General features: G+C 45.4%; 1 pseudogene; it reads right to left on the minus strand.

The window, feature by feature from the left end:
* Positions 1 to 3,444: 3,444 nt before the first annotated feature.
* Positions 3,445 to 29,334, minus strand: LOC130865586 (protein SAAL1-like; annotated as a pseudogene).
* Positions 29,335 to 72,089: the final 42,755 nt, after the last annotated feature.

Below are 72,089 nucleotides of genomic sequence, written 5' to 3' on the forward strand. Positions count from 1 at the left end.
GGCCTCTTACTGTGGGCTGACTCACGTTAAGTACCTTTGGGTGTGTTTACTTACTGTGGTGGCTTGATTGGGAAGTGTCCCTCACAGGCTTGGCATTTGAGTACTTGTCCCCAGTGGGTTGCACTGTTCAGGGAGGTTATGAGGAGCCGCAGCCTTCCTGGAGGAGGGAAGCCATGAGAGTGAATTTTGAGAGCCAGTAGCCTCTCCCCACTTCAGTTCTCTCTCTTCCTTTTGTTGACTGTTGCTTTTAAACCTGTGGAGAGCAGATGCCAACTTGTGGGAATTGTCAGGCTTGGCAGCAAGTGTCTTCACCTGCTGAGCCATCTCCCCAGCCCTGGGAAGTCGTCTTATTGAGCAGCCTGCTACTGAGGGTTCAGTTTCTAAAAACACTCAGAAAAAGAAAGCAAACAGTTGTATCAGTAACTCAAAAAGAGGTAACTTGTATTTAACACTGGAACTTATATTTGGTAGTGTATGATGTCTGGGAAAAGCATTATCTCCCAGTTCAAGGCAACTCCACTTAAATCCCTTTCATAGATGCTTATGTATATGTCTGTATTTTAGGAAGCTGCTACAGAGTAAGTTTCCTTGTGAGTTTGTCAAAGATCTCTAGTGCTACTTAGCTCTGCCTGTGTTTCTACCTCTACCCTACCCTATCTCATTTAACCCTGCTTGTTCACCCTTCTTACCACCTACATTCTGTCCTTCCCTTGGCATCCGCCCTCCACATTGCCCCTTCCGACGTTCCTTTCTTCTGTGGGTACTCAAACTTAAACACACTTATCTACAGATTGAAGGCTAAGATCCACATGAAAGAGAACATGGCTTCCTGCAGTGCCCCGTCTGCTGCACAAAATGCATATTTAATGCTTCTCATCCTGAGAGGGCTGTCTCTCATCCCGGGACTGTGGAATGTCAGGCTTCCTAACTAGGTCTTCTCTGTTTTCAGACTCCCAGAGTAGTTCTGTGTTAAGCAGAAGATTTCCTCTCAAAATGGCACCTAGCTAACAACCTCCTAAGTTATATGGAGTGACAACATGGGATTCCTGTCCACTGCTGACGCCTGTCCAGTTCTTCTGTGGGCGTGGGCCTGTCCTCTGATCAGGATGTCAGCTCACTGTGTCCAGGGCTGCCTGGCTCACCTCCCGCTCGGCCAGGAGCTCTGTGGCTGGAGTCTCTGGCCTTGTCTGCCTCCTTTGGCATCACCTGTTGTTTTGTCTGCACTTTTGGTGTCCTGTCACACTGCCTTTGTGACTTTCCAAAGCTTGGCCATGTTCTCTCTCCTTCTCCCTCCCTCGCTCCGTCTCTGTTCCTGTCCTAACTTCTCCTTGACCTAGTCATACGGGCAGTTTCTCGTCACCGCCTTACCCAGAGGTTTCCTTCCCCAGATGTTGGCTGTTCTCATATTGTCATGTTTCTGTCTGCTATTTGGACTAGATAAGTGTTTTCTTTACTAGTTATAATCTCTCTGTCAACTTCCGGTTGATTTCATTGGCTGATTTATACTTCTTCTTGTGATTTATGTATTGTGTTATATTGCATTCTGCCTGCCCTGTAATTTTTGGCTACGTACCATACACCAGTGCATTTTACCTTGCACTGTTCTGGGTATAATGTAGTTACATTATTTTACAAGAGTAGTTCTTTTCATTCTCTTTCATAAGAAATTTTCAGGAACTTTTACTACAGCTTTTATGTACTATAGTAAAACACAGCATTTTATGACTGTGTTGGTCAGTTTTATCAGTTTGACACAAGGTAGTGTTATTTGTGAAGAGGACTCTTGAGAAAATTACATCCTTCAGATCACATGTAGACAAGAGTGTAGAATATTCCCTTGATTAATGATTGACGTAAGTGGGTGCAGCTCACTGTGGGTGGTGTCAACCTGGGCAGGTGGTCCTAGAGTGTATAAGAAAGAGTCTGAAAAAGCCATGAAGAACAAGCCATCGAGCAGTGTTCCATCATGGGCTCTGCATCAGTTCCTGCTTTCATGTTCTTGCCTTGAATTCCTACCCTGACTTTCTTCAGTGATGGTCTGTGATGTGGAAGTGTAAGCAAAATGAACCCTTTCCTCCACAACTTGTTTTTCGTTGTAGCGTTTTATTCCAGAGCACTCGAGAGGGAGAGAGAGGCAGGTGAATCTCTGTGAGTTAGAGGTCAGCCTCTTGTGTATTAGTTTGTAAATCCTGCCTTGATGTGAACTTTGTGTAGTGAGTTTTAGGACAGCCAGAGGTACATGCTGAGACCCTGTCTAAAAACAAACAAACAAAAACCAAACCAACAAAATAAAAAAAGAATTCATGCATGTCTATAATGCTTAGATTAAATCCAGGACCCCATTCTGTCCCCTCCAGTTTCTCTTCTGTCCCTCATCACCCCCCTCCCTCAGTACTTACTGAGTCAATTTAGTGTTGCCTGTATGTGCTTGGTCTGCTAGAGCATGGATCCCCTCTCAGGGCAATCTTCTCTGAAGAAAACTGACTTCTTTTCCAGCAGCCATCATTTGGTAATGGTTGCCCCTCCCTATCCATGCTAGTAAGGAGGATTGTGAATCATAGGGTCTGCCAGTCTGACTGATGTCTGCAGGTACTGCTGCACAAAAAGCAAAATGCAGACTGTGGTTTGTTTTCAAGATAGCCTAAGTGGTCAAACCACATAGAGAACGAGCAATCTGTGATCTTAAAAACAGCTTTGTTTTTTGTTTCCCTTTCTTAGGTGTGTCTTCAGATGCTGATTTTTCTTCTGCCAGCAATAAGATAAATGGTGCAAATAACTGTAAGCCCAATCGCCCTTCTCTTGCCAAGATCCTCCTGTCGCTGGAAGGAAACCTGGCTAAGCAGCAGGCCTTATCACACATTCTTACCGCACTGCAGATCATGTATGCCAGGTAGGCTGTGTGTTGGTTTATAAATCCTGTCTCACTGTGAACTTTATAGTTTGTAGTATTGCGATTGAGCAGATGGTTATGAAAATGTTGTTATTAATCGTCAGCCCTACTAGTTGTACAGTTACGAGTCACACACCCATGCTGATGATTGATGGGTTCTTGGTGCCGTACAGACAAAACCCAGCTCATTATTGAAATGTGAATCAGAACATCAGGCTTGAAGATGTTTTCTTTTTTATTGATAATTCTATATCTGTATTAGGTAAGAGGAAGAATGAATTGATGCTAATTTAAGGTCTTGTTTAAAAGGATTATTCTTGCTGGGCAGTGTGGTATACGCCTTTAATCCCAGCATTCGGAAGGCCAGCCTGGTCTACAGAGTGATTTCTAGGACAGCAAGGGCTACAGAGAAACCCTGTCTCAAAAAAAAAAAAAGATTGCTCCTTTCATCCACGTGATAAGGTGGTTCTCACTGTCTTAACATACTCCTTTGCTGCTCTTGTTAGAGCCTGTTGCAGTCAGCTTCCCAACATTTAAGAAAACACCAGAGACACTCAGCTTAGAAAGAGGGAGATTTTATTTGGTCCATAGTGGCTAGCCCCAGGTTTGGGCCTCTGGTAAACATGTCATAATGGGAGCCAGAAGCAGAGCAAAACCTGCCCACCTCATGGTCTAAAGTTGAGAAAGAAGGAAGCCATGTTCCAGTCCCCTCAGTGACATGCTCTCCTGACCCCAGGACTCCCCTAGACCCTGTCCCACCAGCTCCCAGCAGTGAAGCCTGGGCAGCAGTGCTCAACCACAGGGTGTGTTTCCTGGCTGGGGTCTGAGAGTTGTGCTTACAGACCTAGGAGCAGAGCCCAAGCAGTCGTCAGGGGACAGTGAATCTGCCCTCACCATATCTAGTTTTCATCAACATCAACCGTCTATTCCTAAGCTTCAGCAGCAGCTCAGCAGGTTTACCTAGACTGAGCTAGAGGCTTACTCTGCTCTGGTTTTACCAGTGGTTCTCAGCTTCCTAATGCAGTGACCCTTTGATAAAGTTCCTCATGTTGTGGTGACCCCAACCAGAAAATTATTTCCTTGCTACTTCATAACTGTAATTTTTCTGCTGTTATGAATTACAACATAAATAACAGAGATGGAGGATATATGATATGTAATCCCTGTGAAAGGATTATTCAGACCCCAAAAGGGATCATGACCCACAGGTTGGGCATCCCTTGTTGTTACTTGTGTCTGCTAAAATACAACCATGTGTTGTTTAATATAACAATGAGGTTACATTCTGAAAAATGCATTATATTAATATTGTAAGAACTTTCTTATATACATGTAAATTAAAGTCACTGGGACCTTTCTAGTTGATATAGTCATATACAATCACAGTTGTGGACTGAAATGTTGCTATGTATCTTAGACCTATAAATAAGATTGGGATATACATTTTACCCTAGAACTGTGGGCTAAAAATGCACAGTAGTTTTTTAAAACTCATTTATACATAGTCTATAAAAATGAGGACATAGTGTTAGTGAGCATTTGACCCTTCCTGCTGCTTCTTGTGGTACCCAGATGACAGGGTGGCTTACCACAGTCCTGGCCTTCTGTCCTGACAGAGATGCAGTGGTTGGAGCCCTGATGCCAGCCGGCATGCTCGCCCCAGTGGAATGCCCCTCCTTCTCCTCCTCAGCACCTGCTTCTGATGCATCGGCAATGGCCAGCCCCATGAACATAGAGGAAGGATGCTGGCTCCTGATCTTGAGGACAGACTGAGTCCAAATCTATGGCAAGAAAAGAGAGAGGTAAAGGGGCAGCTTCAGGCTGTGTTGAATTTGAAGGGGAAGGAATTCTACTCATTCTGTCACTTAAGTTTTGTGTCTGCAATTTGGTTTGAGTTTGACTTGGTAAAATTATTCTATTTAAAGAATTTCTTAGTGTTAAAATGAAAATCAGTGTATGCTGTTAAAAAGTCACTAAATAGAATTCTGAAATGTTAGGAATCAGAAAGTTGAAAACTGTTAGTTTGTTTGGGAAAAGACTCCTTAGAGACGCATGAGCTGGGGCAGAGTGGTTTGTGCGCCTGCTCGCCTGCTGTTTCTAGGGCTACTTTGGCTCACTAGGGTGATAGCTGGGAATGTGGTATAAGTGCTGGGTCATCCCAGAAAGCGACAGGTGTTTTCCTTGTTCCTCTCCAATTAGATTGTCTCCTCTGAGGATGCTGTGACCCCTCTGCGGTGACATCATCTGCTCCCTGGGCCTCATCTCGGCCATTTATCCCAGTGACAGATGACCCAGGAGCTGCCAGCATCATTGCAGAAACCATGACCAAAACCAAAGAGGTCAGGAGATCTTCTTTGACTTGAAATATAAAATTACCTTAATCGTACTCAAAAGTTCAGGAGTCATATTTAAAGCTAGAACATGCTGTACTCCAAGGTTTATCAGTCACAGCTTTTTCCTCCCAAGCTGTTTTAAGGCCACAGACTGTTCCTCTATGAGATACTCCTTCCCATTCTCACTCTTCTCCTTTGCCAGCTGTCCTACCCTTGCTTCCCTGTGAAATACTGACAGACTTCAAAGAAAATGGCTCCAAAGCAAGTGGCACTGTTAGGAGGTGTGGCCTTGCTGGAGGAAGTATGTCACTGTGGGGGTGGGCTTTGAGGTCTCTTTTGCTCAAGCTTCCCTCAGTGCAGTTACCTTCCTGTTGCCTGCAAGATATAGCACTCAGCTCCAGCACATCTACTGACGATAATGGATGGACCCTCTGAAACTGTAAGCAAGCCACCTCGATTAAATGTATGCTTTAAGAATTACTGTGGTCGTCACCCGCCCCCACCCCCACCCCCAAACCTGCCTTGTCTGCAAGGTCCTTAGCTGTGGAACAGTTTCCTGCCATTTCACTAAGGCTACCAACCCAGAGCAGTGAGTCCCTGACCAGAGGGCAGGCCTCAAGGTCCCCGCCAGGGAAAGCGGGCCCTTGCTGCTGGGGCTGCAGTCTCTGCTGTGATCTGCTGGACCTGCTCTGCCTGCGCCCTACTTCCATTAGTCCCTGGCTCATTGGGGCATCCAGGAGTTCCTGTGTAGGTGCCAAGAAGTTTCATCGGGACGGGTGAGTGTGTACTATCCTGGGGCGGACGGTCCCGGTAGAGAGCACAAACGCCCCTACACTAAGGCTACCCAACCAGAGCAGCGGGCAGGCCTCAGCAACCCCCGAAAGGGAGCGCAGGCACCTCCAGCTTGTACTGCAGTGTCGCCTGTGTTCTACTGGACCCCGCCCGACCCCTTGCATTCGGCCTTCTTTACGCGGGTCATTGGAATACCACGCATCCATGTTTTGGTGTTGAGGAGTTCACCTGGAAGGGAACGGTTCCTGCCCCTACACTGAGGAGATACACCTAGAGAGTTAGTCACAGCAAAGACTGGTCCAAGACATCAGGCCTCTCCTGGCTCCATTTGAAGGAAAAGATGGGCAGGCGCCAATGCAAGAATTCCCCCAACAACTTGAAAGGCAACGTGACATCACCAGGATCCAGGAATCCCGAAATGAGAAGTCTAAACCCTAATACAGAAGAATTAGAAGAATTCGACTCAAAAGTGAATTTTATGAAAATAATAGAGGACCTTAAACAGGAGGTGAAAAACTGCCACAACCAATTAGAGATTACAAACAAAAAGGTAGAGGAAATGAATAAATATCTCAAAGATACCCAAGAAAACCAAGAGAAACAAGAAAAAGTAATCAAACAGGTAAGGGAAACGGTTCAAGACTTGAAGAACGAAGTGGAAGTAATAAAGAAAACACAAACCGAGGGAAGGATGGAGATGGAAAATTTGAATAAACGAACAGGAACTACAGAGACAAGTACCACCAACAGATTACAAGAGATAGAAGAAAGAATCTCAGACACTGAAGATACCATAGAGAAAATAAACACTCTCATCAAAGAAAACAGCATAACCAACAAATTCTCATCACAAAACATTCAGGAAATCTGGGACACAATAAAAAGACCAAACCTAAGAATAATAGGGATAGAAGAAGGAGAAGTACAGCTCAATGGTCCAGAAAATATATTTAATAAAATTATAGAAGAAAACTTTCCCAACCTTAAGAAAGATATTCCTTTGAAGGTCCAAGAAGCATACAGAACACCAAATCGACTGGATCAAAAAAAAACATCTCCTCGTCATATAATAATCAAAACACAAAACATACAGAATAAAGAAAGAATATTAAGAGCTGCAAAGGAAAAAGGTCAAGTTACCTATAAAGGTAAACCTATCAGACTTACACCTGATTTCTCTATGGAAACCATGAAAGCCAGAAGGTCCTGGATACTGCAGAAACTACGAGACCATGGATGCAAGCCCAGACTACTATACCCAGCCAAGCTTTCGTTCACTATAAATGGAGAAAACAAAGTTTTCCAGGATAAAAACAAATTTAAACAATACGTAGCCACAAATCCAGCCCTTCAGAAAGTAATTGAAGGAAAATCACAAACCAAGGAGTCCAACAATGCCCACAATAACTCAGACATCTAAAGACCCTTCACCAGCACAACTTGAAGAAGGGAAACACACAAACTCTACTACCAAAGGAAAGAAAGAAAGAAAGGAAAAATGACCGGAGTTAACAACCACTGGTCATTAATATCACTTAATATCAATGGACTCAACTCACCTATAAAGAGGCACAGGCTAAGAGATTGGATTCGAAAACAGGATCCAACATTCTGCTGCTTACAAGAAACACACCTCAACCACAAAGACAGACATCTACTCAGAGTAAAGGGCTGGGAAAAGGTTTATCAAGCAAACGGACCTAAGAAACAAGCAGGTGTGGCCATACTAATTTCTAAGAAAGTTGACTTCAAACTAAAATCAATCAAAAGAGATGGAGATGGACATTTTTTACTCATAACAGGAACAATTCACCAGGATGAAATCTCAATCCTGAATATATATGCCCCTAATATAAAAGCACCCACTTATGTAAAAGAAACGTTACTAAAACTCAAGGCAGTCATCAAACCACACACACTAATAGTAGGAGATTTCAACACTCCTCTCTCACCAATGGACAGGTCAATCAAACAGAAACCTAACAGAGAAATAAGAGGATTAAGGGAGGTAATGAATCAAATGGACTTAACAGACATCTATAGAACATTCCACCCAAATAGGAAAGAATATACCTTCTCTGCAGCTCATGGAACCTTCTCGAAAATAGACCACATACTCGGTAACAAAGCAAACTTACACAGTTACAAAAAAATATCGGTAACCACCTGTGTCTTATCAGATCACCATGGATTAAAGTTAGAATTCAACAACAATGCTATCCCCAGAAAGCCTATGAACTCATGGAAACTGGACAGTCAACTACTGAACCTCACCTGGATCAAGGAAGAAATAAAGAAAGAAATTAAAGTCTTTCTTGAATTCAATGAAAACAAAGACTCAACATACTCAAACCTATGGGACACTATGAAAGCAGTGCTAAGAGGAAAATTCATAGCATTAAGTGCCCACTTAAAGAAAACGGAGAAAGCACACATTGGAGACTTAATAGCCCACCTGAAAGCTTTAGAAAAAAAAGAAGCAGACTCACCTAGGAGAAGTAGAAGACTGGAAATAATCAAATTGAGGGCTGAAATCAACAAAATAGAAACACAGAAAACAATCCAAAGAATCAATGAAACAAAAAGCTGGTTCATGGAGAAAATCAATAAGATTGATAAACCCCTATCCAAACTAATCAAACGGCGGAGAGAGAATACGCAAATTAACAAAATCAGAAACGAAAAGGGAGACATAACCACAGACTCAGAGGAAATTCAGAGAATCATTAGATCTTACTACAAAAATCTGTATGCCACAAAATTGGAAAATGTTATAGAAATGGACACTTTTTTAGATAAGTACCATATACCAAAGTTAAACCAGGACCAGGTGAACAATCTAAATAGACCTGTTAGTCGCGAAGAATTAGAAGTTGTTATAAAAAACCTCCCCACCAAAAAAAGCCCAGGTCCAGATGGCTTCAATGCAGAATTCTACCAGAACTTCCAAGAAGACCTAATACCTATACTCCTTAATGTATTTCACAATATTGAAACAGAGAAGTCATTGCCAAATTCCTTTTATGAAGCTGAAGTTACTCTGATACCAAAACCACACAAAGACACAACCAAGAAAGAGAACTACAGGCCAATCTCACTCATGAACATCGACGCAAAAATACTCAATAAAATACTGGCAAACCGAATCCAAGAACACATCAGAAAAATTATCCATTATGATCAAGTAGGCTTCATCCCAGAGATGCAGGGCTGGTTCAACATACGAAAATCTATCAATGTAATCCATCATATAAATAAACTGAAAGAAAAAAACCATATGATCATTTCATTAGATGCTGAAAAAGCATTTGACAAAATTCAACATCCCTTTATGATAAAGGTCTTAGAGAGATTAGGAATACAAGGGTCGTTCCTAACTATAATAAAAGCTATTTATAGCAAGCCGTCAGCTAACATCAAATTAAATGGAGAGAAACTCAAAGCTATTCCACTAAAATCAGGAACACGACAAGGTTGTCCACTCTCTCCATACCTCTTTAATATAGTGCTTGAAATTCTAGCAATAGCAATAAGACAACATAAGGGGATCAAAGGGATTCAAATCGGAAAGGAAGAAGTTAAACTTTCATTATTTGCAGACGATATGATAGTGTACATAAGCGACCCCAAAAACTCCAGCAAAGAACTCCTTCAGCTGATAAACACCTTTAGTAGCGTTGCAGGATACAAGATCAATTCCAAAAAATCAGTTGCCCTCCTATACACAAAGGATAAGGAAGCAGAGATGGAAATCAGAGAAGCATCACCCTTCACGATAGCCACAAATAGCATAAAATATCTTGGGGTAACCCTAACCAAGGAAGTAAAGGATCTATTTGACAAGAACTTTAAGTCAATGAAGAAAGAAATTGAGGAGGATACCAGAAAATGAAAGGATCTCCCTTGCTCTTGGATAGGGAGGATCAACATAGTAAAAATGGCAATTCTACCAAGGGCAATTTATAGATTCAATGCGATCCCCATTAAAATCCCATCAAAATTCTTCACAGATCTTGAGAGGACAATAATCAACTTTATATGGAGAAACAAAAAACCCAGGATAGCCAAAACAATCTTATATAATAAAGGATCGTCTGGAGACATTACCATCCCTGACCTCAAACTCTATTACAGAGCCTCAGTATTGAAAACAGTTTGGTATTGGCATAAAAACAGAGAAGTCGACCAATGGAACCGAGTAGAAGACCCTGATTTTAACCCACAAACTTATGAACACCTAATTTTTGATAAAGGAGCTAAAAGTATTCAATGGAAAAAAGAGAGCATCTTCAACAAATGGTGCTGGCAGAACTGGTTGTCAACGTGTAGAAGAATGAAAATAGATTCATATCTATCACCATGCACAAAACTCAAGTCCAAATGGATTAAAGACCTCAATATTAGTCTGAACACACTGAACCTGATAGAAGAAAAAGTTGGAAGTACTCTACAACATATGGGTACAGGAGATCACTTCCTACGTTTATCCCCAGCAGCACAGACATTAAGGGCAACATTGAATAAATGGGACCTCCTGAAACTGAGTAGCTTCTGTAAAGCAAAGGACACTATCACTAAGACAAAAAGGCAACCCACTGACTGGGAGAAGATCTTCACCAACCCTGCAACAGACAAAGGACTGATCACCAAAATATATAAAGAACTCAAGAAACTAAACTTTAAAATGCTAATGAACCCAATAAAAAAATGGGGCACTGATCTGAACAGAGAATTCTCAACAGAAGAAATTCAAATGGCCAAAAGACACCTAAGGTCATGCTCAACCTCCTTAGCGATAAGGGAAATGCAAATTAAAACAACTTTGAGATACCATCTTACACCTGTCAGAATGGCTAAAATCAAGAACACCAATGATAGCCTTTGCTGGAGAGGTTGTGGAGAAAGAGGCACACTCATTCATTGCTGGTGGGAATGCAAACTTGTGCAACCACTTTGGAAATCAGTGTGGCGATTTCTCAGGAAATTTGGGATCAACCTACCCCAAGATCCAGTAATACCACTATTGGGAATATACCCAAGAGATGCCCTATCATATGACAAAAGCATTTGTTCAACTATGTTCATAGAAGCATTGTTTGTAATAGCCAAAACCTGGAAACAACCTAGATGCCCTTCAATGGAGGAATGGATGAAGAAAGTGTGGAATATATACATATCAGAGTACTACTCAGCAGTAAAAAACAATGACTTCTCGAATTTTGCGTGCAAATGGATGGAAATAGAAAACACTATCCTGAGTGAGGTATCCCAGACTCAAAAAGAGGAACATGGGATGTACTCACTCATAATCGGTTTCTAGCCATAAAATAAAAGACATTAAGCATATAATGTGTGATCCTATAGAAGCTAAATAAGAAAGTGAACCCAAAGAAAATCATATAGTCATCCGCATGGAGAGGGGGAAGTAGACAAGATTCCAGGGCAAAAACTGGGAACTTGCGGGTGAGGTGGCATGGGGCAAAGGGGAAATGGGATGAGAAATATGAGAAGGGGAGGATGGGAGGAGCTCGGAGGATTGGGATGGTTGGGATATAGGAAGGATGGATACGGGAGCAGCGAAGTATATATCCTATCTAAGGGAGCCATCTTAGGGTTGGCAAGAGACTTGACTCTTGAGGGGTTCGCAGGTGTCCAGGAATATGTCCCCAGCTGGTACCTTGGGCAACTAAGGAGAGGGAACCTGAAATGACCCTATCCTATACTGATGAATATCTTGCATATCACCTTAGAACCTTCATCTGGCGATGGATCGAGGTAGAGACAGAGTCTCAATTTGGAGCAACGGTCTGAGCTCTTAAGGTCCAAATGAGGAGCAGAAGGAAGGAGAACGTGAGCAAAAAATCAGGACCACGAGGGATGCACCCACCCACTGTGACAGTGGAACTGATTTATTGGGAGCCCACCAAGGCCAGCTGGTCTGGGACTGAATAAGCATGGGTTGATTCCGGACTCTCTGAGCATGGCGGTCAATGAAGACTGATGAGAAGCCAAGGACAATGGCACTAGGTTTCGATCCTAATACATGAACTGGCTTTGTGGGAGCTTAGCCTGTTTGGACGCTCACCTTTCTGGACGTAGATAGAAGGACCTTGGTCTTCCCGCAGGGCAGGGAATTTGGACTGCTCTTCAGTAACGAGAGGGAGGGGGAATGGAGTGGGGGGAGGAGAAGAGGAGTGGGGATAGGGGGAGGGAAGTGGGGGGAGGGCAATATTTGGGAGGAGGGGAGGGAAATGGGAAATGGGGAGCAGGTGGAAATTTTAATTAAAAAAGAATAAAAATAAATAAATAAGTTAAAAAAAAAAGAATTACTGTGGTCATGGTGTCTCTTCACAGCAATAAAAACCCAAACTAAGGCGTTTAACTAAAAGATACATCTATAAACTGTAGTTTCTCCAAGTAACACAAGTAACATACACTAGTGCCACTCTCTCTGAAATTTATGGGAGAGCTCTGTGACTGATACACCTTGAAGTATAGCATGTATCTCATAGAGGGACAGCTCCTAGAGGGACAGTCTTAAAACATCTTGGGAGGAAAAAGCTGTTGTCCTAGTTAGGGTTCCTGTCGCTGTGAAGAGACACCATGAACACGGCAACTTATACAGGAAACATTCAATGGGTGCTTTACAGTGTCAGAGGGTCAGTCCATCGTCATCGTGGGGGACGTGGAGTGTGGGGTGCTTTACAGTGTCAGAGGGTCAGTCCATCCTCATCGTGGGGGACGTGGAGTGTGGGGTGCTTTACAGTGTCAGAGGGTCAGTCCATCGTCATCGTGGGGGACGTGGAGTGTGGGGTGCTTTACAGTGTCAGAGGGTCAGTCCATCGTCATCGTGGGGGACGTGGAGTGTGGGGTGCTTTACAGTGTCAGAGGGTCAGTCCATCGTCATCGTGGGGGACGTGGCAGTGTGCAGACTTGGTGCTGAAGTTGAGAGTCCTACACCTTGATTGACAAGCAGCAGGAAGCGTCTGTCTCATTGAGAGTGCTTTGAGCATTGAGACCTCAAAACCTGCTTCCACAGTGACACACTTCCTCCACCAAGGCCACATCTACTCCAACAAGGCCGGCCATACCTCCTATGTGCCATTCCCTTTGAGGGCCTATTTTCTTTCAAACCACAGCCATGGTGGACATTTTCTGCACATACTACAGCATCCATGCTTGGGCCAGAAGGGAAGGCTTTGCCATTGCCATCTGAGTCTAATGTCTCTCCCCCACCCCCACCCCCATCCGTGGTATGTTCTCATTTTCCAGTGTGTGTGAGGCTAAGGGCCTTGAAATGACTGCACCCATGACAGCAGCACACATTCACCCAGGGCTTCTTCCACTTCATGTAGAAAAATAGTAAAAACATTTAAAAATGTTATCTAAAAATGTTTAAAAAATGGCTTTTCTGAGGAAGCCAAGGGGAGTTGATAGTAGGAATGATGTGTTATACACACAGGATTAATTTTAAATAAGATTCTGTGGAAGACTTAAAGAGGAGATCTAGAGGAAAGTCATAAAATCTGATAAGTAGCGGTAGGTTGCATGTGCCGTGGCCTCCTTCCAGTCTCATGCTGTGTCACCTACCTGTGCTGCCTAAGTGGGCACAACAGCAAACTGCATTTCTTTATAGTGAAGGCATTATTCTTCGATGGATGCTCTTGTAGTTCTGTAAAATAGTTCCTTGCTTTTCAGTGGAGACTTTGGGGTCATCATGTCTTGATCTGGTTTTTGATGTCCCTTCCCCACTGCTGACATGTCCTGACTCAGCTGGTCAGTTTCATCTCTCCATATTCCATTCTCTCTTTAACTGTTCATTTTCAATTGGTTTAGGATGTTGAAAGCCAAAGTAAAACATCAGGTCCAGAGCCCCAGTCTTTGGATGAGTTCACCAGTCTGCTGATCGCTGATGACACCCGGGTGGCCGTGGACCTGCTCAAGCTGTCAGTCTGCAGCAGGGCTGGAGACAGGGGCAGGGACGTGCTCTTGGCTGTGCTGTCGGGCATGGACACCGCCTACCCACAGGTGAGTCCTGGGGCCAGTGTTCTCTGCAGCACCCAGTATCTTCACGCGTGGTGTCACCCAGGGTGAGCAGCAGTCCTTTACGACAGCATGTGACACTGTTCTCCCAATGACATCTTCTATCCAGCCTAGAACTAATGTGTATATCTGTTTTTAAACATTTGTTTATTCATTTACCTGTTCGTTTGTTCGTTCATTCCTTCGTTTGTTTGTTTGTTCATTTAAATTGTGTATTAGTATTTGTGCATACCACATTCACACATGGTACCTGCAGAGGCCAGAAGAGGGGATAGGATCCCCTTGAATTGGATTTACAGATGGTTGTAATTCACTGTGTAGGTGGCAGTAACCAAACCTAGGTTGTTTGAAGAGCAGCAAGTACTCCTAACCACTGAGCCATCTCTCTAACTCTTGTTTTTTTAAAAACAAACTTGATCTCAAGGGTTATTTCACCTACTTGCAAAGGTTTCAAAGTAAAACTCAAACAGGTTGTAACACATTCACCAACTTGCCTTATGACCTTAAGTCTTCCTCTCTGAGCCTTATTTGTATAAGGGGGTAGGGAAAGGGAAGGGAAGGAACTCAGAAGTTCAAGCTCTGGCAAGCTAGGATTCCCTTAATGGTTATCTGGCTCTTTCACAAAAACAAATGCTGCTCTCTGAGAAGTACAAAAGACTAAAAGATGGCAAGGTTTCTATTTCCAAGGGGGAAACACCTGAATATAAAAGTGAGTGGTTATCCATTTGAGAAGAGAGCTACCTGTGACAGCTGCAGAATGGCCCCCACCTCCTGTGACAGTCCTGATGCACCTGGGCTCACAGAAGCTGCTCAGTTGCTGGGGAAGAAGCACATCTTCCTTGTGGCCAAGGCCAAGCTGCCCGTAGCTATTTGCACCCTGGGGATAAAACACAACACAGAAGAAGAGCAATTTGAAGGCCCACCTGTCAGCACCCATCTAGCCATCGTGTCCCTTGCCCCGACACCTCTCAGAGCCCATGACATCTCACACACCTGTTCTCAGGAGGCTGTATTGTCAATCTACATTGAGAACCAGCCCACCTGTGAGCACTGTGATTCCTATTTCAGAGGCATCTGTGGCATCCACAACTTAGCCAACCATGTGGCTCACCTTTCCCTGCATGTATACAACACTGTTCTAGTTTGTTGCTGGGGGAAGAGAGGACCGAGACTGATCAAGCAGAAGCCATGGAGAACACTGCCTGTGACTCACTCTCTGGCTCTCTTCACTGACTTTCTTAGAAAGCCCAGGCCCATCAACCAATGGATGGTACCACCCACAGTGGACTGGACCTTCCACATCAATCACCAACCAAGATAGTCTCCCAATGGATAGTACCACCCACAGTGGACTGGACCTTCCACATCAATCACCAACCAAGATAGTCTCTTCAGAGACGTGCTCACAGGTCAATCTGATTGAGGCCTTCCATTGACATTTCTCTTCCCAGGCGATTCTATGTGGCATCACAAGGGCAATAAAACCCAATCAAGACTAAACTGCCTTTGGGAATCAGACCAAGGAAGCCCTCTTATAAAAGCTAATTATCCAAGAAAGCTGGGAGAAAAAATGTTGGTGGGGAGGGAGAGATAAAGAAAAAGTTAGCAGAAAACACTCCGGAGTTAGGTTTGTGCTCCCCTCCCCACATCCTCAATGGGAAGCAGGCAATGACTTTCTGTATTTATTCAGTTAGCTAAGGATGCTGCATCCCTAACAGGAAGCATCATCATTCACCTGTCCAGTACAAGACCTAGGCAGGGATCTAAAAGGCCTTTTCAAGTATAGCATTTGGCGACTCCAAGATTCAGATCTCCCTGTAGATCCACACTATCAACTGCATACATAGCTCAGGTCTAGGGGTACAGCAGAGCAACAGAGTGCTTACCTAGCATGTTCCTAGGTTTAGTCACCAACACTGGAAGAAAAAAGTCTCTAGTCTGAAATGTTTACAGCTTGGTTACCGAAATAGAATTCAGTATATACACAAATACATATCACAAAGATGCTGTAAAGAGAGGGCAATGTTCATTAAGTGAAACAGTAACATCTCTGCAACAGAAGATATAAATACAACAGTGAATACACACTGTAAAGAGCCGAAGGCCCAGAATGTTCTAAGTTTTCCGAGCTTGCCATATTCACTTAAAGAAGAGGAACTGTGAACCCACAGTTCTTAATACTTAATACTTCAGAAATTCCTCTCTTCAAGTGTCTACTCCCAAGCTGGTTCTTTTGGAGGTGAGTGGTGGAGCCTTTAAAACCCATCTTCTGAGGACCCCTGAATGAGAGCATGTGACTGGAAACAACTCCCAAGGCATGAATGCAAACACCCGCGTAAAGCTCTCCTGTCCCTTGGGTATTTCTGGTCCCCTTGAGCAGCAGGGCTCCAAGACGAAGAATGAGCTATGGGAGGGTCAAGAGAGCCTCGGGAACAATACAGCTCCTACTAAGTGTTCTCTGCAGACAGGACAGACACCTTCAATCCTCACAACTAAGGCGCATTAGCATTCATTTTACAGATGAGGAAACGGAGGCCCAGGGAGGCTCAAGTAATGATCCATAGTTATAAGGATGTGCTTGGAGGCAGCCCGGAGGGTAAGCCACAGACTCTGGGCTGCTGCTCACCTCCAGCACTTCAGCACCTTTCTCTTCTTTGTATCCTTCCTTAGCACTACAGTGAGTCTTGACTACTTGACTAGTCTACCCCATCTCCTAGAGATAGACTATGAAGGCAGGGACTTGGTCTTGCTCATAGCTACTCCCCTAAACCTGAAACTGCATTGGCCACATAAGGTCCAAGGCTCCACCCTGGAAAGGTCAAAAGCAACACTGTTGCAGAGTGAAGCAGAGAGCATGTGCTGGGGTCTCTAGCCAATCTGGTTGCCCCATGACCAGGCTTGCAGGATGAGAAATACTGGAGGGAGAAGACAGGCAGGAACAACCCCAGGTTCACGCTATGTACCAGTCTCTAGCGCAGCAAGAGGCCTTAAAACCAAACTGAGCAAAGGAAATTTTAATACACTTTATGACAACTATGTATACCTTCCTTATTTACAAAGGATCCAGACAGAGCTTATGCACACACGCATGCACACACACACCCTTGTGAGAGATGAACTGTGTTTCTCTAAAATTTCTACATTAAAGCCGTAACCTCTTAAATGTCCCGATATGGCTGTATTTGGAGTCACAACCTTTAAAGAGGTAACTAAGGTTAACTGATGAGACCGTAAGGGTGGGGCCCTGGTGCATTCATCTAGTCTCTTCCTAAGACACCAAGGATACCCAACCACAAACAAACAGCCACCTGAGGCCTCAGAGAAACCCAAACCGTCCACACCTCAATCTTGAACTTGCAGCCTCCAGCTCTATGAGAAAATAAATTTCTGTTGTTCAAGAACCCAGCCTGTGGTGTTTTGTCACGGCAGCAGAAGCCAACTAATACACACACCCTGAATACGCAACAGGAAGACTATGCCAGCAGGCCTCCAAGCACACTAGAAAAGTGAGGTTCGACCCTGTTCTGCCTCTGTCCATTTAAGGCTGCATCTGAAAGGCTTTTTCTGTCAGATGTTTTTCCTCTGCCAGAAAGACAATAGTCTCCTGGCTGGAAAATGACAGGCAGCAACACAGTCAGTTATTAACCCCGCCCCCACCTCAAGTGCTACCTCAGGGAGCTGAGTCAGCTAGACCATGCCACGATCTCCCTCCCAGCAGCCTGACACTCAACAAGTGAAAGATGTGTCAATGAACACCAATCTTGGCAGAAACATAGGTGCTATAGCCTCCTCTAGCAGAGGAACTGGAACACCTTTACATGTATGGATTTCCCAAACCTTCCACGTGGCTGTGCGCACAGGTACTCATTTGTTTCATCCATTCGTTCATTCATTCATTCTTTAGTCAACAAATACTTCCCTGGAGTCTGCAAGATGCCAGACACCAAGAGAGCCAATGTGAACAGCACGATCTCAGTACTCACTCTCAGAACACCTCCGCTGTAGCCAAGGAGACTGCCGTTAACAAATCGTGCATCCTATCACAATTTTGGCATTTAATATTAAGAACTGCAACACCCAACATATGCTTCCTGCCACGCATGTCCCCCACATTCGCGAGCATAAAGCCTCCTCTCCAGTCACACATAAGGATTCTCTCAAAGTTCAGTGTCAAACCCAAGCAGCCAAGACTTCCACGACCCCAGAAAAGGTAAGATCCGGTGGGAGCAGAGTAACAGCAAATACGCAGGGTCTGCGCCTCGCGCGGCCACGCTCCACAGGCCTCACATCCACAGGATGCTCCCCAGGGTGATGGCGCTGGAAAGGAGCCTCCCATCCTCCAGGCAAAAGAAAGATTCGATGACACAGGTGGCCCTAGGAGCTGTCACCAAGCGATCTTCTCTCTGTCCAGCCTCCACGCTGCCTTCCGAGGCGCTCAGGCAGCCGAGAGCTTTCCCAGAATGGACGCTCTCCACTCAAGGTAGGGTCTACCCGAAGAGCCTCAGTCCCTCCGGTCCTCAAGCCCCAGTTAGCAGCAGGCCCCTCAGGCACCGCGGGGAGACCCTCCCTCCGAACCCTTTCCTTCCTGCCGCAGCCCGGAGTGCTCAACCCAGGACCCTGGCTTGGGCCTCTGCATCTCAGCTCCCCCTTCACCCACGCAGCAGACGCCGAGCGCTCCCGGGTCTCCGCGCCCCCAGTCGCTTCCCGAGCCCTGGGGCGGAGTCAACCTCCGAGACACAGGACTTCCGGGAGGGGCTGGAACGGGGCGGGGCGAGGCCGGTAGCTGGGCGTGTCCTGCGGGACGAATCGAGGGACTAGGCGGGGCCAGTGGGCCTGGAGTGGGAGGATGCTGGGGCCAGCTCTCCCCCCTGCGCGAAGGAACGCAGCCAAAACGCTGTCATACCGGACCTCGCGGCCTCCGGGCAACACACCCGTGTGGAAATGTGTTCTGCACCCATGCTCGTAATTCCGCATCACACTCAGTCATTCGGAAAGCTCTTTACGTGCCCCATGCTGCCCAGAGGGCTGACCTGACAAGGATAACACAGCGTGGTGGGGAAGGGAGCTGAGCCTGGAGGTGGGAAGGGTCCAGTGCGGAGTCCTCCTGGGAGCTGCCTTAGCCCGCTTCTCTGTGCATGTGGGAACCTGAGAGTATTGGGTGGCCTAGCGCCACGACGGGGAATGCGCACCTGGTAACACCCCTGGTACTGGCTATTGTCTGTTGTGTCCCTAAGCTGTCCCCACCCTCCACAACTGCCTGCCCTAATTCTGATCATCAGGATGAATAATTCTCATCCAAGATAGATTTTCATATAATATGGCTTTTATCGACGATGTCATGACGTTGGAGGGGATTAAATAGTACAACGTACCAATGCACACTGGGAAAGTGGAATTCAGAACCTGAAGTTGGGGGAGATAGGGTCACATTTAAGGCAATGATCTACATTCACAGCTCTGGCCTCTCTGCAGACAGGTCTCAGGGACTTCATCCTGCCTGCCTGGTCCTCACATTGGAAAGTGTCCCCGGGAAGCTACTGTCCAGCTCTCACCTGTTCACTTCCCGCACTCCTTGCTTGTTACTGCCTTCTGCACCTTGTGAAGACAGCCCCTGGTCTTTTCTCCCCACGACTGTGAAATCTTGAGAAGGTGGGTGGAACTGAATTTTTCCAGACCATTCTGTACAAGAGTTCACCTACCGTATTTGTCTGGCAGCTTCCAGTATACTGGGTACAAAAGAAAATACTGGCTGCTCTTCAGAGTCCTCCTGGGGTTGGTCCGGAAGCCGGGCAGTCCCATTTCTAATCCACTCCAACATGAGTTTTTCATCCAAGTCAAAGAGCTTGTCCATGACCTCCCCCACCTTCACCAAGTCAACTGCAGTCAAAACAGGTGTTCAACTGAGAACCCAAGCGTCTGAAGCCACAAGGGGGAGCCAAACTCCTCAAGCTCCTCCAAGAGCCAAATCTTCCAGGGTGCCACTTCCTCCCAGGTATCTCCAGGAGCCTATTTAAACTGGCTTATCTTCCTTCAGTGCAAAGTGGCCTCTGGGGCTGAAGAGATGGCCCAGTCATTAAGGGCACCCAGGTTTGATTCCCAGCACCCACAAAGGAAATAGCTCACAACTGTCTGGAACTCCAGTCCTGGAGATCGACACTCTCTGCTGGTCTGTGGGCAGCAGGCACATACCAACATGCAAGAGACACACAGATTTACATGCAGGAAAACATCCATAAATTTAAAAAATCAAAGTATAAAATTTTTAAAAGGAAGAGTCTAAAGTAGCTTCCCAGGATATGCTCCAGTCTTTCTCCCTAGAGTGCACGGAGACTTACCATTTGTTGAACTTGACATGATGAAGCAGACGCTGGCATAAATGGACGGATGTTTCCGGATCCTTTCAACTCAGACACTGGCCACTACTGCCTGGGAAAGGCAAGTAAGCAACAACCTACATGACAAATGTGAGCTCAATATCTGTGCAGGCAACAACAAGGGCCACCACAGTCAAGAGTGCACTCTGCTTTCCCAGGGCTTCTGATGAGTGGTCTCGAGAAAGGCTTACCTGCTGGTTTCTAGTAGAGTGGGTGGGTCTGAGTCGCACAAACACTGCAGAAGCAACTGCCTGCCGAGACACCGTGAGCCATGAGTATCATTGCAAATAAGCAGTTTTCATTTCATTTTAGACATCTTCTATTGTAAGACAAAGCATAAATGCATTTCATAAATTCTAGAGCAGTGGTTCTCAGCCTTCCTAAGGCTGCAACCCTTTCCTACAGTTCCTCATGTGGGGACCCCCCAGCCATAAAATTGTTTCATCGCCACTTTGTAACTGTAATTTTACTAATGCTATGAATTGTAATGTAAATATCTGGTTTATGACCCCCCCACAGAAGGGGTCATGACCCAAAGGTTGAGAAGAACTTGTGTTTCTAAGGTACAGAGCAGAGTTGACCACCTGCAGCTGCCTTTGTCCACCGTGTTCCTCTCCCTCCCTAGAAAAGGTGGCCCTGACTTCCTCAGAGATCACTTCCTTGCTCTGCTCTATAATTCTGTTAATAGATTTCTGATTTTGCATTTAATTTTATATGAAAGCAGCTATGGTTTTTCCTCAAAATATCCTTTAGTTATCTGTGCATCTTTTTATCTGCTTTATGTGACACATATCACTGTTCACGCGCTCTTCAATTCGTCATGGAACACCTTGTGTGTGAATGTAACAGAAACAATTCAAGAGGCCCAGGCCCTTGAAGACAGGGATAAACCCTTATGACCTCCAATAAGAACAATCACTTTAACGTGTGCTGGACACAGACTTCTTTAGATCATTAACTTAACAGCCATGAACCATCTCCAGGAAAATGAATATGCCTATCAAATTTATCACGTTCTCAGATCTACTATGGTAACCGACCACCTGAGACTCCACTATTAAAAAGCCCTCTGTCCAAAGTTTTCCGGCTTTAGAAAAGAACTAGCCTCTAATCAGAAGTCTGACAGCCTTTTAATCCTAGAGGCGACTCTCTATATCTTCCGGTCCCTAGGCAAGTCCCACTTCCCTATTAAGTCTCAGTTCTCAGAGCAAAACTGTCCAGCAACTGAGTTTCCCAGACTAGTTCTGAGTCCTTGGATTCTCCATGCTTAAATAGTTCTGGATTCTGACCAGCAGCCCCTAGCTCCAATTTGGGCTCTACATATTCTTTGCCTCACCCCCTTACTCACTGGGGTAACTCATGCTTTTACCGTGGATGCAAAGGCTCAGTCCTAGGTCAAGTCCATAACTAGTGTAGAAGTCTCAGCCACACCAGCACCCAAGGTGTCCTGAGGCAATGAAACAGCACACCCCATACTTCCACCTCTCCTAGGTTCAAGGGTTCCCTTGGAATAGAAACTTAACACGGCTACTAGGTAGGACTTACCCATGATCTTCGCAGCTGCTGATGGACACACATATCTCCCGGAAACAAGCCATATTCCCTAAAATTCCCACACAAATTTCCTGTCAAACCAAGTAACACAGGTCACAATGGCTGTGAGGTAAAAGCCATGAAGAATAATAACTTGAACAAAAACTTGTACTGAACCAAGTTTGAGGGGAGGAAAGAGGGAGGCAGGATATGGACGTTTACAGCTGGCATCCAGATTTACAGACTCGGCTTGTACAGCTCACACAGGTGAGAAGGAACAGAAGACACAAAGCAAAAGTCATAGATGAAGAAGCGTTATGCGGGGAAGGATCCTTAGCACAGACGACTAATGGAGAGAACGTAGGAACCGTGAGGAAGCACAGGAGAAATGGAGCAGAGGAAAAGGACTTGACTGTCATGTCAAAGGGTATAGACTTAATATGGGATGGTGTCTGGAGCCACGGAGGTTCTCAAAGAGGGAACACAACACACTGAAACATTTGTCCACACAGCACTTTACACAGCATTTACAAGATGGGACTGTATCGTCCCCACTTCTGAACTGAGGAGACTGAAGTCCAGGGAAGTCCAGCAAGCTGCCTGAGATCTTCAACTGAAGGCAGCAGCAACCCAGAGCTGTCATGTTCCAGGGTACTCGCCCAAGAAGACATGGCTGCTATTATCAATGAGGGGTAATGGTAGACATGGAAAAGGACTGAGACGCTAAAGGGGATGGCAAACAGTCTGGTAGAACGAGAAGAGGGGGTGTAAGGCACAGTTATAGGTCTGAAGTTGCCATGGTTTCCCAGTCAGAAGTATTAGTCATGTCAACAGGAAAAAATAAGATGGAAGGGCATGATGCATTTACACAGAACAGGGATTCCAAACTTGCTGGGATTCAGCACTCAGAGTTTGTCGACGGTTTCCAAGCCCCATCAACTCCACTGAATCAGAATCTCCAGGCTACATTTAGCCTCAGTAGCTAGTGTTTACCAAGTACACCAGGAGTTTTTATAATCAGGGTAATAATTACTGAATTAGAACAGAGGATGGACATAGGATTAGAAAATACACAGGCTGAAAACTCATCAAGAAAGTTGGAAGTGACACCAGATACCAACAGGGGAGTCGGGGCTTGTGCCATTGCAGGACTAGAGCTGTGGCTTAAGCGAGTAAGAAAGGGAGCTGAGCTGGCTGTGGTGGCACTGAGCTGGCTGTGGTGGCACTGAGTTGGCCATGGTGGCACTGAGCTGGCTGTGGTGGCACTGAGCTGGCCGTGGTGGCACTGAGCTGGCTGTGGTGGCACCGAGCTGGCTGTGGTGGCACTGAGCTGGCTGTGGTGGCACCGAGCTGGCTGTGGTGGAACATGCCTATAACCCCAGCGCTTTGCAGGTTGAGACAGAAACCGCAAGCTCAAATCCTCACGCTGGGACTCACTAAGAAAATGGCTGTGAAGAGAACAGGGTGTTCACTCTGGACAGAGTCCAGACTCAGGCACAGGAAGAAATAGGAAGGGACAAAAGCTGAGGAAAGTTAGAGAGGAACTAAAGAGAGCTTTAGTAAAAAGCAGACGGTTCAAACACCGGCAGAAGAGCAAGCGATTCGGGACAGAAAACACAAGTTCTCTTAGAAGACAGCGAGGGGAGGAGTGAACGTTCGCTGAAGACCAACTCCTGTGTCGGCTGCGTAGGAGAACCCCTGGTAGACGACTTTGGAAAGTCCTCCAGGACAAAGTTTTTGAAAAGAGTATGGCCCTGATCTAAAGTATTGACATCACCTGGGAACACAGTAGACGCCTAGGTACTACCCCAGCCTAATGGACCAGATGCTCTTGGGGAGGGCTCGGCACCAGTGATCTGGGCCATGCTGACATTTAGACCAGTGATTCCTCATAAGGCCAAGGTTGAGAACCACTGCTGTAGCAGGCTGTGACCAGGACACATTTACAGCCGTGTGGCTAATTCCTGAACTTATCATGACTAATATAAAAAAATAGTAAAATCAAGGAGGGAACATCACAAAATCACCAACACTTTATGTAAATATAAGGACCCAATATGGGCGGAGCATTCTCCTAAATAAAAATCTTAATTCAAGGGGCTGGAGAGATGGCTCAGCAGTCAAGAGCACTGACTGCTCTTCCTGGCACTCACATGGGGGCTCTCAACCATCTATGAGATCTAGTACCTTCTTCTGGTGTGTGACAGACATGCAGATAAAGCATCCCTAGACAGAAATACATAAACATATTTGTAAAAACCTTAATCCAACATTCAATTTGTAATACACTCTATGGAATTTTCTACTTTATCTCAAAGAAAAAGAAGCAACGATAGGGTTATGCTAGAGCTGGGCATAAGCTCAAACTCCAGCTCCATCTTTACAAGCTGTGTGACTTTGGACATATTATCTTAGTCTGAGACTCAGTTCTTTTATCTATTATGTGTGTCTCAAGAAGGAGGAAGGCAAACAGTAGAGAGTGGATATTCATAAACTGCAATCCTTCAGCACATATTAACAGTCCTGTCTCATGTGCACTGCACAGAGACCTAAATGGCAGTAACACTCAGGACACTGCACTGCTCCTGTGGTCCCACCTGCTCTTCTTAGGAGCTTGCTCTCGGCAATGACAAGGCAGAAAAGTGCCGCACTGAATAAGAGAAAGAGAAGGGAAGGCCAGCAAGGGTGACACGACGCAGCCAGCCCTCGCCCAGGAGCATATGGGGAGATTTTGGAGCGGAGAGTTCTCACGGCCAGCCTGTGGGCACAGTGAACTGAGAGATAAACAGCAGGTCTAGGCACTGCTTCTTGTCCTGCCACAGCGCAGCAGCCTAGCATGGCTATGTCTATCTGGTTTCCACAGCTGCTAAATCAAATTATTGATTCCCCAAATCTAATCCAAACCTAAAATTCTACGTATCTAATTATTTCAAGGAGTGCGTTACCTAAGAATGTCCAATAGCATTTGTACACCGATTTATTTGCTTATAGCCAGTAAGCAAAACAAGAACAGAACTGTATATACTTACTCTTAATCGGGGACACCTGGATTTGGCCAGCACTCCCATGAATATATCAGGAGCCTTAAATTCTTGTAGAAACAAAGCCACATCCTATAAACAAAAATGATTAGCAATTTAGATGCTGCATACTGCTCAAGCTCTATAGCTCAGATATCCCTAAAAGTTTAATTTCATGTTTACTTCCTTTCATCCATAACGAAAAAATAAAAGGTCAAAAAGACAAAAGTAAGTCAAGTAGTGGTGGCGCATGCCTTTAATCCCAGCATTTGGGAGACAGAGGCAGGTGATATCTGTAAATTTGAGGCCTGTGAGTTCCAGGACAGTCACAGCTATACAGAGAAACCCTGTCTTGAAGAAGCAAAACAAAACAAAACCCAACCAAACAAAAAGACAAAAATTAACATAGGAGTCTTTGTGGTACCTTGTACCAAGACAGTAGAACGATCCCACAACCCAATATATCCCTGACGGTGACACACCAGAGGATAGCCCTCCTTTTATTCTGCATGATCCTGGAATTCTTATAACTTACCCAAACATGTTTGCTGACTGCCAGATACTAAGTTAGAAGCTGGGGGTGAGAAAGGGGTATGGGGAAAGAGTCAACTCCTAAATCCTACCCTGTAAGAACTTAAAACTGAGAAAAATGCTACTGGGTTACATTCGATATCAGGACTTGGGCTTCAATGAGCACACAAAAAAAAATTCTGATCATAATGTAACTACAACTGTCTGGAACTTTCTCCCTAGAGATTTTCTTCCACCCGCATCACCTAAGGGGGCACACCACACAGGTGAACCTAGAGTGGACATGCGGCCGCAGAGAGAGGGCTCTCACATAGGAATGTAAGGTACAAAAGCTAAATCTGTTAGCTGTGGGATATGCCTATTAAAAAACACACATCTAATGATGCGGGAAGGTCATATGTCTATCTGTTGCTTTCTTGGTTAATTAATAAAGAAACTGCTGGGCCTGATAGTTCAGAACATAGGTGGGTGGAGTAGACAGAACAGAATGCTGGGAAGAAGGGAAGTGAGCCAGACGTCATGCCTCTCCTCTCCAGGTCAGACACATGGAGCCAGCTGCCAGGTCAGACATGCTGAATCTTCCCAGTAAGCCACCACCTCGTGGTGCTACACACATTAATAGAAATGGGTTAATCAAGATGTGAGAGTTAGCCAGTAAGAGGCTAGAGCTAATGGACCAGTCAGTGTTTAAAAGAATACAGTTTGTGTGTTGTTATTTTGGGGCATAAGCTAGTCAGGTGGACAGGAGCTGGGCAGCAGGAACGCAGCCCGCAGCCCCTTCTACAAATGGCTCCTTCTACAATCTAAAACTAAACAAATAAAGTTTTAGTCAATGATGACTAAATGTATGTGTGTATGTACGTACGTCAATGGTCCTATGAAATGATACTGCCTAGTGATGTCATAGCTATCTTAGCTCACATTTATGTTCAATACACCATGAGGCTCCTAGGATGAAACTGTATTTGTGTTCAAAGCACGATTTTAACATTAATAGCTCCTGGATCTTCATACCCTGAACCACAAACTGGAGGGGCTACAGTCACTCAATAAGGCCTTGCCAGAAGGAATGAGCCTTTTTTCTTTTATTTAAAAGAACAAAAAAAAACTATCTTTTTTTATTTTACATACCAATCCCAGTTCCCAGCCCCTCCCCTCCTCCTGTTTTCTTCACTTTCCTCCCCTCCCCAGAGAGGGTAAGGCTTGTTGCTTTGAGGAAGGATCAAAGCCCTCCCTACTTTATCTAGGTTGAATCAGGTATGCCTCCAAAGAGAATGGGTTCCAAAAAGTCAGTTCAAGCAGTAGGGATAAATCCTGGTGCCACTGCCAGTGGCCCCACAGTCTGCCCCAGCCATACAACTGTTACCCACATTCTGAAGGCCTAGTTTGGTCCCATGCTGGGTTCTTCCCTGTCTGGCTGGATGTGGTGAGCTCCCATTAGCTCAGGTAGATTGTTTGAGTGGGTGTCCCTATTACGGCCTTGACCTCTTTGTTCATATTCTCATTCTGCCCACTCTTCAACTGGACTTTGGGAGCTCAGCCCAGTGCTCTGCTGTGGCTCTCTGCCTGTTTCCATCAGTTGCTGGATGAAGGTTCTGTGGTGACATTTAAGATAGTCATCAATCTGACTACAGGGCAAGGTCAGTTCAGGCACCCTCTCCATTATTGCTTAGGGTCTTAGCTTGTCATCCTTGTGGATTCCTGGGATTTTTTTCTAGTGCCAACTATGTTCACAGCAGTATTATCTGTAATAGCCAGAACCTGGAAACAACCTAGATGCCCCTCACCTGAAGAATGGATAAAGAAAATGTGGCACATTTACACATTAGAGCACTACTCAGGGGTAAAAAACAATGACAGCTTAAAATTTGCATGCAAATGAATGGAACTAGACAAAAACAAAACAAACAAACAAAACAAAACAAAAAAAACAACAAAAAAACCATCCTGAGTGAGGTAACTCAAACTCAGAAAAATGAGCATGGAATGTACTCACTCCTAAGTGGATACTAGCTGTAAAGCAAAGGATAACGAGCCTACAGTCCATGACCCTAGAGAAGATAAGCAACAAGGAGAGCCCTAAGAGAAACATATATAGATCCCTCTGGGAAGGGGAAGTAGACAAGATCTCTTGAGAAAATTGGGAGCATGGGATTGGGGGGAAAGGGAGGGCAGAAGGGGAGGAGGAGAAGAAAAGGGGAGTGGGGAGAAGAACTTGAGGGGATGGGATAGTCAAGATGGGGCAAGGACAGAGACAGAGAGCACTGAAAGAATATCTTGATTGAGGGAGCCGTTATGGGGTTAGCAAGAAATCTGGGATGAATCTTTTCAAAAGTCTCCTCAGTCTAGAATTTCCCTTTTATTCTCATACCTCATCCATGGACATATCCCAGACTCTGCAGATTCCGCATACCTCATCCATGGACATATCCCAGACTCTGCAGATTCCGCATACCTCATCCATGGACATATCCCAGACTCTGCAAATTTCATTCTCCGTTTCCTCAGTTAGCTCCATCTGTTGCTTATCATCCGAGCCGGACTTGGCACTTTCAGGTGTGACAATCTTCAGACACACAGAAAAAAAAATCATCAGTTAAAATACTCAGATCTTCAAGTAATATATCACACAGATGTCTCCAAAAGAGTATCTCTAAAGTACTTCCTCTGGTGAAACAGTTTCTAAAAACTGCCTTGCAGTGCCTTGGATGATCTACAGTATTCTTGGAGGAAACACTGGCTGAAGGCACCGCAATAGAAAAAACAGGAATGACAACAATATGAACTTTTGCTTTCAAATGATTTAAGATTAGTGTAGGAAAGCCATGTAAACAGACAGTCACGATAGAAAAGGCCGACTTTGCTGAGCTGGTGAAAAGAGCTATGGGAGAAAGATGAAGGACTTTGACCTATCCCTGGGAGGAGAAAGACATTTTTTTTAAAGAGGAAAGTGAAATCTCATGGGAAGGGTAGGACTCGAGCATTCAGAGGTGAGTACAAGAGTTTACAAAGCATAGTACATGACTGGAGATGGGCACCAGTCTGCTGGTCACGGAACATAACATAGCTATCCTTAAGTATAGGTTAAGTATCGTTAAGTGAGTTGTGGTAAGCAGCCTTGGATCCCCAGTTCAGAAGTAGAAAGTGTTCATTTATAGCAACAAAAACACCCTTTTAAAATAATAAAAGGGAAGACTGTTTTGGTCACTGTGTAGAAATTGTCTCTGAAAACAAACCAAAACCAAACCCAGGAACTGGCGGCATGGAAGGCAGTACACAGAAAAATCTGCTAGCCTCCTATAAATCAAACACCATTTCAATCACTCTACTATCATCATCATCTCAATCTACACAAAAACCGTGTGTACAACAATACTGGTTAATCCTGTTTTATAGAAACTGAAAGAAATCGAGGTTCTGGGTTAACGAATCACACTTCCAGCATGGGATGGAGATCAGGGCTGTCTGACTCCAAGCTATGCGCTCCACTATGACAAGAGCTCACGAAACAGGAACTGATTTCAGAAGTGACAATGGAGTTGCAGAGCAAAATCCGACTAAAGTATGTGTGTGGTGGTGTTCCAGGAAGACTTAGGAAACTGGCACCCGGACCCTCCAGCATCCCATCCACTCCCTTGGTTCGGAGGACGCCTGCGCCAGTCTCCCCACCTGGATGAGTCCGCTGAGTACTCCGAAGAGCCAGTGCTTGCTGTAGACCGTGCTCCCAATGCAGTCTTCCCCGGCCAGGTCCTCCTCGTCCTCCTGATTGCAGCTAGGCGGAGGGGGGGACGGGTTACGGTCCATGCTGGCGCCCACGAGAGGCGCCGGAAGCCCCGGAGGAGGCGAGAGGATGTGCCAGAGAGCCCGACTGACCCGGCGCTGTTCTCCACAGCGCCCCCTGCTGTCAGGCTTCGGAATGGTCCAGGAGCCTGTGGAATAGGTGGGAACTCCCACAAAGTGTCCACCTAGGGACCAGCAGCATGAAACACACACGTCAGTATTCTTTGTCTGGAACGAAGAGGGGTCAGGGAAGAGAGAGAGAGAGAGAGAGAGAGAGAGAGAGAGAGAGAGAGAGAGAGAGAGAGAGAGAGAGAGAGAGGGAGGGAGAGAGAGGGAGAGAGAGAGAGAGAGGGAACTCATGTGGTGGATTTTTCATATGCTAACAACCCTCCTCAGTCCCTGCAGCTATTTCTACGTTTTCAAGATAGGGTTTCTCTGTGGAGACCTGAATGGTCACTCTGTAGACCATTCTAGCCTTGGACACAGAGATCCACCTGTTGCTGCCTCCTGGGGCCTGGGATTAATGCCTGCAGCATCACTGCCCTGCTCAGCCCCACTTTCCTATGCAACCCAGTATGGCCTGCCAAAGGACAACACTGTCCCGGGGGCCTATGACCTCTGACATCAACCATTAATCAAGAGAATGCCCTACAACACAAGGCAAAGTGACCCGCACTTTAATCCCAGCATTCAGGAGAATATTTGTGAGTTTGGACACCACACTTCTCCCACTTCCTTCCCTATACCCCAGTCGTGGGTTTGTTGAGCTCTGTGGTTCATTTCTCACCCTCGAAGTTTCAGCCCAACACCAACAGACAGCATGCAGCAGAGCTCACGTGGGAGGTTTCTTTGGGAAGGTGCAGAGGGGGCCTCTGAGAGAGAGAGAGAGAGAGAGAGAGAGAGAGAGAGAGAGAGAGAGAGAGAGAGAGAGGAAGAGAGAGAACTGGAAGGGCTTGCCTTCTGTCAGGGGATGTAGCACATGCGCACAGGGACAGTGCCCTACTTAGTGGCTGCAGTAGCTATGGTGTCACATCTTGGCTCCTGCTGCTGCCGCCATCTCCCTCTAGGACCCTGAGAGCAGGCCGGTGTAAATGCCTGAATGCTAACAAGTGTGTATGTGTGGGAATGCCGGGATGCTTGTGAAAGCTGGTTACCTCCAAGCATGGACAAGTGGGGCAGGGCTTGTCCAATATGCGCAAAGCCTCAGCTTCCATCCCCAGTCCTGACAAAGAAGAAAGGAGGAGGAGGAGATGGAAAGACAGACTAGATTTGAGTCAGCAAGATGGGTCTGGGGGTGGAGGTGCTTGGTGCCGAGCTTGGTGACCTGAATCAATCCAGGACCTACATGTTTCTGCTTTCTGAGCCAGGGTCTCATTGTTGCCCAGGATGATTTTAATTTGCAATCCCACAGTCTCAGCCTCCTAAGTGGCTGGAACAACAGGCCTGCAGCACCAGCCCTGGAGGCTGATGTATTTCTTATGAATTAGTAGTTAAACACACAAGCTGATTAATTTTACATTCAACTTTTCAAAATGTTTATTATACATATTGGTCATATGTAACACTGGGTATCATGACATTCTCTTATATGTGTGCCGTGTTCTTTACTCAACCTTCAGTTCCCTCTCCTGCCCCCCACTGGCCCTCATTTTCCTCTCCTGCCCCCCATTGGCCCCCATTTTCCTCTCCTGATCCCCCCACTGGCCCTCACTTCCCTCTCCTGCCCCCCACTGGCCCTCAGTTCCCTCTCCTGCCCCCCACTGGCCCTCATTTTCCTCTCCTGACCCCCCCACTGGCCCTCACTTCCCTCTCCTGCCCCCCACTGGCCCTCAGTTCCCTCTCCTGACCCCCCCAACTTGTCCCCATTTCCCTCCCCTGTCTTCCCCACTGGTTCTCTGTGGCAGAGCAAATGAATGTAGACAGATTGTATAGATATATACAGCTTTAATAAGGAAATAGACTTACAGGACCACAGGTTCCCGCGGCGGAGCAAAAGACAAAAAAGGGCTGCTGGGCTCACGCCCGGCAGATTTATCCGTAAACATTAGCCCGAGGCGAACACGCCCCCAATGGGTGGGGCTATGTCCCTACATCTCCCCCTTTTGTCTAAATAAGATAGAACCAAACCAAATACAACTATATACAATAATAACAAATAATAAATATAACAAACAATATTGAGAACAAAACTTTTGCTAAACATTCTATCTCAAGGAGTCTAAATAACATAGAGAGTAACTACAATTATATAATCTCTGTCTGGAGAACTTTAAACTGATTTTTGAGAAGATTGTTGTCATTTTCAATTATTTTTAAGCGTTCAACCTCGTCTCGTAAAGACTTTATCATATTTCTATTATCAAACCATACAGTACCAAGGAAAACTACGAATCCCAGAAAGATCCATATCTGTGGGCTGACAGACACTTCTTGTAAAATCTCCCACATGGTACAACTGAAAAGGCTGTTAAAGTCTTGAATGGTAATGTTTTTAGACATTTTTCTTATTTATAAAAGAAAATTATGTACCTGTAATGAAGTTTTCCTGCCAGTGGTGGCTAAAGAAATGCACCTGAGTCCACGTGGTCTAAGCCAGAGCCGGTCTGAAACAATTAACTCAAAACAAAAATTATTGTACTGCCTGTTAAGGAAAGGGGTTGGTGGCTTTTACTTCAAAACCGCGGGTGCTTCACTTAAATCAGGCAGTGAAGGTTTGGAAGAAACAGGGAGCTATTAACTGCTCTGTGGGGGTTGCTGCTCTGCGACTGTAGTGGCCTGGAGTGGGGGAAGGGAAAGCGAGCAGGGAGCACGCTGTAAATCGCCTTCCTGAGCTCAGGCAACTAGCCGGGAAAGGTGGAGCTTGCGCCCCCCCTGTGCCGGGTCGGGGGCAAGATAGCCCCACGTTGGGCGCCAAATGTGGCGGAGCAAATGAATGTAGACAGATTATATAGATATATACAGCTTTAATAAGGAAATAGACTTACAGGACCACAGGTTCCCGCGGCGGAGCAAAAGACAAAAAAGGGCTGCTGGGCTCACGCCCCGGCAGATTTATCCGTAAACATTAGCCCGAGGCGAACACGCCCCCAATGGGTGGGGCTATGTCCCTACAGTTCTCATTTCCCTCTCCTGTCCCCACCACTCTCATTGGTCCTCATTTCCCTCCTCTGTCCTCCCCTCTGGTCCTCATTTCCCTCTCTTGCCCCCTCAGTGGCCCTCAGTTCCCTCTCCTGCCCCCCCCACTGGTCCTCATACTTCAGACAGAGGGTAGCAGACAGAAATCGCAGATCAAAGCCAGGTGCTAACACTGGGACCAGATGTTGGTGGGCCCAGCAGTCTCTGCAGACCTGATGATGGTGGGCCCAGCAGTCTCTGCGGGACCCAATGTTGGTGGGCCCAGTAGTGCTCAGGTGCACCGCAGGCAATTGCTTTGCAGCGGCTTTGAGTTTGGAAAGCAGAGCATGCCACGGTAACCCGTTCTTCCCTCTCCCCATAGTCAAATGAGATTTTCCAATTTATCCACTATGCGAATACACGGCTCCTGCCCCTTGTTACTGCTCTTTTGTCCCTGCCTACTTCATGCACACCGTCTATCAGTGATGAACTCACAGATGCCCCCTCTGCAGCTTTTGAGAGGCCAGACACAGCAAAGAAGATGAATTAAGAGGCAGGTGAGATGGTTTAGCAGGCAGAGACATGTGCCACAAACCTGCCAACCTGAGTTTCCAGGGAACAAGATGTAGAAGCTAAGAGCTCTGACCCAGCAAGTTGTCCTCTGACCTCCGTATTTCTTGCTGTGACCGGATCCTAGTGTGGGCATAAATATGCACACACACACACACACACACACACAGAGAGTTTTGTTTTGTTTGGCTTTGTTTCTGTTGGTTCCTCCATTGGTCCTCCTGTCTGTTTTTATGCCAATACCAGGCTGTTTTCAGTACTGTAGCTCTGTAGTAGAGTCTGAAGTCAGGGATTGCGATCTATTCCATGTTTCTGCTTCCTTGGCCTTTCACCTGAGCAGACAGTTAGCAAGCGATCCTTGTCTGGGTTCAGGATTCAATGAAACAGTAAACAAAACACTGTATCTACACACTGACAACTGTGTGAATGGGCAGGGGTGGGGGTCACAGTTGAAGCAGGAGGAATTAATTGAGGCTGGAGTAGAGGGTAAGTGCTAAGGGACACAGTCTATAGGAGGCTTATTTGCCCTGGAGACTCTCCACATACACTATCCCTTGGGCTCTGAAGTTTCTTTCCGTAAGAGAAATGTCACATGGCTTGAGGGCTCTGGAGACGTGATTTCTTGACATTTTTGATGTCCTGTCTTGTCTCTTGTTAGGGATGTTCCCAGACTGTCAGTAAACAGGGCTGTTTCAGCCAGTGACTCTCAGCAAGGCTGGTCTTAAAAATGACCCCCAGCCTTGGTTTCAATGCACTCACTAGTCGCGGGAGGGCTGTTTATACCTGATACTGTTTTTGGACCTGCTATCCCAAGCCTCTGTCTAAAAACAAAGGGGGACATTTAACCAGTTGGAAAATTGATTTAAATATTTCAGAGAAGCAGTAAGGCCTGACAGTGTCGTCTCATTTTCACGAAGTGAGTCACACAAACCGTTGCTTCATGGCTGATCTAAGAGCAAAGGCTCCCCAGCACATACTGCTGGCGCAGGAAGGGTCTCAGAGCTGACTCCTGGAACCCTGGCGCCACTCGGGCCACAGAGTGGGCCTTTTGCCACTAGGAAGTCAGATTACATCTCCAAGAAGTCACCAGCTTGGCTGTGAGAGTCTGTGGTTGGCCAGGTCTGTTGACTGAGCCTCCTTTCTCAGTTACTGATTAGCTGGTCTCATCAGCCACCCAAGACGCAGCTCTCTTAGTCGATTCCAGAGCTGACATAGCTCTGATTAGTCAGCTCTGCCTCATAATCTGAACTTGTGTTTCTCTCCCCCAATCTGGAATGCTGCTGCTTCTCCCCCTTCGTGTCCTGCCCAGCTAGGGACACATGTTTGAGGCTGACTAGGACACCAGTTTGAGTCCTCCCCCAGGCATTTACTAGATTCACATCTGTGGGCCAACTCTATCATTTTTCTGTGCCTCGATTTTAATCTGGGATCTAACAGATGAAAACCATGCTTTTACTGTGTACCGTAAGGGGATTTTTTTTTCTCAAATAGGTTTCTTAATCTCTCCAGCTTCTCTCCTTTGGTGATAAAAGGACTATTGTTCAGGCTCTTCCAGCACAGAAGAGGCAATGACCAGCCTTCATGGGGCCTCCCAGTCCCAGATGACAATGAGCCGAGGTCGTGACTATGAACTATTTGACACATAATTCAGTACATGTTCCCTATTTTTCTCATATTTAGAGGAAGGGTTTTGGGGACTAATAAGGTCCTAACCTTGACTTTAGGAGACTAAGTGTTCCATTCTGAAGGTCAGTCGGTGTGTAGACCCTGATGGTGTCAGTGGTCTCATAGCTTTGCCTTCTCCCTTCCTAGACAAGAACAAGCCAGCTGCCAGGTCCTACCTGAGTTCAGTGAGCCAGAGGCCCAGAAGAAGGACGACTTCAAAGACAGTCTCACTGGTGCCAGTGGCTCTGGGAGCCGCATGTGACAGAACTGGCAAGGCCATTGACTGTAGCTGGTATACAAGCATGACGTCAAAAACTCAGCATGGGAAAAAACATGCTCATTAGGATTCAAATGTAGGATCTGGGATCTGGGTTTATGCATATAATGACACTATCAGGGTGCACAGCATTAATGGCGTCAGGGTGGAAGTAATGTGCCAAAGCGCAGCTTTCTGAGGTCCCTAGAGGTCCAATAACAATTACTCAGTTTTTAAGTGCTTACCTAGTTGCAGGACTAAAATATAACATACTGATAAAAATTAAAGTAGTATTGATTTTTAAAACACACAAGAAATTGCCCTGGTAGTCAGAGCCAGCTTTTAGAATTTACCCTTCATTTTGCAAAAGAATGTTTCTCTTGTAACTATTGTTCTCAAATACATTAGGTTAAGCTATACTGTAAGTGGAGTGTACAAGTGTGTGTGCATATGCGTGTTTGTGTGTGCATGTGTGTGTTTGTGAGGGACAGAAGAACTCAGACGTGAATGTATTTGTGTGTGCATGTGTATATGTGCATGTACGTGTGTGTTTGGTTTGACTGTATGTGAGGGATAGAGGAGAACTCAGATGTATGTTTGTTGTGCATGTGTGTATATGTGTGTGTGTATGTATGTGTGTTTGGTTTGTGTGTGTGTGTGTGAGTGTTTATGTGTGTGTTTGGTGTGTGTGTGTGTGTGTGTGTGTGTGTGTGCAGGTGCTTCTATTACTCTTCACTATTCTCTTGAGGTAGAGTCTCTCACTGGACCTGAAGCTGGTCATTTTAACTAGACTTGCTGGCTAGCAAGATGCTGAGATCTGCCTGTCTCTGCCCACCAACACTGGGCTCACAAGTACACATGGCCATACTGGATTTTTACAGGGGACCAGGTATTCGAACCCAAGCCCTCAGGATTGCATAGTAATCACACTATATATGGAACTATTTCTCCAGCCCCTGCATTGTTTTTCTATGTGAGATAACATAGATACATGAGGTCAGTGGACTGGGAGGCTCTATGAAGGCTGGTCATTGCCTGTTCTGTGCTGGGAGAGTGGTGATTCTGGGTTACTTCTTAGCAGAGTCTATAAAAGTGTCAAAGTCATAGCTCAGGCCTTGCATGCTATTTAAAGCCTCTCCTGGTGAGGTTTTTATTCTAAGAAGCTTGAATCTGTGCCCTGAGCATTTCCGCCATCTTCTTCAGGCTGCAGGCTGTCCTGGAAAGGAGGTAACGTAACTCAGACAGGCAGAGGAAGTGGATAGCTCTACTGTCATTAGGACTTGGGAGACCAGGGAGCAGAAAGACAGCAGACACTCCTGCAGCTTCAGGGGCAGCAAGGATCAATTTGGCTATGGTTTTTTCCTCGACCCCCACTCTCTGCTGCTGAATGTGATGAGACTGGCATCTGGTCGTGGTCTTCATGTGCTCTGGAAGATTTCTAAATCCCTGTTGTCTGTGTGCAGGGAAAGTGTCTGAGAGTTAAGAACCAGCAGGTCTACTTGAAGGTTCCCATGGCGTGGAAGCAACAAGACCCCAGGGCTTAGAATTTTAAGAGCCCCATGACCAGGACTGCGAGTAGGTGACCGTGAGCTGCAGCTGACTCACACAGGGGCAGCAGCTCAAGCATGAGTCTAATAACAAGGCAAGAGGGCCGTCTGTTAGAATAGCAACCCCAAGAGAGTTTCCTGTCCCAAGAGAACGGAGCAAAATCAGCCACCAGCGGATGATGGAAAATGGAAGCTCAGGAAGATGGGACCAGGTGGGCTGAGCCATCTCTTCTCCCATTGGACCAAGGTGGCAGACAGGTCCTCCTCCATGCACACTCCCCCAGAGTGTCTTCTGGCTTTTAGGAAGAAGGGGGGGGGGGAAGGGAGCAGTGTTCAGGGGCCGTTTTCATCAGAAGACCTGAGAAATAACTTTCAGAAATTGTTTCTTTGCAGACTTTAAAACAAGATAAAAAGTATCTAATGTGGCTGTTCTCAAGCTGGGGCCAAACAAGCCTTTAACAGGGGCTGCATAGCTTGCATTACCGGCTGTTTACATTAGGATTCACAACAATAGAATGATTGCAGTTATGAAGTAGCACCAAAAGTAATCTTATGGTTGAGGTCATCACTACATTGAGGAACTGTATGAAAGGGTCACATTGGGAAGACTGAGAGCCACCGATCTAGAGACTAATAAGGAAAATTATACTTTCTTCTGTAGCGATCCAGTTAGAAAACGTACAGCAGACAGTGCCGTTGCCCTAAAGGCTTCTAAAACACCAACGGCTTCACAGCACAGCTCCTACACAAAACTCTAAAAAGAAAATTATGTCCTGTGCTCCAGAGCATACATGGCGGTCCTCTGATCTGCAGATTCTTCGGGGGGAAGGATCACTGTGCGTCATTTTTCATCCTGTAATTGATACGGCAACTGCCCATTGAGACAGAGTTTTTCAGAGACAAACCGAAGCTAGGGTTTTGTTTGCATTTCTTAGTCCATTCCATTAAGAATGAGCAAAGAGTTCAGAGCCTGAAAACGATTCTCCAGTAACATTAGGCGGTGTCAGTAATGCTGCACCCTAAACCTTCTGAAGCCCGGCTGGCAAGAACTCCCGACTGTGTCTGCTGAGGGGTCTACTATGAACTAGTGTAAGCCGAGTGCCTCCATTTCTGGAGTGTAGTCTGTAGTCTCAGAAATCCCTTGCCTTTTTGTCTTTGGGAGATGTTTTTATCCAAATTAAACATAAACATCTTCCAGGAGCTACGGGAGGCATCTGCAGTGTGAAATATCTTACCAAAAGTCTCAAGTTGGAAGCCTCCCTCTCCCGCCCAGGACCGGCTTAATCAGACTCTTACCTTGGCAGTTTGTACAGTTCTTCATACCAAGGGGTTTGTGTTTGGGTGTTTATATTGCCACAACTTGTTTCACATGTCCATATTTATTTAAATGGGGCGTATTTTGTTTGGAGCCATGAATCAGTAGGATCAAGGTGATCAGAAAATGCATTTGCCTAGTTGGGATAACAAGCCCAGGAGGCACATTAGACCACACATTGAGGCAGGAAAGCTTGATGGCCTTGCTGCTCTTAGAGATGCCCTGGAGCTTCCATCCTTGCGGCCCTGTGGGCTAAAACACCTGCACTGTGAACTGTCCTCTCCTGGGTGGGGCAGACGTTGGAGGATAGAACCCGACAGGAGGAGACAGCCAGGGGACTGAGTACCATCCTCGGTGAGCACAATGGGCACTGGACACACTCAAGTGAAATTTCACTGCTTAAAAAGAAAAAAAGCCCACCTGTTTAGTTAAGTATTGTATTTATGGAGGACACATGTGTACTCATAATTTGATACCTGTGTAGTAAGCCCTACCCCCAGGCCAGTAGAGCAGAATGTAGCAGTGTCTCAGAAGCCTTCTGATGTCTGTCTCCACCCAAGCGGTTTGGATTCTTAAGGCATAGACCCTGTCTGGACAGCTAGCACCGTAAGCTAGTTTGCCCTGCTCTTACTAAATTTTCATGTTGGAACATTCATAAGCTCATAAGAAATTGTGCATACCCTGTAGATAATGTGTGAAACAATCCCACACCAGTTTGGATTTAAAGGGGTATTTATTTTAGGGGTAAAACTTACAAAGCACCAACTGTCAGGAAAGGAGTCTAGTCACTGAAGCAAGAGCCGGAACCAAGAGAGTGAGCTAAGGCTTGCTGCTCTTTTTCAAAGAGAAATAGACCACACCCCAGTGGACTGGTATGTCAGTGGCTATTGGCTGAAGGAGCAGAAGGTGCTCCCGCATCATGTAGAGATCTTCTGTGCGCCCTTGACATGGCTCCCGCCATCCCACGGTACATAGGACTGTGACAGAACCATAGGGCCCCAGGAATTTGATGCTGGTATAAAATACATTACTTAGCTCCAGACCTGATGACCCATTACCAATTGTTACAGACACTCATTTTCTTGGTCTTTTTGGTGTATAGTTCTATGACATTCCACCGAGCACACAGATTCATGTAATTATGATCATAACTTGATACAAAAACAACCCACCATAGAATTTTGGACCTGGGCTTTGAATTTTATCTAAATGCTCCTGTAAATATTTGTGTCTGGTCATTTTCAGTGAGTACTGTGTTTATAAGCAGTGTACTGTTGCCACGTATAATCGGGAACTGTCTACTTACTGCGGTCTGGATGGTGTCTCCTACACGAATTATTTATCTGTTCTACTGTCATTGGCTATTTGGTAGTTTTCAGCGTTTGCCTGTGACCAGAGTACTGCTGTTAACATTCTAGCATCTTTATGTGAACATGTGCATTTCTGTGGGGCATAAACCAAGAAGGGGATCCGTGGGGTCATACTTTCACTACTGGTCAGCAGAACGTCTTTGCCTTTTACTTGTTGTAGGAACAGCCAGCATTCAAGACAGGTTGTGGGTCCACCCACTCCCAGGACATCTTACCAGCAATGGCTCTATTGCCAGGGTCATAACTGTCTCAGGATCCAAGACAATTTTGCCCAGTCTTCTTGGTCAGGATGTTAGGGAAAGTGATGATAGTAGGGTTCCTGGAGGCTCAGGCCTGCTGCCTCTGCCCATAGGCTTTCTCCCAACTGTGTCTAGGGCCCACAGGGAGAGCAGAGTCCCTGTGGATCTGGGTCTGCTGGCTGCTGTATGTGAATGCTGTAGATGTTCTCTGTCAATAAACAGCTCCATTGGTTTCTTGAAAATATGGAGATCTTGGACTGCAGCCATGGTGAGGGGCCAACCACACTGGGTCATGAGTCATGTCTGTCACAATGCTCTTGATGCAGCCAGACTCAACAAAGAAAGCCCACTTCACCCAGAACAGCAGATCTCTGCCCTCGCTCTACCTACTGATCACCACCCACAATGGCTCGTGTGCTACCAAGTGCAGCCTCAAGAACTACTTCCAGCTTTCCAAAATCATGAATGTCTGCACACAGTTTCTGGTGGACATGCTTTCAACCCCTGAGTAAACACCATGAGGGATAACTGCTGGGTCACATGGTGAGGGCATCTTTAGTCTTATAATAAGCCACCAGGCTGCCCCCCTAGTGTCCTTACTGTTTGTGATCTGCAGACAGTGAAGGAGCTCCTGCTGTGGTGAAGAACAATTCTGTATTCTGTCAATTATGTTTTAAATAAACGCTGATTGGCCAGTAGCCAGGTGGGACAACCAGACAGGAAGTAGAGGTGGGGCAATGAGAACAGGAGTATTCTGGGAAGAAGGAAGTTCCTTCTGCAGTCCTGTCCAGATACTGAAAAAGCAGGATGTGACCTACCCGCTGAAAAAGGTACCGAGCCGTGTGGCTAACATATACTAAAATAATGGGCTAATATACATTATAAGAGCTAATACGAAGCCTGAGCTAATGGGCCAATCAGTTTATTCTAATGTAGACTCTCTGTGTGATTTTCTTTGGGACATACTGGCCGTGGGAACTGGGAAGGACAGAAATTCCAATAAGCAAGTCCTCATGTTACAAAACTGCTCCACATCCTCAGCAGCATCTGATGATGCCAGCATTAGAGATTTGACCCTATGGGGTATGTCATGCCCTCTCACTGTCTAAACCTGCATGCATGAAGAACATATGTGGCTGAGCCTCTTTCAGATGCGGGTTTGCCATTTCTATCTTCTCTGATGTGGTGTCTGTCCTATCATTTATCTAGTTTTCACTCACTTGTTTATAGTTCTACTGTTAATACATATTTTTTAATTTAATTTTTATCCATTTGCATATGAGTGTGTCTGTGTATACACACGTGTGTGCAGGTGCCCAAAAAGGCCAGAAGAGGGCATCAGATCCCCTAGAACTGGAGTTACAGGTGATTGTGAGCCTCCCTACCTGAGTGCTGGAAATGAAACTTGGGTCTTCTGCAAAAGCAACGAGTTTTCTTAACCACTGGACCACCTCTCCCATCTCTTACTGTAAGAATGTTTTGTATATTTTGGATAATAACATTCTATCTGGTACATTAACAAAAATATCTTGCCCAACTCTGCCACTGATCTAATGGCTCTCTCCTGCTTTGCATTTTCATTCCCTTTATGGTCTCTTCTGTTAACAAACGTTCTTAAAACTAAAGTGATTTTACTTGTATCCCCTCTTCTTTGGGCTAGGGCTTTCATATGCCCTCTTTGAGAAGCTCTCAGCATACAAAGTCTTACAATTGTTTTCTAGGTTACCCTAAAGTGTTATTGCTTTACTCTCTTCAGTTAGCTTTGTTGTCCAGCTGCGCTTGGTGTGTGCTGCAGGGGAGAGTAGCAATCTCTTCCTTCTGTGGCTGTCTAGTTGGTGAACACTATTGAAGGCATCCCTATTTCCTATTGCACAGTGGTATTGGCCATAAGCTAGGTGGTCTTCTGTGAGTAGTTTGTGTATGTTCTTTATTCCCCATAGCAGCTGCTTAGATGAGATGGGAGTCCAGGAGTTGTCTTCTCCTCCTGGCTGGCTCAGCAGAGACTGTCTGGGAACTTTGTCATTGTCTCTTGAGCTTTGGGATCTGACAAATGGGTTTTTAAGTGCTGTATGGCCTTGAATAAGCTTGAATTCTTCAAGTCTGTTTCTACAGGTACGACAAGAATAACAACCATTTCAACTTGGCACCTGAGAAGCTGAGATCACTGAATGGTTAGTATTTTTGTTGGTATTGCTATGTTAAAGATGCTGATGCTAAGGCTGCATGATAACACTAAATCGCCTTAAGTGCCTTAGTTTCTGTGCCTCATCCCAGCCCCATTCATATCTGATTTAGGAAGTACTTAAGCTAACCTTCTTGTGAGGATAGTGAAATAGAAAAGGCTTTGAAGGCTTTGGGGAAGTCAGGGGAGCCCATTGCTTCATCTCCTCAACTTTGCTCCTCCTTGAGATCATTCCTAGCCCTGTTTCTTGGGGACTTTGTGACTGTTGGACATTCCAAAGTAGGCACAATATTTGAGGAAAGGACAGCCAGAAAGTCCACTTCTTTAGTGCGGCTCAGTAGACAGCCTTCCCCAAGACTGTGGAAGACAGTCTTCACTGAGCCTTTGACTCTCAGGCGTGCTGGGTACAGTGGTTCTATCTGTCTCTAGTCCTCTTCATTGTTCATATTCCGTGACTTCTTAATGAGCTGTGACCATTGATTTGTGCTAAACTCCAGGATAAATACCTAGAGGGCATCAGAGAAAACTTATCCCACCCAAAGGGCCCATCACTACCCAAAAGAGGGCACACAGTCTGGTTGCTGTTTTTTTCTCACTTATCCCAGGTAAGAATTTTAAATTAAGAGATAGCTTTGATATCAACAACACCATTGCTTGTTACAGCTGGGAAACAGTTGTTTTGCATTGCAACTCTACTTGAGCCCAGTTAGCCTAGTCCTCAGGAACCCAGAGTCTGCAAAGAAGAATAAAGTAAATGTTGACTTGGTCCAGAAGGCAGCCACTGCTCTTAACATAGGATCATGTAGACGTCAATCAAATGTAATGAGGTGAGGAGTGGATGACTCTTTGAGGATGAACTGGGTACCATTCTTCCTGCCCTTAAAGAGTTCCAGGAAAGTGGAACCAGAGCAGTGAAGTAGAGGCCAATGCAAGCACTGCACTGGGAGCAGAAGAAAAGATTAGTGGGAACACATAGAAAAGAGAAATTCATTTTTCCCGAGGGACTAGATGGAGACTTTCTAGAGGAAGTAGCATCTCCAGAACGTCCAGATGAGAAACTAGAAAGCAATTTCAGGCATCAGGAACAAAGGCATGGAGCCAGCTATACCGTGTGACTCTATTTTAGGGTGTGTACGGTGGGCTGGAGGGTGTGTGGAGTATGTTGTAGATTACATGAAGTGGAGTGTAGCATTTATGGCAGTGGAATAAAGACCAAAATGATGAAGAAACAGGACAACAATCAGGACAAATGGGTTAAAATCAAACGGCCTCAAATGCTAGGTTAGGTAGCGCTAGCTACATTTCAAGATGGTGGGGTGGATTGGAGACAGCAACAAAATGATGATAAGGTAATGCTTTTGAAAATGAATGGGTGAGCACAAGGATGAAGGTGGATCAGGCAAGAGTTGCTTAACAGTATTCCAGGAGAGAAAGCAAGAGGTTCAGGGCCTGAGCCAATTCAGGATAGAGAGAAGCAGAGTTCAAGAGCAATTTACGAATTTAGAAGCCATAGTGAAAAGCTTTTGATAACTGAGAGGCTGTGGGTACTCTAAGAAGTCTCAGATTGCTGAGAGTGGCAGGTACATAAATAGGGAGGGATATCATTTACTGAGCTGAGAAAGCCAGCGAGTGCAGGTACATAAATAGGGAGGGATATCATTTACTGAGCTAAGAAAGCCAGCGAGTCAGTGACTTCTCTATTTACTGTGAAGAGACACCACAACCAAGGCAACTCTTACAAGTGTTTAATTGGGGGCTTGCTTGCAGTTTCAGAGGGTGAGTCCATGACCATCACGGTGGAAGGCAAACAGGCATGTGCTGGAGCAGTGGCTCCAAGCCTTAAATCCTGACCCGCAGGCAGTGGGGGTGGGGGGAAGAGAGAGAGAAGGGAAGGGAGAAGAGGAGAGGAGAAGAGAGGAGAGGAGAGGAGAGGAGAGGAGAGGAGAGGAGAGGAGAGGAGAGGAGAGGAGAGGAGAAAGATACTGGGCCTGAAATGGAATTTTAAAACCTCAAACCACCTCCAGCAACACCCCTCCACTAACAAGGACACACCTCCTAATCCTTCCCAAACTGGGAGCTAGGCATGAAAATATATGAGCCTACGAGGGCCATTCTCATTCCAACCACCGCTTCCAGGGAGATTGTTGACCGTAGAGAGGGTTGTGTTAACATTTAAGAGCCAAGGAGGAAATAACAGGGGCAGATGGGTGGATAAACCAGAGGCTCAGAATGAGATGGAGGCTGGTGACATTGCTGGAAGCCTCGTTAGCCTCTAAGTGGTGTTTTAGAAGCTTTGGGGGCATGAGAGAAGGCAGCAGTTAGGAGAACTTGCTGCTCCTTCAGAGCTCTGCAGCTCAGTTCTCAACATCCACATGGTGGCTCACAAACAGCTTCAGGGGGTAGAAGACCCTCTTCTGGCCTCCATCTGCACACACGTGCACACACATACATAAAAATGAGAATACATCTTTAAAAGCCTTTGGAAAAATATTTCTTGAGACAAGGAAATAAGGAGAACATTAAGAGGGGTCCCCACAGTTACAGGAGGGGAAGAAAAGGCAGACAAAGAAGAGATACCAATAAAGGACGCAGAGAAGAACTGGTCAGGGGAGACCGGAACAAGAGCTGCTCCTGCTGAGAAGGGAGCAGTTGCTGTCTCTCACTGCTGAAATCCCAGGAGGAGACAGTCTTACATATGACAACGAAGTGGTCAGAAGAGGGCATCTCTCACGGTGCGGAGAACGGAATCCAGAAGGCAGGAGTGAGGAAGAAAGAGCACTAGTCGAAGACTGGTGTTTCAGGAGCCTAGCTGGACGCTGGATGCACAGTGTTGGAGCCTGGAAGGTGGTTGGGGAAGGGAATGAGTAAGAGTGAAATCTCTTTCTGTAGGGATAAGCCCCGCCCATTAGGGGGCGTGTTCGCCTCGGGCTAACGTTTACTGATAAATCTGCCTGGCGTGATCCCAGCCGCCCCTTTTTTCTGCTTTCCTGTTCTCCGCGGGAACCTGTGGTCCTGTAAGTCTATTTCCCCATTAAAGCTGTATATATTTTTATAATCTGTCTGCATTCATTTACGTCGTTACATCTTTCCCTGATTCCCAACTAGTACCCTTCTCCTCTGGACAGATTTGCCTCCGACTAATGTGTCTGCTCATTCCCTTCCTGTGTGGGACTGTTTGTGGGTGTGTTCACACTCGTGTATGCAGGCAGCCAAATGAGCCTCTCTGGAAATCTCTGGCTCCTGCCTGATCCGGAAGCAGCCTGGGGCAGCCCAGAGTTTTCTGAGGTGAGGGTGTGCATGGAGGTAAGAGCTGCATCTTTTCCAAGATGAGGAGGCGTGTGAGAGGCAGGGTGTGGACCATCAAGATCTGCCAGGAGTCCCTGCAAGCTGCCCATCACCTAGGACCTATCAGACAAGCAGAGCTTTGCTAACATAACCTTGGATGAGCTTGGCTCAGCTTCCACTCTTTTCTCTCTTCCACCAGCCCTTCCTTTATAGCTCCTTCCCCCGAAGAACTCAAAAGTATTGTAATTTTTCCAATACATCTGGGGATAGACAAAGCTTTGAAATTGGAGAAAAGCTCAAGGAAGGAAAGGAGAGGATGCCAACGTAGCTGGTAGGGAGATAAGGAGAAGGGAATGACCAGAAGGGCTTCCAAGGAAGAGGCAAAAAGCAGAGATCTCTTCTGTGAGCAGATTTCGCTCCCCATCCCAGCCAGGACCTCTGATCTTTTCCTTTTCACCTCCTGCACATACCTGTCCCTAACCTCAGTTTTTCTGTTTTCCTCACGTCCTAGGAAGCCATTACCTAATACTTCATCCATTCTCCTGGGTGTCTCTACAGACTAGACCCAGGTCTCTTGGCCCGTCAGGAGTTAGTTTAGGCAAATCCCACTGATATATCTCAATCCAGTGATTTCTGAGCCCATGATCCAAGGGCTTTGGGAACATCTATCTTTGCTTTCCCACATTCATCACACAGACCAACAACAACAAATATTAAATGGCTATGTTAAGTACAAATGAAGTGTGGGGTTGACCTCCATAAGTAGAGTTTGATGTTTTCTAGTGCCGAGGAACCCTGGATGTCAGAGAGGGCAGACACCTTGAGAGACCTTGAGATATCTCGTCCAATACAGTTATTGCATCCAGAGGAGCATTAGTTCCTAGAGAGGAAAGTGATGTCACCGAGAGTGATGCGGTCAGGATGAGAACATGGCAGCTAGGATCTCATGGGACATACTCACATAAGGCTTTACAACAGGCGCAGATCCTAACCCAAGGGCTTAAGTTGGCTCCATAGTCAATGGAGGTCAGGGATGTCATGAAGATATCTCATGACAGATCTAGGCTCCACAGATCGGAGATGAAGGATGGGTTAGAGCCAAAGTTAAGGACCTATTTGTGAGAGGATTAAAGGATGAGGAGCTATTACATGGCCCAGGACAAAGACAAATGTGGTCTTAACTGGGTTCCTGACTACATTAGCCTGCCTATTTGCATGAAAAAAGAGATGTGTTCAGTAATGTAAGGCATTGCATGAGTACATAAGTATTAGCTACATAAAACACCTAGCTCAAAACAGATCAAGCCATATGGCACCTTTACTAATTCATAACAAATACAGAGATAAAACAGGCTTTGAACTGCTTGACTCAGCCCCTCAACCTTGCTTGGTATCAAGGATCTTAGCTTTCCCTTCCTCTATTTCATTAGCTCATTGACTTCAATATAAGATGGCCTCCTGTAGAAAAATATGATATCTTTTTTTTTTCTTTTCTCCAATATAATAGGAAGGGATGATAGAGAGAGAAGTGGGACAGCTTCTGGTCACATGCCTGCCTCCTGAACAAATAGTACTCATTGGGAAACCTGTGTGTGTTGAGGATCGGCAAGCTAGGTCCACTGACCAAATCCAGGCAGCCACTTGACTATTTAAAGGCCACAAGCCAAGACTAGTTTTACATTTTAAATAGCTACATATTAATGATTATAAATATCCACCCAAAGCCTAAAAGAATTATTACTTACTTAGCTTTCTAAGAAAAAGTTAGCACGCTCCCAGCTTAGACGAATTTTATTTATCCCTGAAGCTGGAGATGAGTTCAGCTTTCTCTGAAGCCCAGACTTCAAGGAAGCTAGGTGGACACCTGCATGAAATTATGAAGGGAAGGTTGCTAGGCCTGGGGCAAATCAAACACTAGAATCTGTTGTCAAGGAAGAGCCACAAAAGACTGAAAATGGAGAAGCAATAGTTTGGAAAGATTCATAGATCTTGAAAGCCATTCAGAAACTGAAAAGTCATCCACAATCCAGTATAAGCTCAAACCGTCTCATCCACTACAAGATACTGTGGTTTGTTGTGTGCCAGGTAATTACCAAGCACACTCTCGGATCTGTTTCTCTTTCCATATGTAACAATTCCTGCCTTCTGTTTACTAGGGTTCCTGCTGGCTCATGCTCCCATTCATTCATGACCTGCTGACTCATGCTCCCACTCATTCATGACCTGCTGACTCATGCTCCCATTCATTCATGACCTGCTGACTCATGCTCCCATTCATTCATGACCTGCTGACATAGATTTACTCATTCATGGCCCGATAAGTCATGATTCTACTTACTACACCCCTCCTCTTCTACTTCCCAGTCTTCCATATTCTGCTTCTACCACCAAAATAACAAGTTACTTTTACTCTATACCACATTCAAAGATAGTTTTATTATCAATTTGGTTAAAATGTCCTATAGCCAGCATCGTAAAATGGCACAAGTGATGATCCTGGCGGGTGACAGAATACACCATGCAGAGACAACTTGAGTGTGGAGTTTATTGAGAAGAGGGTTTTGGAGGGAGGGGGAGGGAAGAAAGGAAGAGATACAGAGACAGACAGAGAGAGAGAGACAGAGAGAGGGAGAGACACATAGAGAGAGACAGAGGCAGGGAGAGGGGGGAGGAGAGGGAGAGGGAGGCTGAGACTGCTTGCCTCAGCAGGAAGGAGATAGGGAGTGGGCGGAGCTTGTCTCCTACAAGGACCTTTGCACCTGTGTGCAAACTGAACCTGCTTTCCTTATACAGAGGGGTGACTGTGCCTGGTTTCCAAGGGGTGCCAGGACAGTAACAGCCAGACCTTGTAGTCTCTGTCTTGGCTCAGTCTGTCACAGTTCAGAGAGTTCTTATCTAAACAACAAGGCTCCAAGTAAGTTTTGTAAATAGTCTCACAAAGCTTTCTTCACATCACTGGGTATGCAAGCCACACTTAAGGGCAGGCCCCATGCCCAGTGCCACCAGAAAATGAATATGCAGTGACATATTTTTGGAGATTTTCTTGTCTCGTATTATTTTATTTGGACATTTTCTTTTTACCTTTCTTGTCTTTCCCTTGTGTATTATGGTTAATGGTTTTGTTATTTGTGTGTGTGCGTGCCTGCCTGTGTGTGTTTCCCCTGTTCTTCTTTTTCTATTTTGTTTGTTCGTTTTCCCTTTGTTTTGTCCTTGTTTGTCCCTTTTATTTGCCTGTCTGTTTTCTGAAGAGAGAGAGAGATACCCAGAGTTGGAAGAGTGGTAGATCTGGAGGAGATGAAAGAGGGGAAACAGTGATAAGAATACATTGTATGAAAATGACTTTATTTTCAATAAGAAATAAAATTGAAAACACCTATTTGCTAAGTCATTGTGATTTGGAAATGGTCTGTACCCAGGAGAATTCATAAATAATCCAAAATAGTACATTTATTTAAAAAGGTTTTGAATATAGAAGTTAAAGACCTTTGTGGAAAAGATGGACAGTGTATATGAACAAGTAAGAGCTGTCAGCAAACAGCTGGAAGCTGTAAGAAAATGAGCCACAGAAATGTGGGAATGAGAAACCGTGGCAATGGTCACAGGCGGAGAGCACTGTTAGGGACCCGGAGAGCAGACAGGACACATGTAAAGACAGAAGCAACGAGAAGATGCTAAGTTTACCAGGCCGAAGCTCAGGGAAAGGAAAGAATGGGAACATGGAGCGAAAGGAAGCATTCCACAAGGTAAAACAGTGTGTGATTGGACTCCCAGGAAGAGAAGAGAGAGGGCAGGCAGGAGACGCATGAAAGCACACTGACAGAGACAATAAAAGATGCCAGATCACAGATCCAGGAAACTCAGAGACCTACAAGCAAGAGAAGTGCCAAATAACCAACCCAAACAATTCTAAAGACTTCATAACTAAACCTACTTCATTCAAACTGCTGACCATCAAAAAATAAAGAATCTTTGAAGGGAATTGGAGCAAAAGGGACATATTAAGAACAAATTGAGACAAACAACAGAGTTCTCATCAAAAGTTATGCATGTTAGAGGATAATGGAGAAATATTATTAATGTGCTGAGAGAAAGAGAACACAGACCTTTAAAATGAAGAACTCTTAGATGAACAAAAGCTGACATATTCCATTGCCAGCAAAATGAATAAGAAGCATTAAAAAACAGTCTGAAGGCAGAATAAGTTTGATATCAGAATGAATCTTTGATTCTACAAGGAAAAAAAACAAAGGCAAAAGTGGAGACAAAATGAAACCGTAAGCAAGTCTATGGCAACACAGAATCTAGTTTTAAAAATGGACAAAATAATTCCAATTCTATACAAGTCTTACAGGTATTTGATGAAAAGGGTATATACTTTCTTAGACATTAACTTATTGATTTATTTACATATCCTAATTTTGTTTTTAAAAGTAATATAGAATGCTTTCTGGTTATTAACCTTACCACTACTTTCCCTAGAATCATGATATTTGGTTTCATTCCATGACCCACTTATTTTAACCAGGACCACCTGTGTGACCACTGGAACGCAACTACCCACTGGAGCTTGTTGAATCACCAGTGGTACCCACTGAGGCAATAACCCCTTCTCCCTAAAACTGTCACCAGCAAATACCCAACAGCGAGGAGCAGAGTCACATGAGCTTCTCCTCCACCCACACCTGACTGCTGATGGGCCCATTCCTGTGCAGACCCAGCGTAGACTGCTGTAAGTGGGTCTAATGGCCGTATGGTGCCCAGATGATGGCATTTTGTCTCTATTTCAGAGCTCTTACATTCTTTCTGTCTCCTCTTCTGCAATTTTCCCAAGTCTTTGAGAGAATGGTACAAATGTCTATTTTTAGAAAGTCTTTCTTTCTTTCTTTCTTTCTTTCTTTCTTTCCTTCCTTCCTTCCTTCCTTCCTTCCTTCCTTCCTTCCTTTCTTTCTTTCTTTCTTTCTTTCTCTTTCTTTCTTCTTTCTTTCTGTGTATGTGCATGTACCCATGCATACAGGTGCCATGGAGTCCAGAAGAGGGCATCAGATCTCCCTCGGAGCTGAAGTTACAGATATTTGTGAACTACGGAGCATGAGTGCTAGGAACTGAACTCCAGTTCTCTGAAGGAGCAGTGTCTTAGTTTCTATTGCTGTGAAGATACACCATGACCACAGCAGCTCTTGTAATAAACATTTAATTGAGGTGGCTTACAGTTTCGGAGGTTTAGTTCATTATCATCATGGTGGGACATGGCAACATGCTGGCAGACATGGTGCTGGAGAAGTAGCTGAGGGTTCTAGATCTTGAAGACTGTGTGCACACAGAAGACTGTGTGCCATCCTTAGAGCAGATTAAGAATATGAGACCTCCAAGACTACTACAGGTTCACCCACTGAAGCAGTCTACCTGAGCTAATGGGAGCTCACCTACTCCAGTTGGACAGGGAAGAAACAAGCATAGGTCCAAACTAGACCTTTTGGATGTGGTTGACAGTTGCACGGCTGGGGCAGGCTGAGGGACCACTGGAAGAGGCACCAGGATTTATCCCTACTGCTTGTACTGACTTTTGGGTAACCTATTCTCTTTGGATGGATACCTTGCTCAGCCTAGATATAATAGGGAGGGCCTTGAACCTTCCCCAGAGCAATGAGCCTCACCCTCTCTAAGGAGTGGATGGGGGTGGTCACTGGAGGGAATGGGGGGAGGAAGAGAATGGGAATTTGGATTGGTATGTATAATGAAAACAGATGGCTTGTTTTCTTTTTTTAAGAAAAAAAAGAAAATGAGACCTCAAAGTCCACCTCTACAATGACACACTTCCTCCAGCAAGGCCACACCTCCTAATATTGTCACTTCCTATGGGCCAAGCATTTTAACACATGAGTCTATGGGGCCATTCCTATTCAGACCACCACAAGAGCCTAAACAGAGCAAAGATGTCACAGGGTGTGGTGGTTTGAAAGAAAATGGCCCCACAGGACACTATTAGGAGGTGTGGCTTTGTTGGAGAAGGTATGGCTTTGTTGGAGGAAGTGTGTCAATATGGAGTCAGACTTTGAGGTCTCATATATGCTCAAGCCACATCCAGTGTCTCAGACTACTTCTTACTGCCCGCTAGTCATGATGCAGGGACTCTCAGCTACTGCTCCAGCACCATGTGTGCCTACATGCTGCCTTACTTCCTGCTTTGACAATAATGGACTAAACCTCTAAACTGCAAGCCACTGCCACAATTAAATGTTTTCCTTTATAATAATTGTCATGGTCATGGTATCTCTTCACAGCAAAGGAAATCCTAGCTAAGACACAGGGAAATATTTATCCATATTCCTTATAAAAATAGTTTTAGACATTCTTAACAAATGTTGCCTATGTGAATTCAACATTGTACAATAATGATGCATAATGAATAGTGGGGTTTAGGCTGGGAGGAAAGGATGGTTTGTAATCAGATATCATCAGTGTAGCTCATCACATTAATAGAATAAAGTCATGTGCACACAAAGTTTTGATAAGCTCATATTCTTGTTATTTGATGTGTGTGTGTTTTACCTGCACTTACATATAGTTACCACATGTCCACCTAGTGCGCGAGGAGGCTGGAAGACGACATTAGATGCCCCTAAGACTACAGTTACAGAGGGTTAATGCTGGTACGTGGGGGCTGGGAAGTAAACCTGGGAGCCTGGGTTCTCTGGAAAAGCAGGAAGTGCTCGTAACAGCTGAATCAGCTCTCCAACAACTCATCTTTATTTAAACAAACAAACAAAAATCTTCTAGCAAACTAAAAATCAAAGACAGCTTCTTCATCTGGACAAAAGGCATTAAGAAAAAACCCACAGATAAAGTCACAATGAGTGATAAAAAACCAAATCCTTTCTCCTTATGCTTGAGAACAAATCTAAGTTGTTCTCTGTAACGACTCCTGACTGACATTGTACAGGAAGGAGTCTAGACAACATCATGGGGCGGGGCGGGGTCGGACAGACAAGGCACAGATGTGAAAGACCACAGACAGTACTTTTAGAAATGTACTTCCTCGCCGGGTGGTGGTGGCGCACGCCTTTAATCCCAGCACTTGGGAGGCAGAGGCAGGCAGATCTCTGAGTTCGAGGCCAGCCTGGTCTACAAGAGCTAGTTCCAGGACAGGCACCAAAGCTTCAGAGAAACCCTGCCTCGAAAAACCAAAAAAAAAAAAAAAAAAAAGAAATGTACTTCCTTCACTCAATACAACGTCTTCTGCTCTACCTAGCGATAGTGGGATACACAAAAAGTACATGACCTTTGGGACTAGTAAGTAAATCCCACAAGGTGACTTGATAAAATGTCAATATGTAAAAATCATTATAGTCAGATGGTGGTACATGTTCTTAATCCTAGCACTTGGGAGGCAGAGGCAGGAGGAGCTCTGTGAATTTGAAGTCAGCCTGGTCTACAGAGAGAGCTCCATCCAGGGCTACAATGTGAGACCCTGTCTCAAAAAAAAGTGATTTATATATCATACTTCATAAATAAGCAAACAAAAGTTAAAACATATTATATATTTATGTCCTTATTTTGAATTATTGGGGGTTGAATGTAGGACCTCATGGATGCTTGGTAAATACTCTTATCACTGAGTTATGTTCCCAGGCACAACTTAGAATGCAGAAAGCATCAGAATGGGATAAATACTTGAGATAAATTTAGCAAACAGCATGCAAGACTTGTATACTAACAACTGCAAAACATTGCCGAGAAAGGAATGCAACCTGTGCTAATCAAGCATTGTCCTGTGTTTGTGGCTCAGAAGATGGCAATGTTGTTGAGATGCAGGTTACCACCTCACTGTGAGCAGGAAGTCCCAGGAGCCACTGCTCAGCACTTCCCTCCTGGAGCCTCCAGTCTACCTCCTTCTGCATAGAGGATGTTTGACAGCAGCGTGATGTGGGCACATTTTCTTCTGGTCTTACGGCCTGACATTCTAGATAACTCTCGTACCAGGTGGTCATCTCTTTCTCTAGATTTGAGGAATTTTATGCTGTATTTCATCAAATATATTATATTCAATATATATTAAAATCTTGTATGTTCTGTTCATATGTAATTTTTATTTACCTTTGTTATTGTATGAATGTTCTAACCCATCTGCCTGGTCTTCAATACCTGATATTGTATCTACCTCTGATCCATTCTCTTGTGAGGTTTTCTACCAAGCATTGAAAATTTTGGTTTTATGGGTGTGTATTTGGTGTGTGTGTCTAGGTCCCTTTGTGCCTGTGCATGGGCACACATGCAAATGCATGGTGAGACTAAAAGCTGATATTGGATATCTTGCTCATTTTCTCACTGCTTTAATTGTTTTTCAGAGTCTCTCACAGGTTCTGGAGCTCACCAATTCAGCAAGACTAGCTGACCAGAAAGCTGAGCTTCTCCTTTCTCTGCCTCCCCAGCACTGGGATTACAAGCACACGGCTTTTACATGGCTGCTGAGCTAGCTGTCCAGCCCAGTCCGTGGAGTTTTTCATTTGACTTATTATGTTTTCATTTCTAAAATTTCAGTTTGATCTTCCCTGTGGTTCTCTTTTTATTGAATTCCTCTTCCATACCTTGTATTGATTTGTTTGTTTCATTTGGTTGTTGTCTTGGGTGGTATTTTATTGCTGTGAAGAGACACCATGACCACAGCCATTCTTAAAAAGGAAAGCATTTAACTGGGGCTTTCTTACAGCTTCCGAGGTCTAGTTCATCATCGTCATGGTGGGACATGGCTGTGTGCAGACAGATCTGGTATTTGAGCATTCTTCAATCTGATCCACAGGGAACAGGAAGGGAAGTACTCTGGGCCACACCTTCTAATCCTTTCAAATAGTGCCACTCCCTGGAGACCAAGTATTCATATCGTGCGCCTACGGAAGTCATTTTTACTTAAGCCACCACAGTTGTTTATTTGTGGTCATCTTAACTCAATCAGGAGTTTATATCATGTTTGATTTCATTTAACGTTTGTATGATTTTGAAAAATTATTTGTCTGTGATTTTTATCTAATTCACTCTTATTGGAATCCATTGCAGTGGAAGTGTTGGTTTTCAAAGGCATCACACGGCCCCACCCTGTCCTGTTTCTGTAGTTCTGTGCTGGGCCTTGCCCGTCTGGGATTAGTCTACTAGCTGGACTTTATTTATGTGTTTATTTTGTTTTTTTTCAAGACAGGTTTTTTTTTGGGGTTTTGTTTGGTTGGTTTGTTTTGTTTGTGGTTGTTGTTTTTTTTAATAACAGTCCTGTCTGTCCTAGAATTCTCTCTGTAAATCAGGCTGACCTTGAACTCACAGAGATCCACCTGTCTCTGCCTCCCAAGTGCTGGGATTAAAGGTGTGCACCACCACCATGTGGCTGGACTTTATTTTTTTATCGCCTGTATTGTCTCAGCTGAAGTATTTTTAGTGTTAAAGTGGAAGTAGATTGTAGTGGGACTGAGGTATCATTCCTTCCAGGATTAACAGGTAGAACTTACTAGCTAAACCTTCAGCCTACATGGCAGTTTGCAGCCGTCTATAACTCCACTTCCAAGAGATGACATCCTCTTCTAACTTTTACAGGCAGTCCGCATGTAATGCACAGACATTCACGCAGGCATACACTCTCCACACACATTTTAAAAGACCATAAGAAAAACATTTAAAAAGAAATAAGTGGGGGGAATACAGAGTGTTTCTATTTCATCATCTTCAAGGCGTCTTCTCCAGGCCTGTTTCTATTGACTGATTTTTCTCTTTGCTCTATGATTCACATTCTGGTTTATATGTGTAATAATTTCTTACTGTAGTCTGTACATGATTATTGTCATGTACTTGAATATCTAAAATTTTTCCTTGAAAGAACTTTTAGATTCCAGTGTGGCTTGTGCTTAAGTTACTTACCTATCAGAAATGAATTTGGGCCTGGTTTCAGTGCTGAATTGGGTTAGTTTAAGCCCTTTACTCTAGGGATAATTTCACTTTACTTTGTGGTCTGCTCCAGATTAGGTGTGAAATCAATCCTCATAGCCTCATGTATGAGGAACTTCTCAGTTCACCACTCAGTGTTGTTTAGCCCAGCTGTGTGGGGCTCTGCGCTACAGGAGTACAAGACATTATTCAGCAACTGCTTTAATCTGTGCAAATTTGGGAACTCTTTCCCTGCCTGTCTCCCCGTCTCTGGTACTCTGCCCTACAGGTTCCAAGTACTAAAGTCTGCTTGAACTTGGTCTCATCTCTGCTTGAATGTCCCTTGATGTTCCTCATTTCAGAATGTGGTATGGGAAGAAATTGGAGCTGCCCCGTAAGAATTATTTGATTTGTTTCCCTGCTTTTGGGAGCCCCAGCTTTTCATTGCCTTTTTCCCAAAGTCTGAAAACATATTTCACATATTTTGACCAATTTTCTAGTCATTTATCAGTTCTGGTACCAGATTTTTTTTTTGTGATGGAAACAGAGATCATAGATGGTTTTAATTTATAAAAGTTTTTGTCTGTATGCTGTTTATATACTGTTATATATCAGCTTCCGAGTACATCGATAACATCTTCATGATCTCAGGAACTGTCAGTTGGGATAGATTCCTGTTGACTGATGGGCATCCATCCACCCTTCCCACTCAAAGACACCATTTCAAAGGTGTCCGTATTTTCAAACAAATGATGGCCATATGTATAGCTTCCGGAATTGCTTAATCAGAATCAGTGTGTTAAGAAATTCTTTGCAACAATGTTGGCAGGTGGGAGAGGAGACACAGTATAACAGGTCACTCAGAAGTGACACTGGTTTTCCTGGTCCTGCGCTTTAGCAGTAGGATCACAGGGATGCTTGCCACAAATGTTTTCTTCTAATCCCTTGCCACCCCTGACTATCACAACTATTATTCCAATTTTCCAGTTGAGCCAACTGAAGCTCCGAGTGGGTCAGTAATCAATAACTAGAGTCAGAACTGCCCCTCTGCAATACCTCCTGCTTACTTTACCCTGGCATTTTCTGGAAAATTCTAGAAAATTTTCATTTCTGGGCTTTAATGGAATTGTTTCCCATTTTCCAAAACAGGTACAGATATTTTCAAGTTCTATAATTTTTTGGTCATTTTTTCCTGGCTTTGCATTTTGAAAATATTTTTAACTTTAGGTTTTTAACTGAATAGTGATAGCCACCTTTCCCATGCTGTATGCTATCTCTTTAAGACAGATTCTTTGATTTAATGTCCTCAGTAGAACTACTGAGACAAAGAGATAGCTATATACTTTGTAAAATAGAATAAAATTCTCATGTAGTTTATCAACAATGCCTCAGAATTCTAGCAACTCTATGGGACATTATTTTTCAGTTGCTATCTTTGGGTGAGCCGAAGTTTCAAGACGTCTAGTGCTGGAATTTGAGGTACAATGACATAAGGGCAGAGGAGATATTTTTGGGAGCAATCCCTTTCCTGTACCTCTCAAATCCCTCACAGACCCCCTTCTCTCCTCAGGCAAGACCCTCCTGTACATGTTGAGGGGGAAATGGGCTTGGAGCACCACTGCCAGGATCTGGCTGATCTATATTCTTGCCTGATACTCGGCAGCTGTCGTGGAGGCATGGGCTGCAGGCGCTGTTCCCCATGGGCCCTGTGCAGGCCTCAGGCTGGGGAGCCTTTCCCGCCTAATCCAAGGGGCACTGGCAGCAGGGAGGGAGACAGCTGGGTGTAACTGATCTGCAAAGGAATGGAATGGTTCAGGCCTCCCATTGCTGAGCTGGGCTGTCTGCAGGCTGCCCACTCCAGCCCTGAGCTTTTAACCCTTCCTTCGCTTTCTTTTTTTTTTTTTTTATTGAAAAAAAATTTTCTGCCTCCTCCCTGCCTCCCATTTCCCTCCCCCTCCTCCCGCCCCTCTCCCCCTCCCCGCCCCTCTCCCCCTCCCCCCACTCCTATTCTCCTCCCTCTCCAGTCCCAGGAGCAGTCAGGGTTCCCTGCCCTGTGGAAAGTCCAAGGTCCTCCCCCCTCCATCCAGATCTAGGAAGTTGAACATCCAAACTGTCTTGGCTCCCACAAAGCCAGAACCTGAAGTAGGATCAAAACCCCGTGCCATTGTCCTTGGCCTCTCGTCAGCTCTCATTGTCCGCCATGTTCAGAGAGTCCGGTTTTATCCCATGCTTTTTCAGTCACAGTCCAGCTGTCCTTGGTGAGCTCCCAATAGACCGGCCCCACTGTCTCAGTGGGTGGGTGCACCCCTCGTGGTCCTGACTTCGTTGTTCATGTTCTCCCTCCTTCTGCTCCTCATTAGTACCTTGGGAGCTCAGTCCGGTGCTCCAGTGTGGGTCTCTGTCTCTGTCTCCATCCATCGCTAGATGAAGGTTCTATGGTGATATGCAAGATATTCATCAGTATGGCTATAGGATAGGTTCATTTCAGGTTCCCTATCCTCAGGTGCCCAATGAACTAACTGGGGACATTGCCCTGGGCATCTGGTAGCCACTCCAAGTTCAAGTCTCTTGCCAACCCTTAGGTGGATCCCTTAACTAAGATATGAGTTTCCCTGCTCCCCTATCCAACCTTCCTATATTCCCAATCATCCCGTTTCCCCAAATTCCCTTCATTCTCTCCTTCACACTTTTCTCTCTCCATCTCCCCTTACCCCCATCCCACCCTACCCCCAAGATTCCAATTTTTTGCCCGGCAATCTTGTCTATTTCCCATAGCCAGGAGGATAACTATATGTTTTTCCTTGGGTTTGCCCTCTTGTTTAGCTTCTTTAGGACCGCAGATTATAGACTCAGTGGCCCCCTATCCATGGCTAGAAACCAATTATGAGTGAGTACATCCCATGATCTTCTTTTTGGGTCTGGGTTACCTCACTCAGGATAGTATTTTCTATTTCCATCCATTTGCATGCAAAATTCGAGAAGTCATTGTTTTTTACCGCAGAGTAGTACTCTAATGTGTATATATTCCACACTTTCTTCATCCATTCTTCCATTGAAGGACACCTAGGATGCTTCCACGTTCTGGCTATTACAAATAATGCTGCTATGAACATAGTTGAACAAATGCTTTTGTCATATGATAAGGAATCTCTTGGGTATATTCCCAAGAGTGCTATTGCTGGGTCCAGGGGTAGGTTGATCCCAATTTTTCTGAGAAACCGCCACACTGATTTCCAAAGTGGTTGCACAAGTTTGCAGTCCCACCAGCAATGGATGAGGGTACCCCTTTCTCCACAACCTCTCCAACAAAGGCTATCCTTGGTGTTTTTGATTTTAGCCATTCTGACAGGTGTAAGATGATATCTCAAAGTTGTTTTGATTTGCATTTCTCTGATCGCTAAGGAGGTTGAGCATGACCTTAAGTATCGTTTGGCCATTTGAACTTCTTCTGTTGAGAATTCTCTGTTCAGTTCAGTGCCCCATTTTTTAATTGGGTTAATTATCATTTTAACATCTAGTTTCTTGAGTTCTTTATATATTTTGGAGATCAGACCTTTGTCTGTTGCGGGGTTGGTGAAGATCTTCTCCCAGTCAGTAGGCTGCCTTTTTGTCTTAGTGACAGTGTCTTTTGCTTCACAGAAGCTTCTCAGTTTCAGGAGGTCCCATTTATTCAATGTTGCCCTTAATGTCTGTGCTGCTGGGGTTATACATAGGAAGCGATCTCCTGTGCCCATATGTTGTAGGGTACTTCCCATTTTCTCTTCTATCAGGTTGAGTGTGTTCAGATTGATATTGAGGTCTTTGATCCATTTGGACTTGAGTTTTGTGCATGGTGATAGATATGGGTCTATTTTCATTCTTCTACAGGTTGACCTCCAGTTGTGCCAGCACCATTTGTTGAAGATGCTTTCTTTCTTCCATTGTACACTTTTAGCTCCTTTGTCGAAAATGAGGTGTTCATAGGTTTGTGGGTTAAAATACGGGTCTTCTATATGATTTCATTGGTCGACTTCTCTGTTTTTATGCCAGTACCATGCTGTTTTCATTACTGTAGCTCTGTAATAGAGTTTGAAGTCAGGGATGGTAATGCCTCCAGAAGTTCCTTTATTGTATAAGATTGTTTTGGCTATCCTGGGTTTTTTGTTTTTCCATATAAAGTTGATTATTGTCCTCTCAAGATCTGTGAAGAATTTTGATGGGACCTTGATGGGGATTGCATTGAATCTACAGATTGCCTTTGGTAGAATTGCCATTTTTACTATGTTGATCCTCCCAATCCAAGAGCAAGGGAGATCCTTCCATTTTCTGGTATTCTCTTCAATTTCTTTCTTCAAACACTTAAAGTTCTTGTCAAATAGATCTTTCACTTCCTTGGTTAGAGTTACCCCAAGATATTTTATGCTGTTTGTGGCTATCGTGAAGGGTGATGCTTCTCTGATTTCCCTCTCTGCTTCCATATCCTTTGTGTATAAGAGGGCGACTGATTTTTTGGAGTTGATCTTGTATCCGGCCACATTACTAAAGGTATTTATCAGCTGTAGAAGTTCTTTGGTGGAGTTTTTGGGGTCGCTTAAGTACACTATCATATCATCTGCAAGTAACGCAAGTTTAACTTCTTCCTTTCCAATTTGAATCCCGTTGATCCCCTTATATTGTCTTATTGCTATTGCTAAGACTTCAAGAACTATATTGAAGAGGTATGGGGAGAGTGGACAACCTTGGCGTGTTCCTGATTTTAGTGGGATGGCTTTAAGTTTCTCTCCGTTTAATTTGATGTTAGCTGTCGGCTTGCTGTAAATGGCTTTAATTATATTTAGGTATGACCCTTGTATCCCTAATCTCTCCAAGACTTTTATCATAAAGGGATGTTGAATTTTGTCAAATGCTTTTTCAGCATCTAATGAAACTATCATATGGTTTTTTTCTTTCAGTTTATTTATATGATGGATTACATTGATAGATTTGCGTATGTTAAACCAGCCCTGCATCTCTGGGATGAAGCCTACTTGATCATAATGGATAATTTTTCTAATGTGTTCTTGGATTCGGTTTGCCAGTATTTTATTGAGAATTTTTGCATCGATGTTCATGAGTGAGATAGGCCTGTAATTCTCTATCTTGGTTGGGTCTTTGTGTGGTTTTGGTATCAGGGTAACTGTAGCTTCATAAAAGGAATTTGGCAATGACTCTTCTGTTTCTATATTGTGAAATACATTTAGGAGTATAGGTATTAGGTCTTCTTGGAAGTTCTGGTAGAATTCCGCATTGAAACCATCTGGTCCTGGACTTTTCTTGGAAGGGAGGTCTTTGATAACAGCTTCTAATTCTTCACGACTCACAGGTCTATTTAGGTTGTTTACCTGGTCCTGGTTTAACTTTGGTATATGGTATTCATCTAAAAAAGTGTCCATTTCTTTAACATTTTCCAGTTTTGTGGCGTACAGGCTTTTGTAGTAAGATCTAATGATTCTCTGAATTTCCTGTGTCTGTGGTTATGTCCCTCTTTTCATTTCTGATTTTATTAATTTGCAAATTCTCTCTCTGCCGTTTGATTAGTTTGGATAGCGGTTTATCAATCTTGTTGATTTTCTCCAGGAACCAGCTTTTTGTTTCATTGATTCTTTCAATTGTTTTCTGTGTTTCTATTTTGTTGATTTCAGCCCTTAGTTTGATTATTTCCAGTCTTCTACTCCTTCTATGTGAGTCTGCTTCTTTTTTTTCTAGAGCTTTCAGGTGGGCTGTTAAGTCTCCAATGTGTGCTTTCTCTGTTTTCTTTAAGTGGGCACTTAGTGCTATGAACTTTCCTCTCAGGACTGCTTTCATAGTGTCCCATAGGTTTGAGTATGTTGTTTCTTTATTTTCATTGAATTCAAGGAAGACTTTAATTTCTTTCTTTATTTCTTCCTTAATCCAGGTATGGTTCAGTAGTTGACTGTTCAGTTTCCATTAGTTTGTAGGCTTTCTGGGGGTAGCATTGTTGTTGAATTCTAGCTTTAATCCATGGTGATCTGATAAGATACAGGTGGTTATAGATATTTTTTTGTAACTGTGGATGTTTGCTTTGTTACTGAGTATGTGGTCAATTTTTGAGAAGGTTCCATGAGCTGCAGAGAAGAAGGTATATTCTTTCCTATTTGGGTGGAATATTCTATAGATGTCTGTTAAGTCCATTTGATTCATTACCTCCATTAATTCTCTTATTTCTCTGTTAGGTTTCTGTCTAATTGACCTGTCCATTGGTGAGAGAGGAGTGTTAAAGTCTCCTACTATTAATGTGTGCGGTTTGATTGCTGCCTTGAGTTTTAGCAATGTTTCTTTTACGTACGTGGGTGCTTTTATATTAGGGGCATAGATATTCAGGATTGAGACTTCATCCTGATGAATTGTTCCTGTTATGAGTAGAAAATGTCCCTCTCCATCTCTTCTGATTGATTTAAGTTTGAAGTCAACTTTGTTAGAAATTAGTATGGCCACACCTGCTTGTTTCTTAGGTCCATTTACTTTATAAGCCTTATCCCAACCCTTTACTCTGAGTAGGTGTCTGTCTTTGTGGTTGAGGTGTGTTTCTTGTAAACAGCAGAATGTTGGATCCTGTTTTCGTATCCAATCTCTTAGTCTGTGCCTTTTTATAGGTGAGTTGAGTCCATTGACATTAAGTGATATTAATGACCAGTGGTTGTTAACTCCGGTCATTTTTTTAGTAGTAAATTTTGTGTGTTTCCCTTCTTCGAGTTGCGCTGGTGAAGGGTCTCTAGTTGTCTGAGATATTGTGGTCATTGTTGGACTCCTTGGTTAGTGATTTTCCTTCTATTACTTTCTGTAAGGCTAGATTTGTGGCTACATATTGTTTAAATTTGTTTTTATCCTCGAAAATTTTGTTTTCTCCATTTATAGTGAATGAAAGTTTGGCTGGGTATAGTAGTCTGGGCTTGCATCCACAGTCTCTTATTTTCTGCAGTACATCTAACCAGGACCTTCTGGCTTTCATGGTTTCCATCGAGAAGTCAGGTGTAAGTCTGATAGGTTTACCTTTATAAGTAACTTGGCCTTTTTCCTTTGCAGCTCTTAATATTCTTTCTTTGTTCTGTATGCTTTGTGTTTTGATTATTATATGGCGAGGGGATGTTTTTTTTTTTTGATCCAGCTTATTCGGTGTTCTGTATGCTTCTTGAACCTTCGTAGGTATATCTTTCTTTAGGTTGGGAAAGTTTTCTTCTATAATTTTATTAAATATATTTTCTGGACCGTTGAGCTGTGCTTCTTCCCCTTCTTCTACTCCTATTATTCTTAGGTTTGGTCTTTTTATTGTGTCCCATATTTCCTGAATGTTTTGTGATGAGAGTTTGTTGGCCTTGCTGTTTTCTTTGATCAGCGTGTTTATTTTCAATATGGTATCTTCAGAATCTGAGATTCTTTCTTCTATCTCTTGTATTCTGTTGGTTATGCTTGTTTCTGTAGACTCTATTCGTTTACCTAGATTTTCCATGTCCAGCCAGCCTTCTGTTTGTGTTTTCTTCTTTGCCTCCATTTCAGTTTTCAAGACTTGAACTGTTTCCATTATCTGTTTGATTGTTTTTCCTTGGTTTCCTAGGGTATCATTCACTGATTTACTCAATTCTTCAAACTTTCTGTTATACTTCTCATCCATTTCTATAAGGGCATTTTTTACATGCTGTTTAAGGGCGTCAATCACTTTCATAAAGTCAATTTTTTCTACTTCTTCTTGATTAAGGTGTTCATGTCCTCCTTTTGTGAGGTCGCTGGGTTCTGGTGGTTTCATATTGTTTTTCAGATTGTTGGGTGAATTCTTGCATTGGCGCCTGCCCATCTCTTCCTCTGAATGCTCTCCTATGGATCTTCTTTTACAGGATCAGGTCTCCTTGCCTACTGTTGTACCTTCCCAGTGATGGTACTCCCCAGTGATGGTTCTCCTGGTGCTCCAGTGATGTCTCTCCTGGTGACAATATCAGATCTCCGTGCCCAATGATGGCTCTCCTGGTGCCAAGATTAGCTCTCCGTGCCCAATGATGGCTTTCCTGGTGCCGAGATCAGCTCTCCGTGCTGGTTGGGTAGTTCGTACACAAAGTGCCTACCTTGCTTCGTGCAGGCAGGCCAGTGAAACAAGGGAACTCCCACCCACCTTTTTGTCCTGAGGATTCGCCCCCAGTGCCCAGACAGGCTGAGCTAGGTGGTGTTATGTGCCCGAAGAAGGAAGGGGGAAGAAGGAAGAAGGGTTCTGGATGCAAGCTGGGTGGGATAGGAACAGAGAGGCAGTCTGCAGGGAGTAGATTCTCTGCAGGGAGCCCAGGAGGGATGGGGGTGTGTGAGGAACTTCTGAGTTCCCTGTCTGGGGCTGCTGCCCCTTCACAAACTCACCCCAATGATGGTTCTCCTGGTACCGAGCTCAGATCTCCGTACTGGTTGGGTAGTTCGTAAACAAAGCGCCTACCTTGCTTGGTGCAGGCAGGCCAGTGAAACAAGGGAACTCCCGCCCGCCTGTTTGCCCTGAGGATTCGCCCCCAGCACCCAGAGAGGCCAGTGAAACAAAGGAACTCCCGCCCGCCTGTTTGCCCTGAGGATTCGCCCCCAGCGCCCAGACAGGCTGAGCTAGGTGGTGTTATGTGCCCAAAGAAGGAAGGGGGCAGAAGGAAGAAGGGTTCTGGATGCAAGCTGGGTGGGATAGGAACAGAGAGGCAGTCTGCAGGGAGTAGAGTCTCTGCAGGGAGCCCAGGAGGGATTGGGGGGGAGGGGAGAGGAACTTCTGAGTTCCCTGTCCGGGGCTGCTGCCGCGTCACAAACTCACCCCAATGATGGCTCTCCTGGTACCGAGCTCAGATCTTCGTGCTGATTGGGTAGTTCGTAAACAAAGCGCCTACCTTGCTTGGTGCAGGCAGGCCAGTGAAACAAAGGAACTCCCGCCCACCTGTTGCCCTGAGGATTCGCCTCCAGTGCCCAGACAGGCTGAGCTAGGTGGTGTTATGTGCCCAAAGAAGGAAGGGGGCAGAAGGAAGAAGTGTTCTGGATGCGAGATGGGTGGGATAGGAACAGAGAGGCAGTCTGCGGGGAGTAGATTCTCTGCAGGAAGCCCAGGAGGGATGGGGGTGTGTGAGGAACTTCTGAGTTCCCTGTCCGGGGCTGCTGCCCCTTCACAAACTCACCCCAATTATGGTTCTCCTGGTACCGAGCTCAGATCTCCGTGCTGGTTCCTTCCTTCGCTTTCTTTTCTCTCCACTCCATCCTGGGAGTTGATACTATCCTCTTCAGAAATGTTCTAGGGAGGCCCTCAAGGAACTGACTTCCATGGCTAGGTCTGCAAAATACTCATCCGGATAGTAATCCATTTGCAAGAGACCTGTGCAGAAAATGGTGGAGCGGGACCTACTGGAGAGCTCTCTGTCTTAGGAAGAAAGGTTCCCTGAAGCCCCATAGCTGACCAGCTCTTATTCTTAAAATACTGGGGTTCCCCCACCCGGCTGACGGAGCAGCAAGCTCTGGCGGGTCCCCAGCGGTGCCAGGTGCCGGCTACAGGGTCCGGCACCCGAGCGGCAGCAGAGGGAATCCATGCGGCAGAATTCCCAATGCGCAGTGGTTGTGAGCAGACCCATGGACACAGAAAGTAGCCCTAAAAGCATTTATTAAAAGGGGAGAAAGGGAGGGAGGGAGAGAGAAAGAGAGAGAGAGAGAGAGAGAGAGAGAGAGAGAGGGAGGAAGGGAGGGAGAGGGAGGGAGGGAGGGAGGGAGAGAGAGAGAGAGAGAGAGAGAGAGAGAGAGAGGAAGAGAGGGAGAAGAGAAAGAGAAAAAGAGGGAAAGAGTCAGAGAAAACGCATGCATACGCAGCCAAAGAAACAGAAGAGAGAGAGACAAGATGGCGTGGGCAGGTCAGAGGTCAGATGGCGTGGGCAGGTCAGAGTGGGCGTGGCTTTCCCTTAAAGGGACAGCAAAGCACAACATTCCCAGGTCTTCTTTATAATAAAAAGCAGGAGACGAGACACCACAGCCCAAAGGAACTGGGGCGGCGAACTCTCAAGACTGCTTCCAGCTGATTGTGGGCGTCGTCTTTGGGGGGGGTGCGAGAGAAGGCTGGGTGCTGGTCGCATCCTGGCATGGCTGGTCTCTTTGCTTTTGACTGGTGTCCCTAAGGTACTGGCAGAACAAAAACGAAGTTAAATTAAGAAAAAATTTTTTAGGACCAGGGAATTGAGGGGGTATCTGACCTGTTCAAGATGAATTTTTTAATTCGGCTCCCTGGAACTCACGAGAACTCCTTGGGTTTGTGAAAACAGAAGTTTTAGACATATAATGACTGTGGCATAAGAGATAAATTTGATTTGAAATTTGTTTGGTGAGGTCACCTTGCAAAGAGGTCATCTTGCAAAGCCTCAACCTGGCGAAACCTCTCAGTTGTCAAACTGTCAGAGATCTTTGAGAAGGATAAGATTTTACTTGAGTTACTGATTAAAAAATTGACAGAGAACTTACTTGATTGGCACCCAGAGCTACTCTTTTTTGGGTCCTCCGTGGTCGCTGAAGGTTGCATTTGACCTTTGCTGTTTAGTGCAGGGCCTTGTCAGGCTGCAGAAGACCCCGTGGGCTAAGAAATCTGTAGGAAGACAGGCCTACCTTGACCTGAGCATCTAGGCTGTCGATTCCAGCGATTTCGTCCACATCTGGAGGTCTTTACTTTAGACGAAAGGCAGGTTTTCCCAATGGTCAGCGCTCTGCAGTCGAAGCAAAATGCAAAAGGATGTTGGGTCTCGGCTAGGAGGGGACAGTTAAGCCCGAAGGCTGCCCGTTGCAGCCGAAGCCGTACATACAGAGGACAGAGAAAGAACGGAAAGGAGAGGAGGAAGAACCAAAAGCACCAAACTTTTGGGCGCGGATAAAAACAGGTCTAGCCTAGGGCGGAAGGCCGGGGGAAAAGGGGGGGGGGTTAGCAACCGCACCCAGGACACGCCAGAGGAAGCCGGGAGCTCGGCCAGCCTCCTCCAGGTGAGAGGGGATGGTTAGCCAACCCAGGTAAACTCACGAATTAGCCGCTGACGGTCGGAGAGGGCCGTGTCGAGAGGAGTGGAACACGTGGAGTGGTCGGAGGTCGTCCGGTTCTGACCTTGTCCCGGGGGAGGCCCCGAGCTCCAGGAGGCGCCAAAACCCAGAGTCAAGGCCTCAGGTGAGGGCCCCGGGGCGAGAAGGTCCCCGAGCAGACGGCACCAAAATGTTATTATTTTTTATGTGGGGTTCGGGAGGGAGAGACGAAACACGCGGAGTTGGGGAAGGAGAGACGAGACACGCGGGGTCTCACGTGGGTGAGCTTTAATGGGGACAACAGGTAAGGGACGGGGGTGAAGAGACGAAAGGAAAAGGGGGAAAAAGGGGCGGGTTAAGGTGTCCCTCCGTTTTAAGGGGGAGTCCAGGTGTGTCTGGGAGAAAATGTCCTGCGCATGCGTGGCTTTCCATTGTACCGCTGGGGTTCGTAGTCCACTGAGGCTGTATTTTCTGCGCATGCGTGGCCTTGTCTCCAAAAGAACAGCACCAGCAACAGAGGCTGCGGCCAGAGCAGAGAGGGTGTGCTGGCTGGGTGGAAGACTCCACAGTAGAGGTGTGCTAACACCAGGTCTGGGGGCTCTTTCTCCACTGTGGAGGTGTGTGCTAACACCAGGTCTGGGGGCTCTTTCTCCACTGTGGAGGTGTGTGCTAACACCAGGTCTGGGGGCTCTTTCTCCACTGTGGCTCAGTGTGGTGAGACCTTGGGTGTGTCATGCTCTCTCCCAGAGAGTCACTCCTGAAAACGTGGAGCTTAAAGAAGACGACAGTCTGGAAGATGACTCAGCAGGTAAAGATGATGAGGACCTGAGTTCAATGCTTGGAACCTACATGGTGATAAGAGAGAATAGAGTTCCCAAGGTGTCCACTGAACCCACATGCACACAGAGACCAGAGACAACACACACATAATATACATACATATATACATTACATATATAATATATTGTATGATATATATATATGTATATATATATAGTGCATGTGTGTATGAGACAAGCTTTTCACTTCTCACACAGTCTTAGCAATTCATTAAACCCATTAAGTGTTGTCTACAAGCCAGAGGTATGAGGAAACTAAGCCTTTGTCAGGATAAATCAGACAAAACCACATTCTGATCCCACAGTCCAGTCTCTTCTAACTATCTGTAACCAGTGTCTCTGTCCAGGAGAAACTGAGGCAGGATGATATGGTTGGCTGGGGCACATAGCTAACACTGAGTCCTAAGCCTGCAGGATGGGGTGAGTCAGGGCTGGTCAGGTCCTGTGCTCCTGCTTCTCTCTTGTCCTGGACCCAGCTGGGATGGGATCCCTGGCTCAGAAGCCTCTGCAGTTGTCTGGCCTTTTCCCATCCATGATCTCACTTGACCCTCACGCCAACCTGGGATGCAGAACCTGTTGTTCCCCCTCACCATGAAGGATGGTGACTGTCAGTGTCCTGTAACTTCTAACTGACCAGAGAGGACCCAGAGCTCTCTTTCCACTGCTCCCTACAGATTCCCAGAGGCAGGGACCTCCAGCACTGCCATACCCACCAGCTACTGGGACCCCAGCATTCCCTTGCTCTTTCCTGACTGAGAAGGAAGGCCTGAAGATGGGGCCTGTTTTAACAAGTGTGGGCTCAGCCCTGGATCCCCTACTCTCTGACTGTGTGCACATCTTACTCTTACATTCCTGTTAACATGGTGAAGATGTGGGTGGATGAAGGAATGACTGCCAGGAGTAAGCCTGCATGCCCCTCTCCTGCACAGTGCATGGAGACAAACATGCATGAACCCCAGACAGACAGAATCTAGGCCTGTGTGATGGTAGGTAGGGTGATAGATGCCGAAGGGAGCAAGTCTGTGGGCTGGGGTTGTACAGCTGTTCTGAAGGGCAGGCAGGGAAAGAAGGAACCAGCCATTCCAGGTAAGACAAGGAGTAGGGATAGAAACCGTTCAGGAAGGAACAGCGTAAGAACACAGGTTTGGCTGGCTCAGGGGAGCCTCTGGCAGGAGGGGCACGCACGTGTGTGTGTGTGTGTGTGTGTGTGTGTGTGTGATGACAAATGGGGGGTGAGCAGCAAGCCTTGAGAGCTTTAGAAAATGGACTTTCCAAGGGCACTAGAGATGGGCTAGTTCCCCCACCATGCTGACTGCCCAATGTTGCCCACTTTCACCCAATCCCTTGGCAGCCCAGATCCCAGCCCAGCTTGGAAGAGACAGCTGTGCAGGCCTCCTGCCTGTTGCAGGGGATTAACTGACACAGCCACAGTGTGTTGGGGGGCACCTGGCTCTCCAGGTCTGCTTACCTCATCCTCTATTAACTCCTTGCTGTCCAGACTTTTCACCATCCAGCTTACCAGCAGACTCGTTTCTCTGTGATCTTTGTGTTGGAGACACAAATCAGTAAAGAGCCACGGCAGTGTCTACCCAGCCAGAGGAACTTAGCTCCATCATAATCCCTCCTTGCTCTGGCACATATCCTCTGGGACTCTGGACTTCTCTCTATCTTAACTTTCATTTCAATCTACTGCTTTCCACAAAAAATAAAGGAATCCTTCTATGACCATAAGACCTGTCTTATCTTTGTCCTCAAACTTCTCAGTAGCATCTTCTTTACCGTCTCTGTTTCCTACCAAGACTCCATCCACCACCAGACATGCTTTCCTCTTCCTGGGCACGCAGGTGGACTACATCTCCCAGCTTCCCTTGCAGTTAGTTGTGACCACATGCCTCTGTTCAGGACAGTGTGGTGAGAAGAGCAGGAAGTAATCCTCTTACCATTTACTGCAGCATCCTCTCGCTCCTATGAAGCATGGTCCCTGAGCCCTCAGGCCCAGCTCTAGCAGAAATGGGCAGAGCTACTGTGAGAGAGTTGGCTGGGCCATATGGTTCCAGAAAGAGGAGCCAGGGTCTCTAGATCCTGGACACAAAGTTGTAGCTTTTCAGGCCCACCTATTTTGAAAGCGTTTTTTGTTGTTTGTTTGTTTTTGGTAATTTTTTTTTTATTTTGTATATAGGAGGGGAAAATAAATTTCCATTATGTTTAAAGCAGAGAAAAGATAGTGCACGCGCATGCACGCGCGCACACACACACAGGAATTTAGTTCCCCATCTTTTCATGTGGACAACCATGGAAAGGCTGGAACTTGGAGCAGAGCATATCACCAATTGACAAAATGGGCTGATAAAGTTATACATTTTATTTCAACTTGAAGCCATTCCTGAATTTGTCATGTCTTCCACAAATGACCAAAACCTCATGACCTTGGGGAAATGCAAAAGATGGGCCACATAGGGAGTGCAAAATCCTTGGGGACCTAGACTTGGAGCTGACAGGAGTGACAGGCATGGCGAGGAGAGGGTTAAGTAATCTGTGCATGGGATTGGCTCCCCTCCGTGAGGGCACTAAAATCAGCCTGTGGCCTCCAATTTGCTGAGGCCTGACCTTGAACGTGAATCATTCCATCACAATGTCCTCATTGATTTCCACAGGAAGAGGATTAAGCCCTGAAAATCAGGGCAGGGAACCTGGGCCTGCACCAAGGAGAATGGGATGGCTCCGCAGCTCAAAGCCCCCTCACGTTTGAAAAGACGTCATGGGGTTTGCAGGCTGGGCAGCCACCCGGCTTGACCACCAACCCACTGAGTGAGTGGATTGGTTGTGGCCTTGTTTCTTCACCAGTGGCTTCTGGATTTGCCTGGTTTTATGTCCCGTGCTGAGTGAGAAAGAATGGGGTGAGGGTTGCATATGTCCCTGGAGTCCTGGCTCTAGTCTGATCCAAGCTTCTTGTGCACAACCATGCCCACTGAAGTCCTGGGAACCAAAGCTGCCATTGAGGTACTTGGCTAGAATAGCCAGGAAGGGTCATTCTTGGCTGTGAAAACCCTTCAAAGGCATGAGACTGTGTGTCCCACATACTGGCAATGAAGGAGGTAGGTTCTGGGGGAACCTACCCCTAATTTGCCTTTTTCATGTAACACATGCTACGCGAGAGTAGTGCACAGCAGTCTCCAGTGCGGCTGTTGTTCCAGTTTATTTAATTGTCCCCACTGATAGTTCGCTGTGACCACATGCCTCTGTGCAGGACAGTGTGTAATGAGAACAGCAGGAAGCAGGAACCTGCCATTGGTATCTACTCTCAAACTTGGGACTGTGTTACCGCCTGCACCCTGGCTTGGCTTTCTTTGTTGGGTTCCTGTTTGAGATGCTTTTTCCTACTACAGCTGCTACAGAAAAAAAAATCAAATCACAGACTTAGGGCCTTAAAGCAATGCAATTGTATGCTCTCACACTTCTGGGTTCCTGGCCTCTTTGCCCTTGATTTCAGCCTGGTAAGGCCAGAAGGCTTGTGTTCTTCCTGGAGGCTCTAAGGAAAAACCACTTTGTATGAAGGTGTGTGCATGTGTACATGTGTGTATGTGTTTGTGTGTGTTTATGTGTATACGTGGGAATGTGCGCATATGTATATGTGTATGTATGTATTGTAGATACATGTGTGTAGTATACATGTGTATATGTGTGTGTATCTGCGTATGTCTGCACATACAACGTGTGTATTGTACATGTGTATATGTGGAAGTGTATGTGTACTGTGTATGTGTGTATATGTGTATGTGTGTGCCTGTGTGTGGGCACTTGTGTGTATGTACAGATCAGGGGTAAACCTCCAGTGTTGTTCCTCATCAGAACACGGGTCTACACATTTTGAGACAGAGTCTCTTACTGGCCTAGAGCTCACTGACTAGGCTAGGGTGTCTGGCCAGTGAGCTCCAGGGATCTGCCTGTGCCCACCTTCTCAGTGTTGGGACTAAAAACATATCCCATCACACCCAGTTTTAAGAGAAGTTTTCTTATGAGTGTTCTGCATGCGCCATATGCATGAAATGAACCCAGTCTTCAGCATCACATGCTCTTAATTGCAGAGCTATCTCTTTAGCCCCCACGCCTGACTTTCTAAAGTGGGCCAAGGATTGAATGCTGCACGCCTGCATGGCAAGCACTATCTACTGAGCCATCTCTCCAGCTATGGTGGTTTCAACCAGAATGACCTTTATGGATTCATATGTTTGAATACTTAGTCTCTAGTTGGTGGAACTGTTTGGGAAGGATTGGGAGGTGTGGCCTCATTGGAGAAGCTGTGTCATTATGGGTGGGCTTTGAGATTTCCAGACGACTTGCAATTCCCAGTTCTTTCTCTCTGTCTTGCGGTTGTGGATTAAGATGTGAGTTCCTGGATGTTCTTTTTTTTTTTTTTTTTTTTTTTTTTTTTTTTTTTTTTTTTGGATTTTTTGATACAGGGTTTCTCTGTAGCTTTTTGGTTCCTGTCCTGGAACTAGCTCTTATAGACCAGGCTGGCCTCAAACTCACAGAGATCCGCCTGCCTCTGCCTCCCAAGTGCTGGGATTAAAGGCGTGCGCCACCACCGCCCGACTCTGGATGTTCTTTTGCTCCGCAGCCATGGAATCAAACTCTCTGAAACTAAATGAAGCACTGCCTTTTCTCAGCTGGTTTAGCCATGGTGTTTTATCACAGCCATAGAGAAGTTACCAAGAAGCCCAGAAGCCACCTCTTCAATTCACTTTCTAGGAGTCGCCTGGGTGTCCCCACATCCTCCTCCTTTGAAGAAGCTCACTCCATCCTCCATGTCACTATCTCCTCTCTGACTCTGGCCTTCCTGCCCCCTTTCTAAGGACCCATTTGAGTAATCCATACTAATGGCCTCATCTCAGCCACACCTGGAAAGACTCTGTCATGTAAGATGACAACCTCGTCACATGTTTCGGGGATATGCCGTATCTCTTTGGAGGGCTACAACCAAGCTACACTAGTTGCTTAAAAGCATTGCGACATCTCAAGAGATTTTCTTCTCAACCAGCTTTCTGAATTCTGTGCACGCTCACGTCTGCACTGGGGTCTTGTTTCTTGGCGCTAACTGGACACCACTACCTGTGGTCCTCTGTCCTCATTCCTTGCTGTCTACTCCACAGTGTGGGGTACAGTTATGGAGTCCTCACCCTCATGCCCCACAGTACAGGACCGGATTCGTGATTTGTTTGTCCTTGTCTGACGTTTCAGCCTGGAGTAGTTGGTCCTCCCAGGAGTCACCCGACAGTAGCGCTGGGAGTGTGAGCTGGAAGGCTGGGGACAAGGGCAGGCAGTAGGGGGTGCCTGGGTAGGAGCTGGGATACAGTCAGGCAAGCTGTAGAAGTCCACCTGACCCCTGGGGCCCTCAGAGATGGTCTTCTTCATAACTGATGCTCTCCTGTATCCGAGGCAGGCCTGGCATCCCCAGAGATGCTTGCAAGACTTCTCACAGTTTATTG

This window comes from Chionomys nivalis, chromosome 23 (assembly GCF_950005125.1).
Source record: "Chionomys nivalis chromosome 23, mChiNiv1.1, whole genome shotgun sequence".
NCBI classification, from domain to species: Eukaryota; Metazoa; Chordata; class Mammalia; order Rodentia; family Cricetidae; genus Chionomys; species Chionomys nivalis.